The following is a 72,089-nucleotide window of genomic DNA, read 5'->3' on the forward strand; positions in this document are numbered from 1 at the left end:
AGGAGAGACTACTAGACTATGATGCACACACACTCTATCTCCTTTACACATACTCACACATCCACACATTTGCACACACATATACTTTACTTAGGTAAACAAAAACATACAACAAGCAATGTGTAAATTTAGACGCAAACCGCAAGCCCCATGTAGGATCACTGGAGTTGGATTACACTCTGTCTCTATACAGGAAATTGGTCTGATGGGAAAAGGGATGGAGCAAGCTTTTTTTTTAATTATTTTTTTTTAGCAAACTGTGTAGGTGATTGTGGCTTATTGACAGCAAACAGTTCTTATCTGTGAATCACCTTTGTAATACTTTGAAAGAAAGAAACATAGTGATTATTGTCTCTGGGCAGATATAGAGGTTAAGTGACAAAGTTCCTGTAATATGAGCTCCCCCTGCAGTTCTTGCCGTTGTACCGTTCATAATGCAGTGCAGTAGTATACTATATGGTACAGTACTGTGTGTCTGAGTCTTCTTCCTCAGCTAGCTGTTTCTTCAGATGAAAGGATAGCTCATCCTCTTCCAGACCAGGTATGAAACCCTTGATACCCTCTTCTAAGGTGTGTCTCAGGGGGAGCTGGAGGCCTTGTATGGAATAATAGGCATAGTAAGAGAACAGGGACTCTGTAGTATGAGTCATCGTAAAGTTGCACCTCACTTTCCCTGGAGCCCGTCCCAGGCAGAGACCTGGTTATTTGAGGTAAGTAACTGCTGAGGAGGTTCTGCTCCTCCTGTGATGTCAATGCTGGAACAGGGAGAGATCCTCATGCTGCAGGATACATGTCTTTAAAGTGATTCTAAATCATATCATAGAACAATTAGAATGAAATAGAACTTTTTCTCTTGAGAGTGATGACCACAAGAACTGATGATGGTTCGGCTGAACACGAGCAAGAGCCTCCTTTCTGGAGGTGAAAAGACTCCGAGCACTTTGAGCCTCCAGAAGAGTAGAGGATGAGCCTATAGAATTTGTTGAATGCTCAGCTCTCCATCAGGGACCTTCCACATTAATACAAAGACTGGTTATCACTGCCCAATGCATGCTATGAAAAATTGCATTGTTCCTAAGGAGCTAACCACTTCACGAGCAGGGATCTCAGCCTTGTTCAGTTTTTTGAGAACATCCATGCAGAATCACTGGAGATGGGTGACACATCTGTCTCCATACAGGAAATGGTTTAGTTGGGGAAGGAGGTGGGAGTAGTTCTCAGAGCACATTTGCATTCACATTTGCATAGACTGAATCTCTGAAAAAAATTATTCATAAAATTTTATTGCAAGTAATTCCTACCTGATGAGAATTTTTTAATTAAAAATAAGTTATCCCTAGATCCCTACAGATAAATATTTCTGTTTATATTCAATATTTCCTGTAAACATAGGAAAACACAAACTGCATTCATTTTTCTCTATGATTTCCATTGCAAATCATGTTCCTAAATACAATCTTTGAAGAATGCAAATCATGCTGCTAAATGCTCTTTTCCTGGCTATACTAGGTGTTTTGGAATAAACCCTGTCCCCAGAAAATTCATATGTTGAAGCCCTAAGCCCCAGTGCCACTGTATTCAACTGTATTTGGAGAGAAGGCCTTTAAAGAGGTGATTAAATTAAACTGAGGCAGGTAAGGTGGGCCCTAATCCAACCTGACTTGTGTCCTTATAAGAAGAGGAATTTTGGACACACAAAGACACCAGGGATGTATGTGAACAGGGAAGAGATCATGTGGGTGCACAGTAAGAAGGCTTCCATCTGCCAGCCAGGGAAAGAGGCTTCAGGAGAAACCAAACTGACCTTGATCTTGGACTTCCAGCCTCCAGAACTGTGAGAAAATAACTCTCTGTTTTTCAGCCACCCAGTCTGTGGTATTTTGTAGTGGTGGCCCTAGGAAAATACATTAGGTGTCTGATCGTTATTTCCTCCAATGTGTACGTAGACACATATTTCTTAAAAACAGGAAAAAATCTCATTCTATTGATTTATATTTGCCTACTCTATCAGTCAGGGTACAGTCAGTGAAGTAGAAATACCATGAGTGCTATAAGATAGGAGCCTAATTACAGGAATTTGACCTTACACGGTTGTGAAATGAGCTGAGAAAATGCATATGGGTAGTTGGATGGTCAGAAAAGGAATCCCTAACCAGTCAATCTGAAAAGCCAAGCATGTCTAGCTGCCAAAGTGTGATTTGAAGGAGGAGTTCATGGAGAAATCTAGGAAAGCTATTACCATGTGTTGCTACCATCTTCATGGATCTGTTGGCAGGTATATGGTTGTGGTTTGTCAACCAAGTCAGTAGCAGGAAGAAGTTCTAGACATATTACTCATATTCATTTTAAAGTCCTGGTGTGTTAACCCCAAATCTGAATCAGCTTTGGGTCTGCATCTATTCATTATTTTCTCTCTTGATTATTAGCCCTGTTCCCACTTGATTACATTTTTGGTAATTTTGTTTATTGTATGCTATACAGTGTGGGTAGTAAAATGCAGAAACTCTGGATTGTTTTGTCTCCCTCAAAAAAATGTTAACTTTGTTAAATTACTAGCAGATCACTTACATTCTATTGAGGCTAGCTTTAATCTCCGATAGGGCAGGTTTTTTTCAATTTTTCTTTTGTCCCAGAACATAGCCCTTACTCCTAGCATGCAGCACTTATTCTGGTGACTCAGTTGAAAGTCCAAGGTGTTTACTGACGTTTCTCCACTCTGGCAGGGCCAGAGCTCCGATGTCCTCCCAGTACAGTACAACCTCTAACATCTCTTTGGGGCTTTTAGACCCCCAGAAGCTGTTTTCTACTAAATATATATGATTTCCTCAGTTAAATCACTCTTCCTCCACCTTCTTTTGTCCTCCAGCCTAACTCCTATTAAATTGTTGGGTTTCAAGCTAAGGCATCACATACTCCGGGAAGCTATCTCTGGCTGACATCTATTTGTTTTTATAATATACTTTGTTCTCCCAATTTAGTTCTTCTCTTACTTTACAGGAACTGTATAACAGAAATGTGTTCCCCACTAGACTATATATTCAATTAGGGAAAGGATTCTTTATTTATTTAAAGCTCCCTATCCAGTGTCTAACATACATTCAATAAACGTTTGTTGAGTGATTGAATGTGTGAAACTTATGAATAAGGTGAGTTGAAAATATTGTCCTCATATAGAAGAAGATCCTGAGATGAGGTACAAAGAGAGTGACTCACTTGCTCACTATGATATGGCATACTCATGACTGGAAATTGACTTTTTCCAATGGCTTTTCCATAATATACCAAAGAGGGAAATGATCTAAATATGTACTATCGAATATAAACAAAATGAACAATTAAATGCACTGTAACAAGCTGAAACAAAAGTAAATGAAGGATTACAGAGCATAGTGTTGCACTTTCTTTGATACCTAAGAATTTGTCTTATGATTTCCCTTGATACGTGAGCATAATAAAGGGTAGGAATAAGCAGCATTCAGAGTGAAAATATCCATTTTAATGCAGAGTCTTGTAACTGGGTTTGAGTGATTATCTAACTGGAACTGTTAATTCACTGATTCCCTGACTTATAGATTAGGGTGTTAGGAACAGTTCTGTTTAGGACAGAGATAGTTACTAGATTCATCTAGTAACTGTGCCTCCACAATACAGAGGTAGGTGCCTGAGTCTCTGGTCTGGTATGCAGAAAGCTCTGGCCAGCTTTCATGCTAATAGTGGCCCTTTATCTTTTCTCCTCCTTTTCTTCTCCATTTAAGTGTACTAGAAAAAGGATCATGGAGCTTTTCCTAGGGTTCTGTATGTACCAACATAAGATATAAAGATGTCAAGAAGAAAGTACAGGTGAGATTGGTGCTTTCTTCCTCTTAGAGGTAGAGGGATCTAGGATGCTGCCGCTCCTTGAGTTGGCTGCTCACTCCTCCATAAAGTCAGAATCAGATAGGAAAGAGTTGATCAATCTATAGATTTTACCTGGTAACACCATCCCCACAGAGATCTCCAGATGAGCCATGTATGTACCTGCATTGTACTGTCAAGTTGTGACTCATTTAGAAATGCTTTCTGCGTGAGTCAGGAGATGCAAGGCAATGAGAATGCAATTCTAATTACACTAGGCCCTTGCTCCCACTCTGGGGGTTAGGTTAGGTCTTCAGCTATGGTCTCTGCACAGGCTGTAGGTGTCTGGAGAGCACGGTGCTCCACCGCACAGAAGTAAATAGCTGCGTCCCAACGCTGAGAGTCTCTGATGTAGAGGTGGCTATAACGGTCCTTGGTATTGACTGTGGGTTTTAATATTCCTTTTTGATGCATTCCAGAAGCTATGTAAAATAAGGATACGAGGCATCCTCCAGGATTTTGTTGGAACAACTGCATACCAGTCATGGAGGCAGAATAATTGCACATCAGAGGGGAATTTCTCCCCTCCTGGAGGATAAGGACCCCAGGACTCTGCTCCACCTTCATCTGAGCTTCCACCCCTGTTGAGAAAGAGAAATAGGCACAGGTGAGGGTCACTGCAAAATGGCTGTGGTTGTTTCCAAGTGTAGGAAATGTTCCTCTAGCTTCCATCCTCATGGTAGAGGACACAGCCCAAGAGACTCGTGCTCTCTCTCTGCCTCCATCTCTGCTTTCCTCCCTTGCTCCTTTCCAAATTCAGTCGTGATATTCCTCCAGGTTCCTTCTGGGGTGTTCTTAACTCACAGCAAATTTGTATCCACAGAAGGCCCAGCAAGACCCCCACCTGTGTCTTCATGATCCTTTACTCTTGCTATAAGGAACACCTTGATGTAAAGTCTCTCTAAATACTGACATGCATCATATCTTGAGTTTGAGCTAATTTTGTTTCTGTAACACATTGGTTTCGTGAGATAGATTTAGCAGCAGCCAGTCCTAAGCATTGTCACTCAGCTTTGTAGTAGGAAGCCCCACCTACCTGTGGCTTAGTCCACCTTCTATACACTGTGGAGTGTGAGTGTGTTTGTGTGTGTGTGTGTATGTGTGTGTTTATTGGGAGTAATGGAGGGGCTACCTTTTCAGAGTTTAAGAATCTTTTTTTTCTATAAATTCTGGGTCTATGTGGGATAATTTTTATGAAAAAATAATGAGATCATAACTTAGAGGGTTAATAGAGAAACAGTTTGTATGCCTTTGAAGAGTCATAGGTAAGAGATACTGACCAAGCTAAAACCTGAGACATGATCAGACTGGGAAACTTTTCTCAGTAGTGAATGACTTGTTGTATAAATCTATATAACAAGTATACATTATAAATACTTTTATATAATACAAATATAAATAAATAACAAAAATATATATAACCAATTTCCAATTTTACATTCCATGTATCTTATTTGTTGAATTTATTAAAGTCAAATGATATAATAATAGTCCAGCACTTACGAACACTATAGAAATAAGAAATGTCATAATAGTAGAAAGAAAATTATCTACTTTGTATTTTCAGATATATAAAATATGAAGTATATTTCTACGAAAGAGACTGAGGCAGCCTTTTCTACATGTTAAATGGTCTACATGTTAAATTGATACAGTAGAAACTTTTAAGACATATATATGACATAAAATATCTATATGAAATATCTATCTATCAATCTCCTAAAAGTTTCTACTCTATCAATTTAACTTAGAAACCATTGGTTTTCATCCAGGGGCTGTTGCTCCTCAGGGGACATTTGGGAGAGTCTAGAAACATTTTTGGTTGTCACAGCTGGGGAAGGGAGGGAGTGCTACTGACACCTAGTGAGTAGAAGCCAAGGATGCTGTCAAATATCCTGTGATGCACAGGAAAGCCCCTCCTTGCAAAAAGAATTACCTGGCCCCTAATATTAATCATGCTGCTGTTGAGAAACTCATATAAAGGGTGATTTTCAGTTCAAACAATCCTCTGTATTTTATTTTTTCCTTTATTTCTCCACCTTTTTCTTCCCATATATGCTTTCCTTTTTCTTTATTTGCCTCTTTCTTTGCTTTTATTTTTCTTATCCTTGAGTTTCTGATTTCCTATGAGGCACCAGCATGGTCTAGAGAAGAACAACAAGCAGGGGTTGGAAAGAATTTCTGAACAAATAAATAAATGTTCATATTGGTCCCTGATACTAAGAAATATGGATTCATGAAACTACAAACTTACATAAATATGAAACAAATTGTCTTGTTTTAATCTTAAGCTTCATTTTGACTCCCGGAGGGAAGGAAAGAGAAGTGGTGACAAGAAAGCAGGATCTTGTGCATTATTAATCTATTATGGTCCACATAATCCCTGCTCCCAGTCCTCTGGCCTGGTCTAAATCATTAGCCCTCTTCCTGCTTCAGAGATTTTATCCTTCATTCAGCAGTAATCCTGGAAGCCTAAAGGAACTTTTCAGACGTTACAGTGTCCCCTCGTGGACTAAAACCTGGTGCCGCCACCACTTCATCTGCAGCAATGCAACTGCCCAACCCAGGGATTCTGAGTGTGCCCTTAGGCATCAATAATGTATTTCCATTCACTCTAGAACGCTTCAGGAGCATGGAGAGTTGCTCCTAGAAATTCCTGCTCTGAATGGAGGTTGTAGGCCAGGGGATTCTTCAAGTTACAGGCCCTGGAGAATGATGGCTGTGGGGACTAGCAAAAAGCCCTCTGTCACCAAGAAAGTGACTTTTTTCAAAGAAGGAACTGTGTCCTTTCCGTGTTCCCTGGACAGAACATAAATCAGGACACAAATGAAGTTTTGAGTGGACCATATGGAAGCTGTGGTTCCTAATTTCAGTTTTTTCAGTTTTCAATCCATTGTGCTAGGTGATTCACGAAACATTGTTAAACCTCACGACAACACTGTGAAGTAAGTCCTATCCTTACTTCCAAAGTACTTGTAAGGAAATTGATGCTCACAATTGTTGGTATAAAATGCCCATAGCTACACAGCCAGAAAGTGGCAGAGCCCTAAGAAACTCTGGCTCTTGTCAGTGTCTTGTCACTTTTCAGGGAGAGAGACATGTAGAACAGTGATTATGGAAAGACACTGCATGATCTTCTAAGGAAATTAAAACAAATTCTCCCACCAATCCATAACAACTCTCCACAAATGAAGAAAAGAAAGAAAATAGTTTTATTATTGAATAAGCATTAAACCAGAATGTAATGAGTATCACATGCAATTCATTAGGCAGATTGCAGAGACAGAAAGAAATTCTACCCCTTTATATAGCCAAGGAGATATATTTTCTCCTTACATACATTTTCTCAAGATAAACAATACCTAGTCACTAAGGAAGAGGACGTGACAGCACTGTTAGTCATAGTTCCTCCTCAGTTTACCTAGTAATTGGGGTAGCCATCTGTGTTTGCTAATTGCCCTTATCCAAAGGAAAAATTTCTTCTATCTTTATGACAGGAGGCAAGTTTGCAACTTAGAGGAAGGTGCCCGCTGAGTTTGGGCTCCTCCCCTCCTCCTGCAGAGACTGGAGACAGGGGCTCTATCCTCCCTGATGATTGCACTTCAAAGAGATGGTTCCCAGTGCTTGAGGAAAACATTCTCGGACTGTGAAACTGCGAGACGCTTATTTATCTTTTTAAAAGATTCACATGCATCTTAAAAGGACAGAGAAAGAATTCATAATTACAAGTTGTTTAAAGTAAATAAGAAGAGGGAGAGGGAGCATGTCTTTCTCTTGTTATACCAGGGAGAATTAAAATTAGTTTTCTTATTTTTAATTTATATTTGCCCTTACAATCTTCAGGATGAAGGAGTTCCACGTTAAACTTTCAGTGGATGACTTTGGAGTAGTTTGCTAGGGTAACATGAAGTTAAAACAAGAAAAATAAATCTCCTTGGGAATCTAGAAGTGAGAAAAATGTAAGACTACAGTTATTAGTTACTTCCCTGGAAATTGATATTGTCTACTATTAAAAGACTTAGGATGATAAACTGAATTCCATAGTCCCTCATGAGTACAAGAAATTGATGGAAATTTAAAAATGAAGCCTCTCTGAATAGAAGATGAAGGTTTTTTTCTTAATAAAAAGTTACACGAACATTAATACTTCAACAAATACGTCTGATCAATGTAAATGCAGGTCCCTTCTTTGCACTATGTTCATATCTTTATTTCTGCACTTACACATGGACATAGAAAATCACAAAGTCATTCTGTGGCAATCCTACCACCATTAGGGTTGTATTTAGCTGCAAGTAACAAAAACTCAACCAAATAATAGTTTATTAAAATTTTTCATACAAAATACATCTGGGGGAGGGATTTGACTTGGCATCTAGAGGATGATCAGGCATGGGACTGGCAGCAGGATTCCATTTGTGCTTTCTTTTGTAGCAAAGTTGTCGCTTCCATGTTTCAGCAAGAAACAAGTCGGAAAAGGGGACAGGAAAGTGTGGTACCTGTATCAGGACAGCAAATACATCATGGGAAATCCCTAGCAATTTTCTGATTAGATCTCATTGGTCAGAACAGTGCTGTATGCAACCCCTAGTTGTAAGATAGGATGTGGAATATAGTGTGAGTTGTTTTTTAAAGCTAGGGATATAGTTGCCCAAATCGAAATTGATAAGAAAGCAGAAGAAAATGGTGATTAGGTTGGCAACTCATGATGTCTGCCTTCCTGACTACTAAAGTGGGGATTCAGAAGATTAGGTAGAGATTAACTCATTCCTCCTTGAGGAGTCAGGGGAATTTTCACAGTAGGGATAACATGTATTTAGAGGCATTAATAAGAATATTATTTACAGGAGCATTTATTGAGAACATATTTTGTACTGGGACTTCATATAATTATGTATATTTTATAAATTAAATTCATAACAACTCAACAAGATAGGTGTTCTTGTTAACATAGATTTATAAGGAAGCTCAGATGAAGATAAACAAGTGCCCAAGAAGACAGAGTTAGAAAATTGCAAAGATGGGATTTGAATCTGGGTTATTTTGACTCCAAAACCCATGTGCTGTGTATTATATCACCTTGCTCTAGAGAATAAATAGGAATTCTCCAAGTATAAAAATGAGCCAGTCGTGGGCCTGCCAGGTGGAGGGAATGGTCCAATTCTGTCTTTTTCAGCATCTAAAATTTGAAATTCTTGACGTGTCTCATTCAAAATCTAACCCCCAAGTGAATCCTGTGCAAATACAGGCTATTGTAGCTGATGCTTAAGCAGTTGCAGAATCACCAACTGGGGATACTTCTTTGGATGTTATTGAAGTACACTTTGGGCATCTTTCTGTCAAAAAAAAAAAAATTAGAAACTTTCCTCTTTTACTACACTCTAGTTTAATAGACTGGGACATAGCAGTTCATCAACCCCTGAGAACTAGAATAAAGTAGAGAAATCATCTATTTCTATCCCCTTTTGCTAACCATTCCTGGCTGTGGTCTTTTGGAAAATAGAATGACTAAGAGGAACTATGATGAACTGTCTAATGTCTTCCATATGTCCCTCCATATCAACTCCTTTCATCACCCCACCGCCTAGACTAGAGGGCTGTAGACACATAATTTTACTGGTTCAAACAGTGAGTTACATTTCCAGAAGTTTGTCTCATAACAAAGGAATCTTGTTCTCCAGTGTATGTGGGAAAGTTTCTGTAATAGCATTGGAAATGGTTCCATTAGGGCTGAAGTTGTTATCATTGTTCATGCTAAGAGGGATGTGAGGAGAAGCTGGAGGAATGTGGCAGCAGTGTGACTGGGAGCCTGCAGCAGGGTGTGGGTGCAGGCAGCAGGCGCCCCAGGAGCACTGTGCCCCTGCGCAGAGGTAGACGCCTGCATCCCCAGGGTGGGCTGCAGTGATGAGCAGGGAGCTGTCCTTTCTTTCCTTATCAAACTGATCCCCCAGTCTCTTCTGCTGCTTTGTTTCTCCACTCTTAGCTAATGCCATCAAGAGGACAGGACCTTCCCCAGACTCCTGTCTATATCATTGAAAGCTGATAAAAATGCTTGAGGAGTTGCAGTCCACAGTGAAACTTGCTTCCTCCTGAATACTTGGAAACCGAGGAATCTGCTCCAGCTGCTGGATGCTCTCCCCTATTTAGAAACAAAGAAGACATCAGGAAAGGGAATTAGGGGCTTGTCTCAATCTGAAATAATTTTTCCTCCCTCCTTCCACCCTTCTCCCTCCCCCACTCTCTCTCTTTTTTTCCTTCCTTCTTTAATTCTTCCTTTCAAGCTTTACCACAAAATAACCTGTCCTCAAGGATTTTCCTTCTCCTCAGGATTTCCTGTTAATGTAATTGGGACCTTCTCAAACTCACATGCCAATTGATCCAAAGAATCAACACGGAGAATTTCAGGAGCATCTTTTCTTCCTATCACTTAGTGGTCCTGGTCACTGACTCTTGCTGCCCTTGGAAGATCCCCTCCTGAAAGAGACTTTTTTTGAGCTAAAGGAACACTTGCCACCCACTTTGATCTGAGTAAAAAGGCAGAGGCCTCTGTGCGGCAGGGAATTGAATCGTTCACCGTCCACCCTCCCCTTCCTTCAGCCCCCAACTCTGTTTTGACTCTGGGAAGCATTTTGCCTTTTGAAATACTCCCCTCCAGTGGAGAGATAGAAAAATGATTTATTTTTAATAATGCTTATGTTTCTTCCAACTTCCTTTGGTATGCACTAGTATCAAGATCATCAATGCTGAGTCAGTCACACCAGGATAGACAGACCCACCTGTAATGAGACACTGTCTCTATTCAGTTTCCAGTTGGGACAATGTTCCTTCTTCGTAGGCAGGAGCATGGAATACAATGTAGAGTCTAATGACCTTATTCAGAAATGGAAAATGTGTTCTTTTAAAAATTGATCACTTTCAGTCAGAATAACAGAAGATAAAGGAAATATTATCCTCTCACTTCTGTATCCTCAACAAGCATGTTGAGCAGTATGGTGTCTGTAAACTGTAGTTGTAAGTGTATGTGTGTGTCGTGTTGCATATGATATTATATATATTTTCTGGTTCATATGCCATGAGTAAGTACCGTGTCATAAACCAATTTTTACCAAATTAAAGATGCATTACTATGTTGTACATTATTTAACTTAGAATACTTTTCTGACATCTTATTGCCTTACTCTGCATTAGGTCCCTGGTTCATGACTATCCAAATCTTCAACATACCATATTGTGATTCTATTTACTGGATTCACCTACAAGTTCTTTGACAAAAAGATTGTGCCATTTTTACTTTTGTGACCCTAGCATCTACCAGGCAGAAAAATATTAATGCATAGTTAACAAATTATTGAATTAACGTGTAAAAGTATGTGTGTATGTCCAGTAATATAGTGATTCAAATATATACATATTGTGGTGTGGGTGCAGTGCGTATTCAAAGATCACAAAAATCTTGGGTAAATGACATCATGATTGTTTTAGCTATTGTTCATTCTCATTAGTAACGATAATAATCAGTGTTGGCCATGTGACTATCTGTTAATATCGCAAATGGGATAATGCTAATGCCCAAGCATTTTCTTTTTAAAAATTTTAGCTCTGTTGTTAGGTGCATACACATTAACATTGTTATGTCTTCTTAGTAAATCGGGCCTTCTATAATTATGTAATGTCCCTGTTTATTTGTGTAATATTTGTTTTCCTGAAGTCTAATTTGTCTGACATTAGTGTCCAGATTAATTTCCAGATTAGAGTTTGCATGGATATCTTTTTCCATACTTTTACTTTTAATCTATCTATGACGTTATATTTAAAGTGGATGTCAGAATAATTCATTTGAGCGACAAGGGTGATTTGAGCAAGAGATAGCAGTGGAGATGGCAGTGGTTAGATTATGGGTTAACTTCTAAGATATGGCCAACTGGATTTCATGATGGATTAGATCTGTGGACCTTAAACAAATAGACAGCCAGTTATTTTTCCAGCAAAAAATGAGTTTATTTGGGATCAACAAAAACTTGCAATTTGGGGTGTTTAACCATGGTGAGCCATGTGCAAGTCCCTCGACAGCAAGGGAAGGGAAACTCTTTTATAGAGGAGAAGAGGCAGTTGGGAGGGCTATTGTAAAGAAAGAATCCATCAGAGGAATTAAGAGTTCAATGTGTAGTGGCTTTTCATTGCCTGAGTTGTCCCAGCATCTCATTGAGTGAGCTTCTTGCTGGTCAAGAAGTGCAAGTCTTCCTTCTTCCTTTTGGGCCCTGCTACTGACATAGGGCATGAAAGCTCCCCCTTTGGGTCTCCCAACTCCAATTTTATGAGGTTTCTGTTTATTAATTTGACAGATATAAGCAGTGATAGAAAAGTAAGAGTAAAAGGTAACTCTGAGATTACGACCAGAGATACTGGAAAATGGAGGTGCTATCAATTGAAAAGCAAAAGGTAGTGGGGGGAGAATGTTGGAGGTGAGTTCAGAAGGTGAAACATCAGAAGTCAGTATTGGTCACATTAAATTAGAATCCTCAGCCTCTAGAATGCAGTATCTCCAATTAGAAAGAGAATATCCATACAAGATTCCCTGTTCTAGGTCTTGTTTAACATGACCCAGTAGTAAAAGAAGGAACATGTTGAAGTTCCTGTTTGTCCTCAGCAGCCAAGCGCTCCCCAGGGCTCTGCTCGCCACCCTGCTCACTTTCATCAAATGAGAGGCCTTGTTAAAAGCAGGTCAGGCTGTATCATTGAGTCTCTGAAGACCCCAGTGACTCAGAGGTTTGTGTTCAGCTCCCCCTGCAGTCTCAGTCACTGTGTCACCCAGAGCACAGAAGTACTCAGCTGAGTCGTTCAAATAGGTTGATGGTTTCCTCAGGTGGAAAGTGGTTTCACTCTTCCTAAATTCAGCCTCAAAACCTTTGATGCCTTTAACCATCCTGTTATCTCCTGTTATGTACTTGAGGAGAAGCTGGAGGCCTTGGCTGGGGTACTGGACGTACCAGAAGAAATAAAGAGATGTACTATAGGAAAAATTGCACTTCAGCTCCAGAGGGGCTCCTTCAGAAACAGTGATGTGGTCGTCAGGCTGGGTCACTGACTGGGCTCCCATTCCTCCTGAAACATCAATGCTGAGTCAGTCACACCAGGATAGACAGACCCACCTGTAATGAGACACTGTCTCTATTCAGTTTCCAGTTGGGACAATGTTCCTTCTTCGTAGGCAGGAGCATGGAATACAATGTTACTCACTCACTGTGAAGAGCATTCCAAGCAGCATAATAGTCATTGAGGACATGGCCAGGCAGTGAGAAGCTGAGAGCTATCTTCTGGAAGCTCTTCCCTGAGGAGCAGGAAGGAATGTGCCAGAGTATGCTGAGTCCTCGTAACGGGGAAAATCTGAGGTTCAAGAGGTCCCTGTTTAGGCAAGTTCTCCAGACTTTTTATAAGAGATGTTTTCTTGACAATGACTGCTCCTGGTGTGGAGCCTACTCAGAATGTGCCCCTCAGTGAACTGCGAGGTGAAGAAGCTCATAGGAGTGAGGCATAACTTTTGTTAGAGGAGACGTTTCCAGTGTATGCAGCATTGCCCTCTGGAGGCCAAACGTAGAAACAAATTGAGTCAAAGTTTTTGTGCCCCATCTCCTTCCTGCTCCTGCCTAGGATTGAATTTCTTAGCACTGCAATCTGATGAGTATTTCCAGGAGTCCGCTTATTAAGAGGCTCTTTTAATCTTATGAACTAAGTAACATTATTTAATCCTATGAAGTAAATCATATTACCATCCTCATTTTATAAACGAGCAAACTGAAGCACAGAAGGAAGGATGTAAATTGTCCAAGGTCACAGTCAGTGACAACTGGAATTTGTCCCATTAATATGATTCAGAATCCACATTATTAACCACTGATAGTTTAGCACTATAGCCCTTTAGAGTAGATATTATCCTCGCTTAATAGAAAGGAAATCAAGTCTTTATGAAGTTAAACAGTTTGTCCAAGGACACACAGGACTAGCACTACTTCTATTAAACTCCAAGGCCAGGTCCACCCCCCATGTTATCTATGAGATAGTCCCACCTTTTCAGAGTAGACATGATTTCACCAAGACAAACACTCAGAGCAAAACTCAGAAAAGAATAGAAATTAAAGATAATCCTCAAGGAATGCAAATCCTGAATGGATGGGCAATGGGAAAAGAATCAAAGAAAGTTCAAAGGGTAGTCCAGATATGTAAGTGGGAAATCAGAAATGACTGGTTTCCTTAATGAAAAGGTAAAGGGAGGTTTAAGAAGGAAGGAATGTCCAACAGATCAAATACTGAAGAAATGTCTATCTAGTAAGATGATAACTAGAAGGTGTCTATTGATTTTTAACAGTACAAAGACTATGATTTGAGTCTTTTCAGCATAAGCTAAACCTCAATGGATGAGGCATGGAGACGAGACAAGAAAGAAGAGGATCTGAATATAGAAAAGTCTTTCCAGAGGTTGAATTCTGAAGAGGAGGAAAGAGACATGGTGTTAAGTAGACAAGAATGTTGAAGTGATAATAGTTGAGTTTTTAAAGATTGGGATATATTTACAAGCTTTTGGAAAGAATCTATTAGCAATGGATTGAAGTTCTGAGGAGACAGATGAGATTGGAATAGGGACCAGAGGAACAAATTTTGGTACAAGGAGGAACAGTTATTTCCAGTTTTACTGGAATGAAGGAGGAAAAGATTGGGGTAGATTTCAGTAACTTTTATGGGTGTGAAGGCAGAAAGTTGAAACATCAATTAATTTATCCTGGGACATTTTTGTTCTTATGAATAGAAATTAAGTGCCTCCCAAGAGTGAATGGAGGAGGTTCTGGGTTAGGGATTCTGAGGAGTGTGAGAAGTTTTGAAATAGTCACTGTAGGAAATGACAATGGGAGACAATTATAAAAAAAATAATAATAATACTTTCCTGGCAACACTATAAACCTAGTTAGTGTTGAAGATGACAACAGGTTTCAGTGACACCAATCTGCACACTTCTGTGATTATTTTGAACTCTGCTTAATAGACAAAGTATACATTATAAACAGCAGGATATTAATCCATGATTGGGAATTAATAAAATCACTGATAGAAGACAGAAATGGGGCAAGAACTATAAGATTAATGCCTAAAGATTGATTGAAGTAGGACCATCCAGTCTAGGTATTTAGATAAGAAATTTTAAAAAATAGTGAGCCTCTGAGAAATAAGATGACAATAAAGGGGTCAGGGACTAAATGATCACATATCATCAAAGAACAAGTGCTGTAGAAGGAACTGAGCGTAAGAATCTAAGGATGCAAGGTTTCAGACAGGATGTAAGATTTCAGAGATGAAACAGCATCTATCTTGAGAATTATCATCAGATCTTCCTATAGTGTGGCCATGGGAGTTAATGGCTAAAGGGGATTCTAATCAACAGTGTTTAAAGTTGATGAGTTCAGGCTCTCTCCACATTGTCCACGTGGACAGTTAAGTCATGTGGTGTTTCAGGTTACAATGGAATCTTCTGAGCTGTGTTGTCTTCAATATATAAGGAAGGGTGTCTGGTGTCTATAAAGATGGTAGTGGAAAAGGGCTGGGGAAAAGTAGGGGTGAGAGACCTGAGCCTCAAAGGTGCACAGACAATAGTCTGGGGTTTTTTGACAGGTGGTGAACAGAATGCTGTTCCTGTCTCTAAATCTGAGGTCTTACAGATGAGGTAGAACAAGCAGCAAGGACAAGAGGAAGAAACTGTATTCCAAAAGGAGTCGGGTTTCAGGGAAGGGACGTGGAAGGAATTTTCACAGGGGCTGTAGAATGTTTGTTTACAACAGAATGGAGATGTAGAGGCCAAAGTGGAAAGATTTCCATGGGAAGGTCAGAGGCAGTTAGGTCAATTTAGAAAATAAAAGAGTCAGATACCTTGGAGAATCATTCCTCTGGAAGGAGTCAGTCACAGGTAGGACTGAATGTGCTTCCAAAGGGTCCTAGCACAGGGGAACACGGCCACAGTAAGGCCAGGTGGCGCTCAAGTCTCTCAGTAGATGTCATAGATCAGTAAATTCTGCCTGTCCAGATGGATTCAGCTCTCATGCACCACATTACACTACACTACATCACATTACCTTACATTACATTACATTGCATCGCATAATCTGAGTGTGCTTCTATTTATAGACAGGAACAGTAGAGAAGAGTATCTCTACCTCACATGCAAAGCCCACGTGGTGGAGGGCACACCTGGAGCACAATCCCTGGAGTCCTGAGATCACTGCGCTCATTGCTTGTAAACAATTGCCTGGGTCTCTGCAATGGAGGCTGTAATGTGCTGGAAGACTTCGGAATGTTGATTCAGATTGATTGTGAATCTTCTCTCTTGCTTCCCTATCTATTGGTAATTTAACTATCTGACCCCTCTACTTTCTTTCTGAACATCATCCCTCTCTTGCCCTTTCTTGCTTCCTGATCTAATATGGAGTCTAAACACAATCATTTCAAAGATCTTTTATAAATGCTGTCAATCAACATACTCCTCTCTCTTCTATTTCACCATTCTGCCAAATCAAAAGACAGGATGAAGTCCCTTACCCAGTATTACAGCAAACTGGAACCATGCATTAAATTCTAGGGTACTGTTATCTATGGCAAAGATGTTGGCTAACAAATCTTGTTGACTGTGTAACACACCACAGTGCTATGGGAGACCTCTAATGTTTAGGGCTATGGAAAGTCTTGTCTGCCATACACTATATGTAGGGCTTGTCACCTACAAATAGTGAATTTATTTCTTCACCCTTACTCACAGAATCCTGATATTACTTTTGTTAGCAATGTTCCTAGATAAAAATACCTACCTTCATAGACTTTTGCAGCTTGGGGTCACCATGTACTCTGTTTTGATCAATATGATGTAAGTGTACTGAGAGATTTACCATTCTTTTCTATTCAATAGACTTTTCTACTTTTTCTGTTAATCTAAAACGTCGATATGTAGGCTCCTTGGACCACATATCAAAGGTCAAAAGTCCTAGATTCGTATCCCAGATAGAGGAAAAGGACCATTATCACATTTCTCGTTTATGGTCTTTTAATAGAGGGCCAGGGTTTACCCGTGGTCTGAACTTATGTTTGTTTGACAAATGTGTTGTTACTCAAATATTTCAGGCACAAAAAGGGAAAGCTAGAATTACAACACCTGAAATTTTAGTTTTAGTTTACATATCCTCTTATAATTAATTTGAGGTCATGGTATAATTTAAAATTTTTCTTGGAATATAATGTACATATAAGAAATTGTAAATATATTATAAGTGCATAGCTTGATGAATTTTCATAAAATTGACACACTCTTATAACCAGCATTCAGATCAGAAAACAGAACCTTACCAACACTTCAGAGCTCCCTCTATGACCTTGATGATACCATCCCACGGGTAACACCATCCTGGCTTCTAAGAGTATAAAATAGTTATGTCTGTTTTTGTACTTTATAGAAATGACGTGTTTATTGGTCATTCTTTTGAGAAATACCTGCTTAAGACTTTCGCCTTTTCTATCAGCTTGCTTATTTTCTTATTGATTTAAAGATCTTTTTTTTTAAGTCAAAATGAGCCTATGAAAATCATACTTGCTGCAAATATCTTTTATCCATGGCTATTCTTTTAACTATTGAAATAACCTAACTTAAATGTCAATTTTAATATAGTCTGATGTTGATGCTTAAATATTTTATGTTCTGTTTAAGAAATATTTATCTAACACAAAATTTTGAAAAAAAATCCTGTATTTCTTCTGTAAGCTTTATATTTTATTCTCACGTTGACATCTGCACTATATCTGAACATTTATTTACATATGATATAAAGGTCAAGATATATTTTTTCCATATGATAAATTATTAAATGCCATTTATTGAAAAGACCATCCTTTACATTTGGCAAATAGAACAAGTGTTTTTTTTCAATTTTATTTTTATAATGTTGTCTCAGTATTAGTTTTATCACAAATATTTTTTATCACCTATCTCCACCAGTTCATCCTATTCTTCTCTTTCATTTCATTTTTTTCTCTACTTTTAGATTTTTGCTTTATGTTATATAGCCGCCACTTATTTATTACACTGATGATGCAGTTTTCTAAACTTTTTCTCTAATTACAAAATAAATTATTTTTAGAAGTTTTATCCTCCTTTTTATGCTCAGTATATCTACTTTTCCATATGCCATATATATATATATATATATATTTATATGTATACACACACACACACACACACACATATATATATATACATACACATGTGTTAGTTTCTTACAAAATTCTTATCTCATGTACTTCTGGTGGTCAGCTAATTTGAAAATCATTTAGTGTGTTGCCTATTTCATGCGATTCTGGTGAATTCAGTCAAATATTCTCCTAACTTTAGAATCAGTCTCTCAGACATGCTTAACAGGTGGAGTTCGTGGAACTTGAGAATCCTCAATGTGCACTGCTTTTTTTTTCTTTTTCTTTCTTTTTTTTTTGGGGGGGGGGGAAGATTAGCCCTGAGCTAACACCTGCTGCTAATCCTCTTCTTTCTGCTGAGGAAGATTAGCCCTGAGCTAACTACTGTCAGTCCTCCTCTCTTCACTGAGGAAGCCTGGCCCTAAGCCAACATCCGTGCCCATCTTCCTCTACTTTCTATGTGGGACACCTACCACAGCATGGCGTCCCAAGCAGTGCCATGTCCGCACCCGGGAGCTGAACCGGCAAACCCCGGCCACCGTGAATCGGAACATGCAAACTTAACCACTGCGCAACCGGGCCTGCCCTCAATGTGCGCTCCTAATGGTCTCTTCCTGATTTAATCTATATTATTTGCAGGAAGTAGAAGTTAAAAGATACAATGTACCAATGGAGCTCAGAGTTCTTAACTCCTTATTTTCTTGTGAGATCGTTTACTCATGGTAATCTCTAATGGTCAAACTAGTTGTAGAACTAATGGCAGTTCTGTTAAAAACTATGAAACTGAGAACGAGTGAGTTAAAAGAAAAACGTTTTGAGGCAGGCTTTGCTAACGGCAGCTGTGCATACTGAGCATGATCAACCGTTGTTTAAAACTAACCAGGTTTTCTGTCCTTCCTTGATATAGGAGTGAGCTGTTTTTCCCACGAAGTCAAGGTCCAGACATCAAGAAGAAAGGAGATTCAGCCTCACAAGCCCAAATGCTGTCAGAGGATGAAAACTAACCAGAAAAGTCCAGACAGTCAAGGAAAGAAGAGATTCAGTCGTCAGGACAAACACAGGCTCACGTAGCCAGTCAGCAAGGCCACATGTTCCTAGCCCCCTACCTAAACCCCAGCACATGCTCCCTCTCCCCTACCTGAAACCCCAAATAAAAGCCCCTACCTTTTTCCCATCCAGCAGGTAGATTTGAGTTTTAACTCTTACTTCTTTGGCTGGCTGCCTTTCGATAATAAACCCCTCTCCTTGCTACAAGCCTGACATTTCAGTTACCGGCTTTCGTGCACGTTGGGTAACAAACCTGTGTTTGTGTTCAGTAACAACTACTTGTTAATTTTGTAATTTATGAAGATAAGTTTAGAAACATATTTCAAAACAGAAAACATTCAGTGCAAGAACAGTCAAATGATTCTTTTCATTGGCAGAGGATTATTTCTGAACAAGGATGAAAAAGAACAGAATATAAGAAAAGTCTCTTTAAATCTGCGCGCTACTTTAGGTTGGCAAGCGCTGTGTTTCCCGGGGGCCTAGCATTGCTGAGTCATCGTGTGTACCTTCTGCCTCTTCTTGGCTTGTAGCGATGGCAATGGGTTGGCTGTGAGTATCATCTGTCGTCTAAATATCATTCTTTCTTTTTTTTCTGTTTCCTTTATTTTTAAGTTAGGAGAATTTTCTGCCCCTTTCCAGGAGTTTCTAGCTGAAAGTCATCTTAACCTTTCAAAATATCTGGTGTCAGCCACCTTCTGACAAACACAATATATTAATAATTTTAACAGTGGAAGGAGAAATTTACACCACCTGGCATGATCTGTGAAGAATGTCACAGATAAAGAGAATTTTGAGTTGGAATGAATTAAAGTTTCACAGAAAGAGCTTAACAAAGTACTTGGGGGAACTATTTTACTAATAATGATTGGAAAATGGAATAAAGGAAAGAAAAGAGAGAGGGAGGGAGGAAAGAAGAAAGGAAAATAGGAAGGGAGGAATTAATGAGTACATGAATAAATAAGGATTTTGGAATGTGACCTTATCTTCCTTATGATATTCTTGAGCCCATTCTTATATTTTTATAGAAAATCTAACTCACGCCCATCAGAATTTTATTGTATCCCTAGCATTTGTCAGTAAAATGTTCAGTCATGAATATTTATTTGTTCAATAAATATGTATTGAGCATCTACTATTTGTCAGGTACTGCGTTAGTTACTGAGGATACTTCAGCAAACAAAACAGATGAAAAAAAAGTTTCATATTTTTGTTTTCAAATATAGGGATGCGGTGGATGGCCTTAGAACAAAAGTAAAATGAGGTCAAAAGCTGTGAAGAAGAGGAAATAAGTGGAAAAAGCATCTGGAGGGATCTTGGAAGAGATATGCTAATCTTTGGAAACTGCTACTAGCACCTCCCACTGCACTTTCTAGGACTGAGTACAAATATCTGCTCCCTCATCTCTCACTCATGGAATCTAGCAATTTCCAAAGTGTGATAATCATAGCAGTTTACATTTATCTACAACTCTTATGTACCAGGACAAATTTCTCAGTCTTTGTGAAGATCCAAGAATACCTTGAATGCCACTCACATCAAGTTGGGAGCTCCTCGCTCCTGTTTTCTCTGCCTTGTGTACTAATTTCTTCTATATCCTTTCCACTTGGGAAAATGCATAGGTAATACAGAGCTGAGGGTGAGTCAGAATTTCCCTACAATCAACATGTATTTCTGCTTCCATTTGAATATTTCAGGGGCTAGCACTATCTCTTTATAGGGTTAGGGAACATTCCTTTTCTGAACTTGTAACTCCTGATTCCTACTCTAACATTTTGACATTTTGCTCTAAATGTGCATCACTTCTAGGATGGGTACTATGATCCATTCCACTGACTTTGCATTTGGTTCATTATATGGGAGTTTCCTTCTTACTGTTTCTTCGCATAAGGCAAGATTGAACAACATATGCTCAGATTCTGGAGCTTGATGATCTCAGGTTTAAAAATAAATTAAAAAGTTGGCGCTGACGCTTTTCAGACTGTGAATATTGGAAAGTTTTTACATCTCTTTGAGATTTAGTTTTCTAATATGTAACATAGGTCTCAGAATAATTCTTTGCCAAATGGTAATGAAGATTAAAAGATATGATATATTTAGGGCTTTACTAAAGGGACACCGACTTCTGAAGCCAAAAAGTAAATAAATCTATGATAGATTTGACAATGTAGAAATTAAAACTAGTCCCATTAAAAAATAAACAAATTAAAAGGTTATATGTTAGAATAAAATATTCAAACAAATATAAAAGCAAAGAACTGTCTAAGATATCGAAATAATTTCTACAAAGAAAAAGAAAAAGACAAAGAACCTAATAGAAAAATGGTCAAAAGTTAGGAATAATCATATGACCAAGGTTGAACAGGGGCCAATATATGGAGAAAAAGTTGCTAAAAAGCACTAGTAATCAGGAAATACTGAAAATGCATATAGATAAAGTATATTTGTATTGTCAAAAATTACTCATAATTCCCAATTTGTGCAAGGATGTAAAATGAGCATTTTCATTTACTGCTGGTTGGAGTATAATTGTTAAGACCTTATGGACAACAAGTTGTCACTTTCTCCAAAAATTTTAAATGCAATTTTCCTTTGATATAGCAATTCCAATTTCAGAAATCTCATTCAAATAGACACTTCTACATCTATACAAAAGTGAATTGACAAAGATGTATAAGACAACATTCTTTATGATAGCAAAGAAATAGAAACAAATTTGCATCAATAGGAAAGTAAGTAATTAAATGCTGAAATGTTTCAAAGTATTAGATAGGCATCAACAAGAATTAAATGGACTTCTCTACTTCTTTTCTACTATAGAAATATCTCCAGGACACTTCACTGATTGAAAATCAAAAGGCATGTTGCAAAAAAATTCAAAAAAATACAATTGTCTGTGTGTGTTTATATGTGTGTATGTAAATGTGTACGTAATTGCATCAACTTATACGCAAAGACATATATATATATAATTGAAAGAAAACAGGCTGGCATGATACAGCTTAAACTATCAGCACTGGCTTTCTCTTAGGGACAGTGAGAGCTGGTGTGGAATGAAAGAGACTCAGCTGCTGGCTTTCACTTTTGCTCCCCATGAGCCTTTTATTTATTTTATTTTTTGAGGAAGATTACCTCTGAGCTAACTGCTGCCTATCTTCCTCTTTTTGATGAGGAAGACTGGCCCTGAGCTAATATCCATGCCCATCTTCCTCTACTTTATATGTGGGACGCCTACCACAGCATGGCATGCCAAGCGGTGCCATGTCCACACCCGGGATCCGAACCGGTGATCCCCGGGCTGCCAAAGTGGAATGTGCACACTTAACCACTGCACCACCGGGCCAGCCATCCCCCGAGCCTTTTATGATAAGATGGATCTGTGTGTTGTTGAGGGAATATCAAAAAATGTTGAAAACTCTTGAGAGATGCAGGACTTCTAAATAAATTTTAAAAATTAATATTCATTTAATTTTTGTTTATTTCCAAAAAAAAATATTCTTCATCACAAATAGCCATGGTCTAGACTAGCAGGAAAAAACAGTTCAGATTTTTCAGAAGAAGGGCAATTTGTTTCTGCTAAGTGAACAACTGTAATAGCATGCACTTCAGAGTTTGGATTGCCCCTGGGTCCAAATGAAAGAAGCCTGTGGGACAAGTAGAATTATTTTTATTTTCCTCACCTTTTATACTGAGACGAACACACTGAAACCAACATTTTATTGACATGAGGAGGAGCCATGACAGATTATTACCTTTTCACTTGACTGCTATGTTAATTATGATTCTTAGTCTCCTCAGGGTTCTCAGCCACATCAACAAATGAAGCGCTTGTTCCCTGTCCTCTCGCCCATCACCCTGTCTTTCTTCTTCTCCTTATCCATCTTCTCCCTTTTCCCTTCCTTTCATTTTCCTCCTTTCTTATTGCTCTCTGACTCTCCTTCCCGCTGGTTCTAGATTTGCTCTTGATGGCTGCTACCTCCCACCCTGCCCCCTTGCCTCCAGAAAGATATTGCACAGGTGCGGCCCCATCTGTCTCAGTGTGCCTTTCTCACAATGCAGTAGTACACAGCAGTGTCTCTCAAGGTGACCCAGGGCAGAATCAAAGTGCTGGACTTTCTGTCTGCTGCGATGGTCAGAGAGGCCTTGTTGTTGGTCACATTGTCTCGAAAGCCATTAATTATATACTGCGGACTCTGACTGGGATTTTGCCAATACCAGTGTATATAATCAGCTATACCGATGCTAGAGTGGTTACAAGGCAATTTTACATCTTCTCCTTCTGCACAATCCATGGAATTGGGCTGGGTGGTCTTAGCATCAATCACAGTCCCTAAAGGGTCAAGAAAATCAAATTAGCTCCAAAATACAAATCAATGTAATTCTATGGACCAAGGACACAACACTCCCATAACTTAACTCTCTGCCCCTACTCCACACTCCACTGTTTATATTTATATCCTGCTAGAACACAAAATACCATTGGTGTTCATTATGGAGACAAAGACATATGGCAAGAACCAGAGACTCCATAGGCTCTGTTCCATGGGCCCTTGGCTCGATGAACCCAGAGATTTCTTACAACCTGGCTACTGCTAAAGGCTCTTTTGGAATCACGGCTATGTTTTAATCATGTAGAACTTTGTGCTCCTAGACAAATGCGTAGATCAGTTCTCAATTCCATCCACAGCATGGTGGATAAAGCACAGGGAAAGGAGTAGAGAGCAAATAACTCTTCAAGTTCCTTTGGCTTCAAAGTCATCCCTTGGTAGATACAGAGCACTTACCCAAGGTCAGAAACACAGTTACTCCAGTCACCAGCCTCATACTTCAGGGACAAACTAGGATCATGGGCCCAGAGCTCAGTCTTTGTGTCTGATCCTAGGCTTAAAGAAGTTCCAGAGAACAGAAACAATAGCTACTAGTAAAGATTTTCAAAGAGTGCAGCTGCCACTGTATTGTTGCCAGCACCTTGTCAGCCAATGAGAGAGCAGTTCCTTGTCCAGATCTTCCTCCCCTGCTTTAGTCACGTCCCCAAGAAGAAGGGCAGACTATCAACCAGACAACCTCTTAGAGCTCAGGTTTCCTCCAAAGGTCCTTGGAATCATGTATCTGCTGACGTCCAGGGAGACATTTCTCAATGCATCTATTCCTGATAAGGTAACTGATGACGTGCATGGTGCTCACTCTCATCCTCCTGGAACAAACGTCCTTGATACTCATTTCTTCTAAGCCTATGCTTATGGGTGTTGGGCACCAAGGATGCTGGGGCAGAAAGAAAGAAGAGAAGGGAAAGCAAACAAGAGGGGGAGGAGGAGGGGATAGTAGAAAAAGCTAGAGGAAGGAAGGAAAAAGAGTATAAGGAATGGGGAAGGTAAGGGATCATCAGGGGAGGGGAACTGAGAGAAAGTGTTTAGGGAGATACAGGAAAGGGCTCAGCCTATTTGGCTAAGGGATCTGAATCCTTGAGCTCACACACTCAGCAAGAGATTATAAAGTATGAGTCATCAAAGAGGATGAAATGTGTCATTTTTCCCGTTTTCTATGGAACATTAGTGGTAAATATAGGCTTACCTTCCCTTCTCCCAGGAAGAAACCAAGTTTGCAGATGAAGCAGCTCCCTCTTGTGACTGAATAGATGAACTGCAAAACTCAAACCAGGCCAAAAGTCAGCCTGCAAACTTCTGAAAGATGCTTTCCTCAGGTTTGAAGTTGGACATGTGAGTTGTAACACCTCTGTACTCATCTTTGTTTTCTCCCAACACTCCAAAAACTCCAAGGAAGATTTTTATTGTTTTTGATTACTTTATTTCAGTAACATCACCATTATGATTCTCAGTTGGTGGCTTCTCTTTAATTTTCCTTTTCTCTCTAATCTCATATTTAAAGGTTGGCTCAAAGGCCCACATTAACCAATGTTTATAAGAGAGCTTGTTACAGACTAGACACTCAAGAATTCCCTGTTTTCTGAATGACACGAGTCATTATTCATTACTTTAGTAGAAGTTATGCTGAACAACTCTTTAAATTATACTAAATAGAATCTTCCAATTTTATGGAAAACATTTTGAACAAAAGACTCCAACAATACTTTTCAGAGTCTTGAATTTTGGAAGATTGTATCATCTCCACGACCATATGAAGTGAGGTCATCTTCATTTGCTTGATGAAAACCAAAATAATGTACTCAGTTTATTTTCAAAACAGCAAGAGAATTTGATAAAAGGTGAACTCCTTTGCATGATGAACACTCTCGACAATCCAGCAATAAAGGCAAATTCCTGAATCTGATAAAAGGTATCCATGAAAATGTCCAAAGTCAATATTATCCCCCCGTAAGGTCAGAAATAAGACAAAGAGATACACTATCACTACTTCTATTCACTCTCATACTGACAGCCTGGCATCAAGTCAGGAAAAGGATATTAAATGGATATAGTTTGGAGATGGAGAAGTAAAACCATTTTTATTCATAGATGATACATTTGATATATAGAAAATACAAAAGTATCTATAAACAAACTCAACGAAGTAGAATAGATTAATTAATGTTATTAAACACAGAAATCAATTTTATTTCTAAATTCTAGCTGAAAGCATTGGAAAATAAAATTAAAATGCTGTTTATCAAATACCTTGGAATGAGTTTAATGAGGGTTTGCAAATCCTCTAGAATAAAAGCTAAAACACATTAATAAAAGGAATTAGAGAGGACCTATATAAATGAAGAGGATAGCATATGAATCTGAAGATTCCATATGTTAAGATATCAATTGACCCACATTGACCCAGAAATCCAACACAATCTCAGTCAAATTACTAAGATCATTTTGTGGTAAAAGTTGAGAAGCTAATTCTATAATTTATGTGGAAGTACAAAGATCTAGAATAAGCCTTGAAACAGAAGGAGGAAGTTTGACTTGCATTCCATGTTTCAAAATGTACATGAAGCCCCAGTAATAAAGACAGAATGGTCTATAGGTAAGAGGATAAAATAAACAGGTCAATAAGCAGAATCAAATCTAAAAATAGACCCATATACAATCACTGTCGATTGATTTTCTCCAAAGGTGCCTATATAATTCAATGGGGGACAAAATGATCTTTTTAGGATAAGTGCGGGAGCAATTGGCTATTTGTGTTTTTAAAAGCACCTTGACTCCTCCCTCACACCACTTAAAAAGTTAATTCTAGGTGGATGAGAACTGTAAACGTGATAGGTGAAACTACAAATCTTCTAAAACAAATGAAGAAATTTCTTTATGACCTTGGGAGAGGGCAGATATTTCTTTAAAAGTACACACACACACAAAAAACTAACCATAAAAGAAAAAAATAATAAATTGCACTCCTTAAAAATTAAATACTCATGTTCCCCAAATATGCCATTGAGGGTGTGAAAAAGCAAGTTACAGACAAGACTAAAATATTTAAGCTACGTATATCTGACAAAGAACTTTAATACAGAATGTGTAAACTTGTCTATAAATTTTAAAATAGTAAAAATAAGACAACCTACAACCCAAAGAAACATGAACAAATCATGTGAATTGACACTTCTCAAAAGAAATTTTCCAAATGGCCAATAAGCTTACAAAAATATGCTCAATATCATTGCTCATCAACAAAATGTGAATTAAATCTACAATGTGATACCACTACAGGCACGTTAAAATGGCTAAAATTGTGAAAAGAAACTCTGCTTCTGGAAAGATGGAGTCAGACATTTTAGTTTGGCCATTCTGATAGGTGTGTAGTGATATTGTGGTTTTAGGTAACATTTCTCTAACGGCTAATGATGTTGAATCTATTTTCATGTGTTCATTTGCCATCTGTATATCTTTCTTAGTGAAATGTTTCCTTGCCCAAGTTCTAATTGGACTGTTTGCTTTATTTACTGTTGAGCTTTGAGAGTTCTTTATATATTCTAGATACTGGTCCTTTGTAGAATTTATGATTTGCAAATCACTATTCTCAGTCTGTAGCTTGTCCTCTTAAGAGAGTCTTTTTGAGGGTAAAGATTTTAATTTTGAAGTCCTATTTATCGTTTTTTAAAATATTATATGGCCTGTGCTTTTCGGTGTTAAGTCTAAGAACTCTTGGCCTAGACTTATATATCAAAAATTCTGTCCTATGCTCTTTTCTAAAAGTTTTATAGTTTAACACTTGACATTTAAGTCTGTGATCCATTTTAAGCTAATTTTTGTATAAAGTGTGCGACTTAAATGTTCATTTTTCTCGCCTATGGATGTCTACTTACTTCAACATCATAAGTTGAAAATTTGTTTCCTCCATTGAATTTCTTTGGCATTTTTATAAAAAAAAATCAGTTTGATGTATTTGTGTGGATCTACTTATGGGTTCTCTATTCTTTTCCACTGATCTCTGTGTCTATCACTGCACCAATAACACATAATCTTGATTTCTGTGGCTATAGTTTGACATCATACAGACTGATTGCTCCCACTTTCTTCTGTTTTCAAGATTGTTTTAGCTATTCTAACATCTCTGCCTTTTCATATAAATTTTAGAATAATCTTGCCTCTATCTATAAAGAATACTAACAGGAACAATGTAAAATATATACATCAATTTGAGGAGAATTGCCAGATTTACAGTGCTGAGTCTTGCAATTTACAAACAGGATGTCTCTTCATTGTCTTTTATTTCTTTCCTCAGCATTTTGTAGTTTTCAGCATAAAAGTTCAGTGTATGTTTTCTTAGATTTACATCTAAGGACTTGGGGTCTTTTTTGAGCCATTGTAAATGGATTGTATTTTTAACTTAGGTGTCCACGTGTTTGTTGCTAGTATATAGAAATACATTTGATTTTTGTACATTTGTCTTGTATCCTGTGACCTTGCTGAACACCTTTAATAGTTTTAGGAGGTGTTTTTGGTATAGTCTTTGGTATTTTTTATGTAATAATCCTGTTATCTACAAATGGTGGAAGTCTTACTTCTTCTTGTCTGGTCTAGACGATTGTCTTTACCTTTACTTGCTTTATTGCACCGGCCAGAACGTCCGTCACTATGTGGAATGAAAGTGGATATTCCTGCCTTGTACCTGACCTTAGGGAAAAAGTATATAGTCTTTTACAGTAAGCATATTATTAGCTGTTGAGGACGTTCCCCACTATTCCTATGTTTCTCAGAGTTTTTACTATGATTGACTGCTGAATTTTGGCAAATTTTGTTTTCTGCATAGATTAATATGATCATATGGCTTTTCTTTTTTAGCCTGCTAATATGGCGGATTCCATTGATTGATTTTCAAATATTGAAGCAGCCTTGCATCCTTCAAAATAAAAAAATTAATTTGCGTTTCACCTATTATTCTTTTTATATACCGATGAATTCTACTTGCTAATATTTTGTTAAGAAATGCTGCATCTATATTCATGAGGGGAATTTGTAGTTTTCTTTTTTGCATGGTCTTTGTCTGATTTTAGTATCGGGGTAATACTAGCATCGTAAAATGAGTTAGGAATTATTTTCTTCTTGGTATTTTCCAGAAGAAAGTTTGTAGAATTCATGCTAATTCTTCAAACATTTCTCCAACCAAACCATCAGAGCTTGACAATTTTTTTAATTACAAATTTAAGTTTTTCATGGACATTGTGACTTAAGCTTTCTCTTACTCCTGCTTTGAGGAGAGATAAGGAGGAGCTGCTCCTGGAGCCCATAGCGAGGTTTGGGGACAGGCAGCAGGTGCTTCGAGAGCTCTGTGCCCCTGCGCAGAAATAGGTTCCCACATCTGCAGTCTGAGCGGCCGTGATGTGCAGGGAGCTGTGCTTTCTAGTCTCTCCAAACTGAGCTGCCAGCCTTTCCTGCTTCTGCACTTCACCACCGCTAAGTAATATTATCAAGAGAACAGGACTTCCCCCAGGCCTCTGCTTATACCACTGGAAGCTGTTGAAAGTGCTTGAGGAATTGCAGTATGTGGTGAAGTTCTCTCCTTCTTGTAGGAGCAGGGATGGAGGAATTTGCTGTATCTGTTGTCCATTCACTTCTGTTCAGAAAAACAATGGGAGGCATCAGAGAAAGTCTGATTAGATCTGTGTTCTCTGAACTACAATGGTCTCTCTCATTCTTGTCTATTTTTCTCCTTCCCATGTCTACCTCCCCAACTCCCTCTATCTTCTTTCTTTTTAGCTTTTTTTTTCCTTCAAATTCTTTGCTCTCAATCAGAAAACCTCATTCTTGCAGATGCCTGCAGATAATATTCCACTACGTTGAATTCTCTGGAAGCAATCGGGGAAATCTCAGACTCACGTGATACTTGCATCCATATGATCAGCGCTGGTACCATGAGTGGCTTCTCCGTCTTCATCCTCTTCAGAAAGAGTTGCTGAATCTGGCTGCTCCTAAATGGGTTTCCCTTGTACAAGCTTCTTCAGGACCCAAGGAAATGGTGTCTACCACTGCCTTTTGGAAAGAAAAGTGAAGGAGTGACTGCAATTTGAGACTGCTAATCAGACTTCCACTATTCTACTGACCCACCTTAAGAAGGGGAGGGACTGTGTTTGCAGATGCTGCCCCCCTGTGGCAGGACTCAAAAATTGCTGATTTTATAACCAATTTCTTATACATTACTTTCTAATTCAAGTGTTAGATATGTTTGCCAAGGCTTGGAAAGAGTTTACTGAGCCTGATATTATTTAGGGAGAAATAGTTTGCCCTTTAAAAATGAATTCTGTGGTGTAAGACTAGAGCATCAGACAGAAATAAAAAGCTTTAATTGTCATTTCCAGTTTCGTCCAGCATCATATAGTCTGTGTCTGTGCATGTGCTGATGAAACATATTAAGTCACAGACATTTTAACAAATGTGGAAAAGACTCATAATTTATTCTTAGACACTCATGATTTCAAAATGGAAGACAAAACAAATCTTTCTCTCTGTAGTCATACGGATTACTCCATTTATAATTTATCCAGTTTAAAACTCATATCTGCTGTCCCACTGTGTTCATTTCCATATACCAGGGATTTTTAAAGATCGCTACAATCTGAAAAATGTCTTATCTATCAGACATGAATTTCTCTAAGATTTTTATTTAAACAAAACTCCTGGATGGAGTAGCTTCCTACGGTTCCGAGAATTTCAGTCTCAGTTTTCGCAGCACTTGTCAGCCTGTGTTATAATGACTTGTCAATTGTCTGAGGTGGCCTCCTGGACCCTGTATGTATGTGTCATCTTCAAGAACTCGGCTGTCCCATACGGTAGCCACTAGCCACACGAGGTTACTTAAATTTAAATTAGTTAAAATCAAGTAAAATTTAGTTTCTTAGTCATACTGGCCACATTTCAAGTATTTGATAGCTACATGTGGCTATTGGCTAGTGGACAGTGCAGACACAGAACATTCCACCATCTCAGAAAGTCCTGTTGGACACTGCTGCTCTGGGATGAAGGGTCTGTGAAAACAAGGAATTTTGCCTATTTTGTTCACTGATTTATCACAAGGAAAGTCCCTGATATGTGGTGGGCACTCAATAAATATTTGTCTGTTGTTCATCTCCATGTTCCCAGAAACTACTCTATACCTGCTAAATAGTGGATACTCAAATATTTGTTAAATGATAAATAGGTATGTTTGCATATATAATATGTGAGAGTTTGAACTCAAAATATTTCAAAGACTAATCTAAATGTAACTTTCCATGAATGTAAACAATCAAGGGATCATTGTAGCTATTTAGAAATGTTTCTTATAGGAGACTATTACTTTCCTATGTCTACCATAACAAATTACCACAAATACGATGGCTCAAAAATAAAGAGAACCTTTATTCTCCTACAGTGCTGGAGGCCAGGAGGCTGGAGTCAAGGTGTTGGCAGGGTCATGAATGCTCTGGGAGAGAATCCTTCCTTCCCTCTTCTGGCTTCTGGTGCCTCCAGGCAACCCTTGGCTTGTGGCTGTGCCACTCCAACTTCTACCTCCTTCGAGCAAGAAGACCTCACAAGGCCGGCCTCCTCCTCTGTGAGTCTCTTAAAAGGACACTTGTAGGCGACCCGCCTGGTGGTGTAGTGGTTAAGTTCATGTGCTCAGCTTCAGTGGTCTGGGGTTCGCAGGTTTGGATCCCTGATGCAGACCCAGCACTGCTCGTCAAGCCATGCTGTGGTGGCATTCCACACAAAATACAGGAAGATTTGCAAAGATGTTAGCTCAGTGACAATCTTACCCACACACACAAACAAAAAGGACATTTGTCATTGGATGTAGCAGCCACCTGGATAATCCAGGATGACCTCATCTTGGTATCCTTAACTTAATTACATTTGCAAAGTCTCTTTGTCCAAATAAGGTCACATTCACAATTTCCATGGATTAGGATGTGGACATATATTTTGGGGTCCACCATTCAACCCACTATAGGAACTCTGTCTTTGAAGTGTTGTCATGCAAACGTATTGATGGTAGAAATCTTAACACTTCATTTAAAGCCAAAAGTAAATCTGAATCTGAATTAGTGCATAATATGAAAACAGAACAAGAAGCAGTTCCAGGACATGTTAGAAAATGAAAGTCCTGTGAATTAAGATAAACGTTGGTTTGTTTGGTTTTTTTTGGTGAGATAGTAAAGGCTCCTTCTTCATCCTAGAGTGAGGAATCTGGAAGGAGCACGTGTGATTGCTTTAAAAGTTTATACATTAACACTTATAAAATGTTATAAGTATCATCCTATGAGATTTCAGATAAGAAATAAATAATGCTGCCTGAAGTGGGCCATGAAGGATGAGTAGACACGTGCGCGTTTAACAGTGGGAAAAGTATATTCTGGGCAAAGAGGGAAGAATCTGTAAAGGCCCAGATTTAGGAAAGAGCTTAATGTGCATAAATGGTTAGAATTTTAAAATGGCTGATATACACCTGGAGTATGTGGTGGAAAAGCGTGGACAATGAAAATAGAAGAAAACATAGGGAAAAACTGTAATTGGCTTTATATCTTTTAATATAGAATTTGATCTTTACAACTTCTAAAGATTCCTCATTACACAAAGACAAGCAGGAAGTGATCTCATCAGATATATGTTTCGTAATAACTCTAGTGGCCATGTAGGAGTTAGATGCAAGGAGTTGTGACTAGAGACAGGAAGACAATTAGGAGGCCACTGTAATCACCTCAAGGAGAGGTGCTGAATGTCTGAATTAGGAAAGTAACAAGGAATACAGAAATTAGGAAATGGGGGTCAGCCCCATGGCCAAGTGGTTAAGTTCCCACACTCCACTTCAGCAGCCCTGGGTTTCGCACATTTGGATTCTGGGCATGAACATGGCACTGCTTATTAGGCCATGCTAAGGCAGCGTCTCACATAGCACAACTAGAGGCACTCACAGCTAGAATATACAACTACCTACTGGGGGGCTTTGGGGAAAAGAAGAAGGAAAAAAAAGGAAATTAGGAAATGGATATGAGTCCTATTGGAGAGGTAAAACTGACATGACCTTGAAAATTACTGGATGTGTGTTGTGCTTCATTAGCTCTCTGGTACCTGCTTGTCGTAAGGAATGTGTCTGTTGTATTAGTTCTTGGGGTAGCTAGTGGCCAAATTTGCCCCCAGTGATCCATGCTTCCCGATTCCATGCCTTGGGTAGCCCTCTTCCACACTGAATCTGGGCTGGCTCCACGACTAACAGAATGCTAGTTAACAGTAATGTCGTGGCAGTTCTGGGACTAAACACTGAGATGGCCTGACAGCTTCCACTTTTGTGATTTTGGAACCTGATCCACCAGGTAAGATGTACAATTTCCTTTCTAGAAGAACCATATGCAGAGGCCATGTCGGAAGGAACAGGCCCTGAGAATACATGGAGGGAGAGATATGCCCAGCCATCTCAGTGTTCCAGCTGAGCCCAGCCTGCCAGGCATTCCCACTAAGCTCCAGACATTTAAGTGAGCAATTTGGGGTGTTCCCGTCCAGTTGGGCCCACAGACCTCACCTGGCGCAGAAGGATCATGAAATGGAAAATGGTAGGTGTTTAAACCCACTGAGTTTTGGGGTGATTTGTTACGCAGCAAACCACAATGGCCCTGAAGTCCTCAGAAGAAGAGTCTTGTTGAAGACCTGTGAGAAGTTGGCAAGAATGAAATTTTTTTCCTCTATCTGATTTCTGACTGCCTATTTCACCAAAATTCTTTTCCAATATGCTCCTAGCACTTCTGCTCTGGCACAGAAGACGTGGTGGCAGCGCTTGGATGTAGTGAGAGCCCTGGGACTCCACAGCACAGGCAGGTGGCTGATTGCTCATTTTGGGACCAATAAACAAGGAGATATAAGGTTTTCTTGTTCAATGTGATTTTTATATTACACTGATTCTTCTCATTCCATGTGACTAAACACTAAAAGAAACCAAATGGGCTATTTACAAGGGCATGCCTGTAACTCTATAAATACTCAAAATTTAACAGTTTTCAATTTCAGATTATTTTTAGAATCCAAAGAGAATGAGAATTTTGATCCCTATTTCCTTGGTTACACACAACTTTTATAAAGATATGGATGTTTTGTGTAAGGACCTGACACTCCAGATAAATATTTTCTCACGTTTGTTACAGCAGGTTTTCCAAATTATGTGCCACTGTATCCAGGAATTGATTACACGTGTAGGAAGAGCTTTATCCAAAGGCAAGGAGGGGGCCCAAGGAAGTTAGAGTCATGGGCCGGTTTCCAGTGGCATTCTATATGGAACTGCTGCACAAATGTGATCAATTTCTGTATGTTCTATGACATGAAAAAGGCTGTGAAATAGTGTTGCAGCAATGAACAAATGAGCCAAACTTTGTCCTTGTCTTATCTGTGCTTGTTGTGTCTACCAATTCGCACTTAGCCAATGCCACAAGACTATTACTGAAGATATTAGAATTCTTCCATTGATCTTTATGTCAATAATGATGGAGATCCAGTTTGGGAAGGTGACCAACAGCCAAAACAAGATTACTTTTCTTTTGTGTTTTTTTTTTCTCTTCACCTCTCTCTTCTTCCCCAGGCACGCTGTAACTGCATTTTGTGGGAGAAGTTAACAATACACAGTAGTGGTGGCTGAGAATTGGAGGAACAGAGAAAGCTTTGAGGTACAGCCTTTGTGGCTGACTGGGGCCTATTGTGAGGCCCAGATCTTTGGCTCAGGCTTCCAAACTCACCCGTCGGTCCCCATGAACTCCCTGACATCACTCCCACTCCTGGAAGATGGCTGCTCCTCTGCTTGTCGCTCACTTGAACTCCACTTCAGAATGGTTACCGCCTTCACACCCATGCCCCTGTGGCCACCCTAGCAGGCCCCATTTCCTCTGCTCTCTGTTTACTCATGCACCACATTGTCCGCAAAGACCATGACTCCTGTGGCCCTTCCCTTTCCTGAACTCCTAAAGTAACTATCTGGGCCTATTCCTTGGTATTTAATCCACTCAGGCACTGGTGTAGGTTGGTCACATGAAACTACTATTTTGGTAGTTCAAAAAATCCAATATCTGGGGCCGGCCCCACGGCCGAGTGGTTAAGTTTGCCTGCTCCGCTGAGGTGGCCCAGGGTTTCACCAGTTCGGATCCTTGGCGGGGACATGGCACCGCTCGTCAGGCCATGTTGAGGCAGTGTCCCACATGCCACAACTAGAAGGACCCACAACTAAAATATACAACCATGTACCATGGGGCTCTGGGGAAAAAAAAGGAAAATAAAATTTAAAAAAAAAATCCACTGTCAGTCATACTTTGCATTTGCTCATTGAGAGAGTGAACTTCATCTCATACATTTATCTTCTGCACTTGATCAGTATTCAATAGACAATAGTTGCTGTTTAAATGCAGAACTGATGCGTGAGCCTGACACCAAAATTTCACCTTAGACTTGTCACAGGTGATTTGACCTCGGTCTGTCCCTGGACTGATGGAGGCAGCATCTTTAGCAGGAAAGCATTTGCCTGGAGGGCTGTGATGACAAGGAAAGTGGAGCAGGGAGGCTCATGGGGCTGGGACGTGGATAGTGGGGATGCTAGAGACATCCTGATCCTACCCCAGGTAAGTCCCTCTTAGCAGTGCTCCCCAGTCCTCCCAGGCCGGGGTAGCCCCTAAAGGAAACTTCAAAAGAAAAATGCTAGTTTGCAGGAGAGCTGAGAGCACAGGGTCCTGTCCTGGCCTCTCCTGAGCTGCTGTAGAAGGTCTCCATGTTTCCCTCCTTAGATTCTCGTTTATGCGTTTTATCCTTTAGGCTTTAGGTTTGGAGAAATAAGGTCTCAGTGTGAAAAAGAACAGGGAGGCAAAAGGGGCCTGGCAGAAGGTGACACATCCAGAGCTTTAGGGTGAGCCAACTCCTGGGCATCTTCTTTCTTGCAGTGGTTTTGAAATTGTTTTTCCATTTAGAAGGAAAGCCCTTTGGCTCCACTTGAAAAGAATGCTGAAGATTCATCTTGTTGGGAGAAGGGTTAGGACAGGCTACTCTGCCCCTCTTTGTCTCCGATATTGTAGGAAAGGGGTTTGGAGCAGGGAAGGGGAGAACCTGCAGGCAGATGGGACAGAGAATGTCACCCCAGGCATGGAGGCTGTTGCTGGGAGGGCTTATTCCCTGGGGGAAAAGACTACGGAGAGTGCAGAGCTCAAGAAGATGGATTGGCTCAAAAGGAGGGAGATCTAGAATGAAGAAAGTGAACATTGGCACCAAGAGAAAAAGGGAAAGAATGGGGGAGGGGCAAGAGCACAGAAGGAGGTCGATGCCCCCTCTTCAGCCCCTCCAGACACTGAGGTTCTCCAGGCTTCCCTCTTGCATATACGTACATTTCTCATATAGTGTTTGAAAGTATTGTTCAAAGACACAGTTCATCATCACCGTATTCTTTTCTATGACAACATTGTTTGTTTCCTATGACAATTTTGTGTTGTTTTATTCCACCAACACTAGTGTACGATGAACCACGTGTTCTCCTCATTCAGTCTTGTGCTATACGCTTCAGTTCTATGCGCATTCAAATAACATGACAGACCAACCATTCCCAGTCTAATGGTCAAATAAATTCACTACTTCCTTGCAAATAACTTTTGAAAAAAACAATCTTTCCAGATGCATGTCTCTAAAATGGTTCCAGACTCAGGGATTTGTATGCAATTCAATATCATTTTTAAAATATGTATTTTTTTCCTAAATGTGATAATGACAGTAATGAGATTTCAAAAAACATAAATATACAAAAAGAAAGAGAGAGAGAACAATAGCAACATAATTTAGGAAGCTGGATGTGTGCTGGGTAAGAAGTTATTAATAAAGAATTAATGAAGTAATTATTAATGAAGCTTTTTGCAGAAAGCTGAAATTCAAGCTATGAGATGAAAAGGCTCAGAAGCCTGTTACTTCATGTTGACAAAGCCCAGAAAGGCTCCAGAATTAGAAGCCTCTTGATTACCAATGGGGCAGTAAACTGGTGGACTGTTTAGAAATCTGAAAAATGAGCACAGCACTCAACCAGCCTCATATACCTGGAAATTACGAGCAAAGAAAGTTAAATAATAGGGTTCAGTTACTCATTCAATATCAGAATCATGTTATAAGCTGGAAGATAGACCAAGTATAGTAGTGGATTTCCCCTACCAATGCTGCTTTCAGGTAGCACAAGTGAATTTTTTTGAATGCAGAAAGCCATATATAAGAAGAAATGAAATACAGATTTTTATGTAGGGGAGAAGTTAAACTAAACCAAAACCACAATCCCCAATGAGTTAAATGAGGCAGAATTGCCACTTCTGGTATGAAACACGTAGATTTCCATGCCAGGTGTGTGAGCAGAGGGCATATAAATTGACTTCAAAACTTTCTTTTCAGTGAACAACTGAATCATGATCTGAAAAGTGGAACAGGATTGGAAGGCATCTCAGTGGCTAACTTCTAGCTTTCCTTCCCAAGAAAAGTGATGCAGTTAATAAAGGAAATCCTGAAAAGCCTCATTAATGTCTCCTAATTTAGAAGTGTGAAGGCTGGGGTTAGGATGGGCTGCTAGACAAACAGAAGCCACTACAAGTCAGGTCCCTTTTATTCTCCAGATCACAGCATTCAAATGACTTAGTGATAGGGGAGTGAGGGCATGACCACACCATTCAGAAAGCCCACTTGCTGTGAAGCTTGTTTCTGATGAAAACACTGACTATTGATAAAGTCACCCACGTATTGGAGGGGCAGTGTCCAGGAGAAGAAGGGCATAGCTCCACCAGCAGGGACCATTCCTACAACTAGTAGGGCAGAATCCTGCAATCTATAGCCACCACTTTACCTGGAATTGAGGCCAAGCCAACTGACCACTAGATTTATGGCATAAGTTAAATCTTACCTAAAGTGACTTGCAGAGTAGGAATCTTGACAATTCCAGGTAAATAACACAAAGATTAGTCCAGCTTAATCTGTTATATTAGTGTTTGAATTGCATGGACTCCAGAAGTAATTTTATCTTTTGTACATTCAATCAACAAATTTATGTATCGATTGTGCCTCCTCTGTGTTAGGCATAGTTCAGGCATGGGGGACGCAGTAGTGAAGAGGATACAAAAGGCTGATAGTGCAATGAGAGGAGAAAAAAATTAAATAAGTGAATTTTTAAAAAATGATATTATATATATTATAGTGATAAGCACTACAAAGACAATACGATACTGTATTGAGATAGAGAGTTACTCTGGAGTGAGGAAAGGCATCTGCTCTAAATAGGCTGTGGAGGGAAGGCTCCCTTCTGACACTTCTTTGCAATGCCAGGCAAGGTATTTAACCTCTCTCATGTTCGATTTCCTTTTCTGTAAGGAGCCAGTGTCTTTCTGTGGGGCACTGGGCTAAGCAGTGGCATTCATCATCTCATTTACTTCTCATAATAACCCTGTGTGGTAGACACTATCAATATCCACACTGTAGGCACGAAGAAACTGAAGCATAAAAATAACTAAGTAATTTTCCCAAGATCACTCACCTAATGAGCGGCAGATCTAGAAATACAGCCCAAGTCTGTGGTCTCAAGCACTTTGGTACACTGCCTCCCTAAAGGAGGGTGGAACCACCCTTGAAGGGTTCCAAGAAGAATTAAGTGAGAACACACATGGAAATCACCTAGGACAATAACTTCTCTATCTTAGGCACTCAACCAGATGCACACAATTTATACAATATTGAAGGTTGGAAGACACAGTCTGAAATTGCAGACGAGTCTATCCACAGCTTAAAGCTCAATATTTTTCCAAGGTGTATTTTACAATTTACATAGAAGATTTCATGTGTTACTATAAGTGTCCCTGGTCCGTCATGTTTCTTACTGTTATGGGAAATCAATTCATTACTGCATTATATTGGGAGATTGGGTGGCATATTATAAGATAGAACTATATCAAGCAGTGTTTACTACAATTGTGTATTATTTTCCATCATTGACTTGCTCCCACTTCTCAGGATATTTCTATAGTACAGTAACACAATTTCACTTAGAGAAAACTCTCCACCTATACAACAATGCCAACCTTTATTTCCAAGATATCCTATTACTCTCCAGCCCAAATCATCCCACGTATTATATTTATCATTTTTAAGTCAATCACTTTCACACCTGGCAGGGCAAAAAATTAAAAACGAGCCAGTTCTCCTGAATCCTCTCTCACGGGATTACTGCAACGGGAGGTTTACTTACTTTGGGTCAGCAGTGGTGGCTCCTATTGAGACTAGGCTTCGCCACAATTTAACCCATGAGCGCTGGAGAGCAGCAGCGAGGCCACTGTCAGCCTCCTGAAGTATTTTAGCAGAACAGCAGGTGGCAGCGCTTCAGCAAAGAACTGCTTTTGTTTTTGATACATGGAGCCTGGAAGGAAAATAGAAAGATTTAGATAAAGGATTCATTAAGTGGTGACATTTGAGTAAGTTTAAAGGAAGTTCAGAGGTACCCCATGCAGATATTTGGGAGGATAGTATTACAGGCAGAGAGGGCAAAGGCAAGGGGCCCAGGTCTTGACATGGAAACTTGCTTGGAGTGTTTAAGGAATAGTATCTCATCTTTCCCTGTAGCCCCTTATTCTTCCCAGCACACTGCTGTATAAGGAACTTGATAAAGCATTCAGCACAATTAACTGCTTGGTGCATCATTTCCCCATCTATTGATCCTGGGCCAATTTGTACCTACGTTTGGCATCTTGTTTTCTAGCTCCTTTTGGGTTCCAGTTTAAACCAGTAATGTCATCATCACTGAAACCTCCAGCCACTTTGTTCTGGGGCCAATTGCTTCTCCGTGGTCCAAACCTTGCTGTTTAGGAGCCCTCTAAGATGTTACACTCTGGCTGACAATGAAAGTTAGAGATGGTTTTCGAAGTTAGGAAAGTTATGTCTCATTTCCCAAATATAAAAAATAGGAATGATAAATCCTATCATATAAGGTTTGTGATGTTTAAATTAGATAATGAATCTGAAATGCATACGATAGTGCCTGACATATAGTAATCTCAATAAATACCAACTTTTTTTTTTCCTAGTAAAACTTGCCTTTCCTTCAATGTCCAGGTCTGTGACCTGTTACTGTTTTTCCTCCTCTCCACATGCATTCAGTGATGAAAGCTTCTAGAGAATTTACTCAATCATCTATCTTCCAGGAGATAGACATTATTTTTCCCTATCCTTTTGGGTCATTTCTTCCTAGGTACATTAATATACTCAGGGTGCTGAAAGGACACAGACTAGGTTTTACTTTCATTTCCCCAATGAATAATAGTGGAGACATTAAAATTGTTAAGGATCTTGCTTACCTTGGTTCAGCCATCAATTTAAATGGAGACTGCAGTCAAGAAATCAAGAGAAGGGGCCAACCCGGTGGCATAGCAGTTAAGTTCATATGCTCCACTTCAGTAGCCCAGGGTTTCCTGGTTTGGATCCTGGGCATGGACCCAGGCACCACTTATCAAGCCATGCTGTGGCAGGCATCCCATATATAAAGTAGAGGAGGATGGGCGTAGATGTTACCTCAGGGCTAATCTTCCTTAGAAAAACAAAAAAAGAAATCAAGAGAAGACTGAGATTGAAAGGGCAGCAATGAAAGAATTAGGAAAAATCATCGTATAAGAAAGTGCCATTAGAGACCAAGACCAAGATTATTCACATCCTCATCGTCCCACTTACTATGTACAGGTGTGAAGCTGGATAATGAAGAGGGCTGACAGGAAAGAAATGGATTCATCTGAAATACAGTGTTGGAGGAGAGCTCTGCGGATGCCCCGGACTGCCAGAAGGACAAACAAGTTGATCCTACAGCAAATTAAGCCTCAACTGTCACTGGAGGAACAAAGGTTAAAATTGAGGCTGTCCTACTTTGGGCACATTATGAGAATACAGGATTCTTTGGAAAAGACAGGAATGCTGGGAAAAGTAGAAGGCAACAGGAAAGGAGGAAGATCGAATATGAGATGGGTTGACTCCATAAAGGAAGCCATAGGCATGAGTCTGCAGAAGCTGAGTAGGGCTGTTGAGGACAGAACACTGTGGACATCAGTCATCCATAGGGTCCCCAGGAGTCAGAGCCAACTTGAGGGCACATAACAATAATAAATGAATAATAATATTAAGCACTGTTCTGTATGTTTATTAGCTGTTGAATATCATATTACTGAAGTGGCTGTTCAAGTTTTTGCCATTTTTACTGATTATTTTCTTTCCCTATTGATTTATAGGAGCTTTTTATGTATTCTGCTTTTGAGTCCTTTTTCAGAAATATACACTGAAAATATAGTTTACCAGTCTGTGCAATCACTTTCACTTTCTTAACATTCATTTTTAACAAAGACAATTAAAAAATATACTTTATGTTCATAGGGAGCTAGCCTGAAAGTTTTATTTCTTTGTTTTCTTTAAACACTTTAAGAATCTTTCCTTTTGTGACTTCTATTGTTTGTGATGAGAAATCAAGTATCGTTCTTAACGATGTTTCCTAAAATACAGTGTATCAGTTTTCTCTAGGCACTGGCAATATTTTCTTCCCACTTAAACAGACACTGAATGTGGATTAGCCTTTGGCGCCTGCAGTGCTCCTGCCAAAACCGCAGTGGTGGTCTTGCAGAATTCCATCTTCACCCTTATGGCATTCCACATAGCATTGCTGCTGAGTAAGAAACTCCATTTATGGAAAGTTAAACATAGCAGTGAGAGAAGGAGCTTGTTATGAGCAAAGAGATTATGGAATGGGTAATGGAAGAGGTCGCTTTAAATATCAGCTAGTCATGTGATCATTTGCAGAAACAAGAACTATTATAATTAGGAAAATTTCTTTTTCACTTTGATATATTTATGTACGTGTTAACCAATTTTACTCCCCTCTCTCATTTGCCTGCACGTGGTAGCATAAGATGTGCTAATATAAGTTAATCTTGTATCTCGTATCTCAGTAGTTAACATTCAGGATATCAATGGGAGAGTCTGTCTCAGCTACACGAGGCAATTTATCCAAAAATGGATAGATGAACTTTGGATCCTCTTTGTAGGAGAAGGTTAGCTTGTTCTTGTTGAATGAGGAATAATTGCATCATATCAGCATGAAACATAATTTTGCTATTGTCCTTATCTGAAAGTTGAGTGTTGTTAAAAGAGGTACAGATGGATGCCAAGTTGACAAGGAGGGTACTGTGGTAGTACTGTACACTCTCAACTCTCCGGAAATATATTTCCCAGAATTTGCTTCCCTCTATCGTTCTGGGTTAGGGCTGGCCATGAAAGAGATTTGTGCAGGATTTGGAAGGTAGCTGTGATGAAGCGGCCATATTTTCTATGTTCTGCAGCTCCAGGCACTGTGGCAACTCGCACATGATGCTGCTGATCTGCTGGCTCATCTTATTGTTGCCTCACATCCCCTCCACCTCCCAGCTAAGATGTCCTCCTTAGGCTTCTCTTTGACTTAAGCCACATGTGCATGTAGCGTGATGACAAATTACACCAACTTCTCCTGAAGGCCACTCACCACCATGAGATTGAAGGAGGTGAGAGACAAGTTTTAGTTTGTCTTTGTGGGTTTCAATTGTCCTCAAGGGTTGTAGTATGTCTTACAAGTCACAATTTGTCTATGCTTTTGTCCTCATCCAACTTTCTTTCACAAATGTTACTCTAGCTGACTTAGAGCAAATTCAGGCTCAATACCACATGCAAAGACAACAACTTTGTATAGACTCCTCGCCAAGCCCCAGCAGCTGCATGAGTTTTAATCCTTACACTTAATCTCTTATTCTGCATCACTCATGGTGGCTCTGCTTCTCTGATTATACCCTAATTGACACAACGTCTAAGAGGAAAAGACTAAGGAAATTACTTTCCTGATAATTACAGACGACTAGACCCAGGTTTGTGATGTGAGCATCTTTAAGTGAAACTGCCACTTTAAATTATTGCGAGGCAAGTTTTTTCAACTTAAAATTTGTATGGTCAATTTCAAGTCAAACATTTAAGACTGAGAATGGATTAGAGGAAAGTTACTCTGGACACCTGTTTCCAGATGACATAGAAGGAGGTTTTACTTAGAATTAAATCATCTGATCCAGACCACAGATTAAGCAACCACAGCACTGCCATTTCTAGTCTGGGATCTGCAGGTGTGCATTTCAGCTGGGCCCTGCAGCAGGCGGGCTCTCTCTTATTGAGCTCTGGGGTTTTTGTTCTGCTTTTACTATCACTTCAAACACTGTGTGTTCATAGAGAGCACAGAAATACTTTGCTGAATCTTCCAGCCGTAAGGATGAAATGGTGAGAGTGATGAATTTAGCTGCTTTCTGTAAGTTTGTAGAATAGCGGCCATTCTTTGCAATCGGGCTATACAAATCCTGACGAATAAGGAAAACGATCTCTCCATTGGGAAGGTGCTTATACCAAAAAATGTAGTATGCACTCCAACTGGTTTCATATACACAGTCCAGGGTGACTGTTGCCCCCTCTTGCATGGATGTGGCTGTTCGGCCTTGAGTGACTCTCTGGGCCACAGTGGATCCTGTGGGAAAAATCAGGAAACAGAGCTGAGGTAGTGAATAAACTATTGTAAGAATTAGACTAGTTTAGGACCCAAAGACAAACCACATTGAAATCATAATTTGTTTGCTTTTCTCCAATCCTCCTTTCCTCCTCAAGTCCACGTGAAGTACCATATGCCTGTGTCCAGCACTTTCAGCCTTAACGTTCTTACCCACGTTGGGAACCATCCCTACCAGAGAAGACGAAGGCCATGAATACTCCTAGAAGGCTGGAGAGCGGCATGTGGCATGTGTCCCCTGCACAAATGTGTTTAGTTCAAGCCGAGAAGTCAGTCTCACTGAGTGCCTGGCAGCACATATACATAGTTCCTGGGCTTTGATGCCCCTCCCCCGAACAAGAATAGGGTTTTCTTGTGGTCACAGACCACATAGTCTATGCATGGAGGAGAAAAAAGTCTGGCTCACCCCAAACCGTTACTTTGTCTACTTGTTTCCCTAGCAATTGAGTTAAGCAGTACCTGAAAAGGGGCACAAAAAAAGCAATTAGTATGAGAGATTTGAACTGAGGGGAACTAAAGATTCAACCAGTTGACATAACATTGATGATTATTCTGTGGAATAATTCCAGGGGTCCATTTAAAGTAGAATTTATTATAGGCTACGGACCTACCTCATAATCTACTTAACCGGTCACACATTTAACCTGTACTTACTTTTCTCCATCCAGAATCTAATAAATCTTTTTAAAAACTCACAGATCTTTGGTTTCTTGGTGAAAGGCAAAGCTATCCAAAATTATTAATGCATCTGCTTCTTCTTTTTTACTGAGGTCTGGGCTCAACTTAAGTTTTACCATAAATTAAGCTACTTCAACATCAAATGATAAAAAATCATCCCTCTGACTTTCAGAATCTATTCAATTGTTTATGTTTTTATGAAATTATAATGAGAACAAAATATTGTTCTTTTGAAATCTGACTCTGAGTTTTATTTGTTACACTCTGGAGAGGGTCAGGATATTCAGTCCTGTTGTCTCCATAAGCGGAGTTGTGCTTATTAGATCACATATTCTAGAATTGTCCTGATGTCACATTTTTTTATCACATTGGTCTAAAGTGATCTGTCGCACTTGTTCAATTTTGTAGCTGGGTATTTTTTCTCTTTGTAAAATAAAGTCAAGACAAGTGTTCCAGATCTGTCTGTGACACAGTGCTATAATCCACTCCTGCAGAATGTGATAGCTGTGGACTGCAAACACTCAGTATATGTCAACTCCACAGAAGTTGGTGACTGAAGTTTTGTGTACTGTTACGTGATCATGTGGAACACAGTTGTCAGTCTTCCATTTGGTTTCATTATTTTAAAGGATAAATTAATATAAAAGACAAAAATCATTTAGACAAATAGAAAAGAAAGTACAGGCATGGTCTCTAAAACAGTGCCAGTTCTTTGATTCTAAGGTCAAAATAACTTGTCAAAGAGTGCTTCAGGGAAGAGAGTTCATGATTAGTTGAGAATCTGCTCCTCTGTCCCATTCCCCTCTGAGTGCTGACAGGCAGCCAATGACCTGGTTTGCAATTGTCTGTAACTAAGCAGAGGAGACCATGAATGCCCACAGCAGCCTGGGAGGCTGCAAGATGGCAAGGTTTCCCTCCTGTTGAAATGGCCCTGCTCTGTGTTCCTGACAGTAGGGGCGCAAGGTCCCTCAGCATATAGTAGCTGCCTCTGAAATGCAGTTTCTGGCTGGGTCAAGCCGAATGTGTTACAACACTCAGCCTGAAAGATTTGGCCTGTTCTAAACATTGTATTGCCTTTTCTTCTGATTTAATGATGAATGATTATATCTAGTAAAGGACAAGCCTTATGCTTAATATTGAAGGAAGTACTGGAAGGAGATGTATTACTTAAAATGTTCAAGTTTAGTAAATTAATCTGCGACAAAATCTGAGAGGCTTATCTGAGACAAATTAATTATGAATCATGGCATGATTGCAAATGTTCATTGATAGTTTGATTATTTTGTCTCTAACCTGGTTCTAAGGTGAAATATGCCAATCCTTGTCTTCCCTACAAGAGACAGACAAGATGTTATCATCTCCCTTCCTTCGTACTTACCCACCAACCATGGCTACTGGTAACTTCACAACAGCAAACCATACTCAGACAAATGATAACAAAATAGGCTTTAGAAGTTCTAGGAAGGGAGAATCCATAGGTCCTCAAAATTCAAATATTTGGCCATATTGTCGCCATGAGTGCATGTATATTGTTTGGTGCAAGTCTACGATTCTTGTCATAGTTACCAGGAAGAAAAAACCTCTCCCGAAATTCAGTTTTATCAGGGAAAATATTAAAAACTATGAACAGTATAAATGTTTTCCAAAATAAAAATATTTCCCTCTCTAGACACTGAAGGATTCTTTTCCATTTTATTCTGAAAATTCATCCAATGAAAGCATTGATGTCAAATTATCAAATTCCAAACATTTTATTTTTACTTGGCTACCTCATAAAGAAACAGAAATGAGAATAACTGAATTATCCTATGGTAAATTGTCCTCAGACTTTCCTTGGTTCCTTTATGGAAATCCCCAGACTCATACCATATGGAGCCACAGAGTCACTATTGAGGTTCCCAGATCTTCCTATTGTCCCTCCTTCCTCCATCCTTGATAACGGCTGTCCTCTGACGCTGACCACACAATGCAACATAAGCAGTATTTTATTTTAATCTTATATATTTCAGTCCAATCAAAGATACTCCAAACAGATATGCGTATTATTCCAAATTTCTTATCCAACTTCTCAAACTACTAGAAAAAGAAGCAAAACAAACTTTGAGAGACAGAGGAGTTCATATGCTGGAACCTTTTTACATAAACATATAATTTTTAAACTGTGGTCACCATGGTGTACATTAAATCTCCAGGACTTATTTATCTTATAACTGGAAGTCTGTACCTTCTGACCACCTTCACCCATTTCATCGCCCACCCCCCTACCCCCAAAATCCTGCCTCTGGCAAACACCAGTCTGTTCTCTGTATTTATGAGTTTGCTTTTTTTCTTTTTAGATTTCATGTGTAAGTGAGATCATACAATATTTGTCTTTCTCTGTATGACTTATTTCACTTAGCATAATGCTCTCAAGGTCCATCATGTTGTTGAAAACGGCAGGAATTCCTTCTTTCTTATGACTGAACAATATTGCATTATATATACATACCACATTTTCTTTATCCATTGATCTGTAGATGGGCGCTTAGGTTGTTTCCACATCTTGGTTATCGTAAATAATGCTGTAATGAACATGGAAGTGCAAATATTTTTTTAAAATATCTTTTCATGTATCTGTTGGCTATTTGTCTTCTTTGGAAAAATGTCTATTCAGATCCTCCATTTTTTAATCAGATATTTTCTCTATTGAGTTTTATTGGTTCTTTATATATTTTAGTTATTAACCTTTTATAAGATACATGACTTGCAAATATTTTCTCCCATTCTGTGGATTGTCTTTTCATTTTGTTGATGGTTTGCTTTTCTGTACAGAAGCTTTTTAGTTGATGTGGTTCCACTTGTTTATTTTTGCTTCTATTACTTTCACTTTTGGTGTCAAATCCAAAAAAATCATTGCCAAGACTAATCTCAAGGAGCTTACTCTCTATGTTTTCTTCTAGAATTTTTATGGTTTCAAGTCTTACATTCAAGTCCTTAATGCATTTTGAGTAAATTTTTGTGTATAGTGTAACATGGGGTCCAGTTTCATTCTTTTGCATGTGGCTGTCCAGTTTTCCCAGTAATATTTATTGAAGCAATTGTCCTTCTCTATTGTGTATACTTGGCTCCTTTGTCATAAATTAATTGATCGTATATGTGTGGATTTACCTCTGGCCTCTCTATTCTGTTCCATGGGCCTATGTGTTTGTTTTATGCCAATACCATACTGTTTCGATTACTATAGCTTTGCAATATAGTCTGAAATCAGGATGTGTGATGCCTCCAGTTTGTTCTTCTTTCATAAGATTTCTTTGGCTATTCAGGGTCTTTTGTGGTTCCACACAAATTTTAAGATTGTTTTTTCTATTTCTGTGAAACATGTCATTGGAATTTTGAGGGGGATTGCATTGAATCTGTAGATTGCTTTGGCTAATATGGACATTTAACAATATCAACTCTTCCCATCTATGAGCATGGAATGTCTTTCTATTTGTTTGTGTCTTCTTCAGTTTCTTTCCTTAAGTCTTGTAGTTTTTAGTGTACAGGTCTTTCACCTCCTTGGTCAAATTTATTCCTAGGCATTTTATTCTTTTTCATGCAATTGTAAATGGGATTGTTTTCTCAATTTTTCTTTTTAATAGTTTGTTATTAGTATGAAGGATGCAGCTGATTTCTGTATATAGATTCTGTATCCTGTAACTTTACTGCACTTACTGGTTCTAACATACACTGACGTCTTGTGGGCATGTCTATCATTGCCAGCTCAATTGATAATGATTTTTTTCCCACTTTCTCTTTTGGTGTGTTGAAAACGTGTACATTGTCGACTGGGGGAGGAAGTCTCTGGGTTGCTTATTTCAGGTTGAACATCCTTTAATTCATAAGCAAATTATAAGATTTTTCTGGTGAAATTTTTATTGGCATATAAGTTGCCTATTGGGAATACACCTGGCAAAGTTGTAGGTAATACATATTTCATTCTCCATTCTACAAACTGGTTGAGTTAGTAAAAACTATGGTTTGTACTATTCATTTTAAAAAAATATTTATTTTTTAAATTTATTAAATAATTCTCACATGGAAAAGTGCAGAAAATTATCTAGCAGACACCTTTGCCCCCCAGGAATGAGAATTTAATTTTTCTGTTTTCTATGGACCCCCCACCTCTGTTTCTCTCCCTCACTGTAACGTTACAGACAGAACTAAAGGAGTAAATCCTGTTCCTTCTTCTGTTTCTAAAGTAGTAGCCACTATAAGTTTTATGTAAGTTCACCGTAAGTGAACATTAGTTTACATTTCTCTAGTGTAAGTACCCAGGAGTGTGACCGCTGGGTTGTAAAGTAAGTGAATGTTTAACTTCATGTGAAACTGCTGAACTGCTTTCCAGAGTGTCTGCACCACTTACCCACCAGCAACGTCTGAGCGATCCACTTTCTCTGCATCTTTACCAGAACTTAATATTAACAGGATTTTTTATTTTAATCATTCTGATAGATGTGGAGTGGTACCTCACTGGGGCTTTAATTTGCATTTCCCTAACGACTAATGATGTTGAACATCTGTTCGTGTACATAATTATTTATATGTTTATTTCACTACCACATACCTTCTTTAGTGAAGTGTCTGAATCTTTTGTCCATTTTTTAATTAGAGTGCTTGTTTTCTTCCCGTTGAGTTGAGTTATTTATATCCCGAATACTAGTCCTTTGATGGAAATGCATTTTGCAAATATTTCCTGCCTAACTGGTTTATCTTTTTAATTCTCTTAACATCGTCTTCCACAAAACAAAAGTTTTTCATTTTGATGAAATCTAAGTTATTTGTTTTTTATGGATTGTGCTTTCAGTGTCATGACAAAGATCTCTTTGCCTAATTCTACGTCATGAAACTTTCTCATATTTTCTTCTAAAAGATTTATAGTTTTACCTTTACACTTGGATCTGTGATCTATTTTGAGCCGGACCTCAAATTTTTGTAAAAGTTGTGAAATTTAGCTCAAGGTTCAATTATTTGCCTGTGAATATCCAATCATCCCAACACATTTGTTGCTATGACTCTTTCCTCCATTGAATTGCCTTTGCACCTTTGACAAAAAATCCATCGTCTCCACTTGCGTGGGTCTGGTCTGCACTCTGACTCAGCACCTTGAGATTGTTCAGGATATTCTTTTACTGTCCTGTTACTGTTGCAGAATCTGTAGTGTAGTTTTCTTTTTTATTGCTTATATTTGTAATTCATGTGTTCTCTCTTTTTTCCCCTTGATAATTCTAGTTAGGATTATATCAATTTATGAATTGTATTAAGAAAATTAATTTTGTAATTTGTTGATTATTTCTATTGTTTGCTTTCTATTTCACCAATTTGACTTTTTTAATTATTGCTATTTCTTAGCTTGCATTGAGTTTAATTTGTTCTTCTTTTTCTATTTTCTTTTGTTGAAAGCCTACATCATTATATTTCAACCTTTCTTCTTTAGTAATATAAGTATTCAAAATTATAAATTTCCTTCTGTCTACTATTTTAGCTGCATCCCATTCATACCTATATGTATGTGTTTTCGTTATATTTTCTTTAAAAATATTTTGTAATAGCCATTGTAATTGCTTCTTTGACCTATGGGTTATTTTAGTTTAGTGCTTAAATTCCAAATATTTGGGAGTTTTTGCAGACATCTTTTTGCAATTGACTTTCTAAATCAATTCATTTTGGTTAGAGAATAAATTCTGTATAATGTCAGTTCTTTTAAGTGTGTTAAGACTTTTTTGGCCAAACAGATTATGCATGTGTGTGAGTATTGCATCTACACGGCAGGGTTTGGCTGGAGCCTCAGCTGCAGGTTTGGGTACGGGCTGCAGGTGCCTGCAGAGCACTGTGCACTTGCTGCACAGAAGTAGGTGGCGGAGTCTCCAGCCCGGGAAGCCACGATGGTCAATGAAAACTGTTTGGCACTTTCATCCAAGGAAACTGTGAATCTTCCTTCCTTTGTACTCAAACGTGAACCTGAACGTATGGCTATCAGCAATGCAGGGCCTTCACCGGGGTATTGCCGGTACCATGGGAAGTAGTCAAATGCACTGCTCTCGTAAGTACAGTTAAGAATTGAAATCTCTCCTTCCTGGATGATCAAAGATTGAGGGCTCTGTTTCACCTGCTGCTGGTCATTTTTTTCCCTCTGTTGGCCACTCACCCCTGCTTAAAAAGATAACAAAAAGTCGTTAGGCCCCCAAATTTATTATTCCTTCTTAACGTTTCTATTTGCTTGAGTTTGCCCATAAACCAAATTTCTCATTCCCCCAAATTAACAACATATCCTGGGGTTTCTCCTCCACAACTCACAGCCTAGTTGAAGCCATAGAATTAAACTTGATGCTTCCAGGATCTTGTCCATTCCTCCTGGCACCAAAGCTCAGCGACAACTCAAGTGTCTTCTGCTCTCCTTAGCCACCTGGAACTCCGACTTTAAGTTGACATATGCTTTAATTCTTTCAAAGGTCCCGCCCTTTCACAAGTCCTTTCACTTAAACCTATTTCTGCCAGAGGAAGCACTTCCTCATTTGCCCGGACTGAGAATTGCTGAAAATATGTTCATTGGGAACCAAAAATACCCTCCTTACACATGGATAAGGGTCGATTTAGAATTTCTCTTCCCCAATTCCCCGCTTCCTTTCCCTCACACCTTCTAGAATACTAAAAATCATACACTACGACATCTTCGTATGTCAATAGGGATTAAATTATTTTATGATGAGGAAGATAGGGACTCCCATGAAGTCACAAGATTAGCGTGTATCGGGACATTTATTTATTTTTTATCATAAATAGTAATTAAAGTCTATTGAGGACACATAAAAGACATAATATCCCATTACAAGCTAGGGGTCACGGATCAGAACACAGAGACTGTATCGGCCCTTTGCTCTCAGGGAATTTAAATTTTATTACAATCTTTCAAATGTTCATAATTTACATGACCCTAAGGAATAAAAGGAGATATTAAATCAATGTCAACTTCTTTGTATTTCTTCTAAAATATGTATCAGCTAAAGAAAATATTTCTAAGGATATTTCTAGGGAAAAGAAATTTGAAAGTACTGGAATTATCTATTGTGGAGGAACTTTGATCTCCAAATGTATAATAGAGGATAGAAAAATTCTACAGACTCCAGAAGATATAGGGCCATGACCATTCAACAAGGCAGTATTTTTGGTAACTCTCACTCTGAGCTGGGACAAAATTTAATATTTTCTTCACGCTTTGTCCTCATGGGTGAAATATGAACATAGGAAGAATCAGTTTGGTTTTTGATGTTCACACCACAGGACGTAAAGACAAAAATTGAAGATAAATTCCAAAGTCAGCCCCAAAATTATGGATGATCTGCATTTTAAATAATAGAAGTGAAGAGAAATAATAAACACAATTTTTTTCTAAAGCACAGAGAGAATTTTGTTGTATCTGTATTTGATGTCATCTCAAATCCAGTCAAAGTAAAACACCATCTCAGTCCAATAGGAGACAACGGTAAGAGTCCCCATTCCTCAATCTACAATCTAATCCCATCCTACTCCAGTGCTCTAAGGGGATTTTTTTTATTGTTTGTTGAATTTATGGTGTGTTTTCCTTTCTTTTTTATTAATTCATTCATCAATGCATATCTTCAATATGTACTGAGTGCCTACTAAGTGCGTATTAAATGGGCAATACTTGGGTCTCATTCATGAAAGAGACAGTGCCAATCTTCAGTTAACCAAGTCCCAATACTCAAGTATAAGTGGACAGAACCTACCGAAGAGAGCTGTGCACCTATATCACGTGATAAAGAAAAGAATGATGCCCTCTGCTTCTGGGCCCAGTCAGAGAAGGGCTCCGATGGAGGAGATGCTTGAACTGGGACTTACAGCGTCAGTAGGTTTCCCAGTAAAGAAAGATGGGATAAGGGAATTCTAGGCACAGATTAACTTACTGTGGTTAGAGGCAGGGCTGTATATTGGTGAAAACCTTATAAATATGTTTTAGAGAAGCTAATTGGCCCTGATCTTGAAGGACAACCTGTATTATTCAAAGTGTTGATTTCCCGTCACATTTTTCAAAATTTTATACTACAATAAACATAGGTGTTTTTTAAGTAGAGGGATGGATACATACATACATACATAGATGATTGGCAGATACAAGTTGAAGCAAAGTAAAAGAAAATAATTTACTAGATTTTTTGAGAACAATTTCTGCCTACTTCATGAACACGTGTATGTGGGACTTATGTTAATCTTCTTTGAAGTAGTACTGCCCCTTTGTGGCCATATGGAGAAGTTACACTGAACAATTTTCTATAGCTTCTTAGCAGTTCATTATTCAGCAACCCTGCATCAAACAGAGCATTGAAATAAGTGGCTGAGTTTTCTTCTTGAGCCAATGATTTCTTCAGGAGAAAGGAGATTTTACCCTTGTTGAGATCCCCTATGAAACCTTTGCTGTTCTTTTTTTTTTTAAAGAGCGGCACCTGAGCTAACATCTGTTGCCAATCACTTTTTTCTTCTTCTTCTCCTCAAAGCTCCCCAGTATAGCTGTATATTCTAGTTGTAGGTCCTTCTAGTTGTGCTATGTGGGACGCCGCCTCTGCCTGGTTTGAGAAGCAGTGCAAGGTCTGCACACCAGATCGGAACTCGTGAAACTCTGGGCCGCCAAAGCAGAGCAGGCAAACTTAACCATTTGGCTGTGGGGCCAGCCCCTCCTTTGCTGTTCTTTCCTGAGGTATGTCTCAGGTAGATCTTGAGGCTTTGGTTGGGAAGCTGGACAGACCCAGAGGGAGCAGGGCTCCTGAAATATTCATGGTAGGACCTCACCTGCCCTAAGGTTGCTTCAAAGGCAGAAATTGGCCCTCAGGCTGAGTCACTGCATGGGGCTTTCCTTTCTCCTACAATATCAACATCAGATTAGAGAGAGTCCTTCACACTAGAGAGAACATGTCTTTAAATGGATTAATTAAACTACATTAAATTAAATTAAATTAATTAAATGCATTCCAAATTAGACAATTCTTCTACACCTTTGTCAACACTTAATATAGTCATCTTTTTATTTTTAGCCAACATAATGGATGTTTAGTGATCTCACTGCAGTGTTAACTTGCATTTTCCTGATGACTAATGATATAGAACAAAGGTTGGCAAACTTTTTCCATAAAGGGTTGAATAATAAATATTTTTGACTGTGCAGGCCATTCAGTCTCTGTTACAACTACTCAGCTCTGCTCTTGTAGCACAAAAGTAGACATCAATAATGGCTGAGCATTTCTGAGTTTTAGGGCAAGTAAAAATTTACTTACAAAAATAGGTGGCTGGCTGGATTTGGTTTGTGGGCCATGTTTTGTTGACCTCTGAGGTAGAGCATCTTTTTCTATGCTTTTTGGTCATTCATATATCTTTAACAAAGACTCTGCTGGAATATGTTGCCTATTTTTAAACTGGGTAATTTGTCTTTTATTGAGATTTTTTTAATGGCATGTTCTTGATGCAATGAAGATTCTTGCTGCTGTGTGGGCACAATCACCCTGAAAGTAATCCATAACTGCTTTGCAGAAGCTGACTTTGCATCCAGTGACTTAGCAGATGTACGGAGCAGTAAACATCACAACTCTGACTGGAACGAGCTGCAAAGAGAAGTTCACTTTCCCATAACCATAAATGTGGATGATTTTATAAGTTCTGATATCGTGTCAACTATTTCTGCTGATGTTGCATTCCAACCAAGAATAGACATCTTTGAAGTTAGAACTGCTATGACTTTAGGAGAAAAATAGTGAAAAAAGTTGCCCAAGTCCAAACATACCACAAGAAAATATAGACTGATAGCTGTCAAAGGAAGAGACCACAACCTAATAAGACAAAACTGAATTTATTGTTTACAATAGAAGGGAGAGTTATGCAAGGCAGACACAATGCCACTGAGCACAACAAACGACTGATTTATGTTGGGTTTGGGAGAAGCACAGAATTCAGGTATTGGCAAACTTTCTGAGGTATAATGTGTTGACATCATCTGTAGAAGCATGGTCACTATTGTGAAGCTATTGCTGATTGGTTGGCACTTAAGGGTGTGTTTGTCAGAGTGAGTCCATCCCTGATTGGCTGACTTTCAGAAGCCTGACATTAATTGGTTGGCTTGCAAAAGTGTGTTCTCTGAGATGAGTTGCTGATCAATTGAACAGGTATTAAACTGGGTCCTGTGGCTACTTGTTACCACAGGTATGGAACAATCCGTCTTTTCTTAAGTCCGTGGGAACAATTTTACATTTGATTCTCTCCATAATTCTCCTCTCCATTCACACACACCCTTTTTTTCCTCATTCAGCCAAAGTTGCAGAAGAGACTTTCAAAGACTGTCCAGATCATCCCTACAGTTGTTTATTTCCCTTGACGAAGAGCAATGGTCTGTGGAGATCTGATTTTTAGTTTGCAGGAATTTATCTGGTTTTCATCTTTGGATTACTTGTAGAATCTATTGTCTAGACAGTGACTGCACAGAGAGTTAAGACCCCAACAGAACCATGCAATAAACAAGTAAACTAGAACGATTCTAAAAAGGGAGTATAAGACACTTGGCAACCATGACTGAAGATTTCCAAGAACTAATTGAGAAAACAAATGCAGATGATTTTCTAAGTCTATTTTAGATAACTAGTTGCTTCTATATCTATCTATCCATCTATCTATCATCTATCATCTCGCTACATGTATAGCTATCTATTATCTATCTGCGTACCTATCATCTATCTATCAATCTATCTGTCTAGCTATATGTTATCTATCTAGCTATCTAACTATTTTTGCTTAGATTGTTTTTACTCATATGCAATATTAAGGTAGCGTAAACATGAATTATTAGGAATGTCAAATGACTTCTCCTGATTGGCCCCCGCAAAATACAAGGCGATTCTAATACACATAACCCTTAGGGTTAAGGAATTTTCACTGGTTTCTTGTGCCTTCAGGATTTTAGTTATATTATTTACTATGTCAGCTAATGTGAGGAAAGAATTTTCAATGGTCACCTCAAGTTGTCTAATGACTAAGAATGGTGCCACTACCCCGAGGGGTCTTTCTTGAGAAGAGTTTTCATCTCTTGAGACTCTTTGTAAGGAGAAATGGTCTATATAGAATGTTTGGTGCTCATGCCCTTGGAACCACCTAACTAATTGGCCTACAGAATAATTAACTTTAGTTCCGGGTTGGCAATGAAGAGACTGACTCCCCTATAGGAAATAGAACCCAGGAGCTGCAGGGGCATTATCTCCGGGTATCATTTTGAGAAATAATCACTGAGGTAAGTCATACTGTTTTTAACGTAATGATTTTTTTCACTTACATTTTGCGTACAAAGAATATTATATTGGGAGTGTTTAGTATAACATATCCGCATCTTCTTCCAAACTGGCTGTAATAACATTGTCTTTGGAGGACTGAGTGAATTAACTTGATGATTATCTCCGGTAAAGACTATGCTTAGGAACCTTGTTGAATAGTACTGAGAAGAGCCTGATAGGCTGAGTCAGAATTTGTAGCCTTAAATTAGTAAAGATGTGACTGAACAGGAGTCTGCGAGGACCGCGAGGCGGGAGGAAGCCTCGTGCTCCAGCGGCGCTGGGTGGGAGCCGTCTGCTTTGTGCGGCCGTCGTCTTGTCCTGAGGTTACTGGGCTAGCAGTCAACTTCTGAGAACCACTTGCTTATGGAGATTCTCTAGAGGACCTCAGTCGAGGAAGCCTAATGGGTTTTAACTTTCCAGTAGTGTAAAAATCCATTCTGGTTTTCCAGAGGATTTGAAATAAAGACAGCAAGATTTTTGAGAAAAGAGAAAAGCATTACACAATTCAACTTTATAAGTAACTGGTCCCATTAATTATGTCCCTGTATCACTAAATTTAAGTTAGAATGTGTAAAGAAAGGAAATATAAAATTGAATGTGTTTTTTTGGCCTTTGTGAGTGCTATAACTTTTCAACAGGGAATGTTTCAAGCCGTATGTAAAATAATTATGCATATCACTATTATGTATATTACTAGCAATATACATAATCTACAGAAGGAAGCAATTTTATAAAATACACATGGACAGAGTCACTGATGTTGGTTGTCAAATATGCAAAGAAACACAAAAATGAAGACTGTTAGATTTAGGAGTAAGTGGAAACAAGACCCTGAAGAAGGGACTAGACTACTTACCTGTGGAATGGTTGTGCTTTCTTTGGCTCAACATACATTTCTGGACCACCAATTATTACATAAGAGCTGGCTTGTAATCCAGGCTTTATCTATTAGATTTTGAATCTTTGGGAAGAATTCCAAACTCCTCATCTATAAAATTAAGTGATTAGAGCAGGTGATTTCTAAGCTATTATTTCTACATGTTTTGACTTGGTAGCTGCAGTGACTAAAAGGGAAATTGAAATGTAATCTGTTTACTCCATGTCTACACCATGATTTACAGAGAAAGACTCCATTCTTCTTCAGGAGGTATTGGTGTCACCACAGCTCTGGGTTTGAAATTACAGTCAACTTCAAAAAATGTAATTGTTTAAATGGTCTGCATATGTGTGCAAGCAAAGAGGAAAGGAGAGAGGTGGAGCATGAGTGAATAAGGGCTGGCTCTCTTTGAGGCACATGGCTACCTGAGGTCTCTAACATTTAAAATTACAGATTTTCTACTATTGAAATTGGCCATCAAAAGTCAGCCTGCCTGAAAAAGAAAAAGTTCAAGGATGAAGGAGCTTTGAGCTTCCACCTCAGCTAACAGAAGGCAGCTGGCTCACAATCCCAATCAGTCCTAAACTGATGGGTTGGAATGAGGAAGCTTAAACTGCCTGTTAAATGGAATAAACTAACTGGGTGTTCCTCCAAAGCCCTTGAAATAAGAAATTCCATAATGAGCACAGAAGGGATGGCCAGTTGCCCCTGTGGAAAGCACTTACATTGGGTACATAGAGCCTCACTCTATGCAGCCCAGGTCCCACTGAATGTTAGCAGAGCTTCTCTAAGATTCTCAGGCTCTTCATTCACTTCCTCATTCAAGCACAGCTTCTCTTCATCCCTGCTTCATTTCAGCCAAAAAGCACTGTCAGCCAGAGCAGACAGGGATCCTCTCCATATCATTTCTTCTACTATGTTCTGCTCCTCACATATATTTGAGACAATGACATCAAGTCATAAGTCATGTTAGGGGATTATGGATCCCAAGGCTAACATTCATTTTGCTCCAAATCCTTTTGATGAGAGTTGACATATAAAAAGTAAATTTTAAATTAGAAAATCTGTACAGATTTGAGACATATGCATACTCTGTCTCTTCCTTCACACACATCAGTATCACAGACAGCCATTGTCTTCTGAGATCATGAGGATCACATGACCATTACTACTGCTATTTCATCTTAAAGGGAATAAAACAATCCAAAGCCTCTGGATGGTGAATATGATTCTGGAAAATTAGTGAATGAAAGAGGGATGTCTGGATTCATAGAGTAGGAAATCTGAAGGAAAGCTCAGAAAGGCAGCACTGGACCACGAGAGAAACTTGGAGATATAAGTGAAGAATGTCCTTTGTCACTCAGAGAGTAGAGATGTTTGAGTATGAAAAAAAGATGTTGAGTATGGGGGAGGATATGTGCATCATTAGCTAGAAAAAGGGGAGGGTTGGTCGAATACAAAAAAAGAAAAATTAAAAGACAAATGTAAACATTGAGGGATTTGATTTGAATAATAACAAAAGGAGTTAAATCTGCAGAGCTGTTTCAAAGAGTAAAGTTACAGTGGGCGTCTTAGGCATTGTTGGGACCTGCTCAGATTCTCTCAGAAAGCTTGTATGTGCTCATCCCCCAACTTCTGTGTGCTTTGCTGCTGGCAGCTTAGAGAATAACTGACTTTTGTGGGTATACTAAAGACAAGCTCCCTTGTCTCTATGTGGACAAACCATAGTAGGACCTATGATCTAGAGCTCCCCACAAAATCAGGCTGATGAAATGTCAGGCACATCATCTGAAACCTGGCCCTTTTTTGGCCTTTTCCTCTCTCTATTTAAGTGCCCAAATCCTCATCTCAAGGTCTGCCTCTGGGGAACATGACCTAAACAATGGATATTTAAATAGTTTGTTCATTATTTTCATTGGTGAAAAATGGTATTCCTTCTCATAACTGTGATATCTTCAAGAGACCTGATATACCTATAGTGTCAGATGATGGGGATTTTTAGGCTGCTTAATTTTAAAACGGTTTATGATGAGGATTTTTAGGCTGGTTACTTTTAAAACTACAGATAAGAAGCAGGCTTCTAAGGGAAACCTCTATCTGTGAAGATGCCTCCCTCTCTGAGCCAGGAGGAAGGGGGGATGGCCTTATCTCTGGAAACTGTCTGGCAACCTCATGTAACTGACCCTCCCCCCGACAAATCCTCTTTTTATCTTTAGCCGAGGATAAAATTCAAGCGGTGACTTCTGCCATTTACTCAATCCGGTTTGATTCTTATCTAAAAATTGTGGGACCGCCAAATGGCCAGACCAAACGGGCACTAATAAAGAGATAACTCACATACCTATGCCTTAAATTTGGCCCTAACCCTCAGTTCGGGGCAGCAGCAGAAGCTCTGACTGCCCGTGGGTCCTGTCCCCACGCACCAGCTCTGCCTGCCCATGGGTCCTGTCCCCATGCCAGCGGGGGCAGCAGCAGCGGCTCTGCCTGCCCATGGGCTCTGTCCCCATGCCAGCGGGGGCAGCAGAAGAGGCAGCAGCAGAAGCTCTGACTGCCCATGGGTCCTGTCCCCATGCTATTCCACACTATTCTCTAAATAAAAGAGCACTACTGCCAGATCTTGAGAGTCTAAGAAATCTTTCTTTCGACTCCTCGGCTCACCGACCCCGCATCATCAGACATTGTATAAATCAACACTAATGATGTTTTCTGTTATAGAGTCAGGAACTTACAAGAGACGAGCCTTAGCCTTCATTTATTTTGTATAACACTTCTAAGTGCAACTAGTGTTTGATTTAAGAAAAGATATGACATTCCTATTTTTCATCATTAATTCTCTCCAAATATCTGTTTCGTGGTGGTGATTCCTGATGTGTTTGATTAATTATATTTGTGGCAGGGTTAAACTAAGGACAAGATGACTGCTCTGTTTCTTAATGGAGAAAGTCAATGTATCTCAAAGAAAAGCTGAAGTTTTGATTATCTTCTGTCTAGGTTTATTCTATGTATTAATAATATGAATAGGAGGCTGTGGATTCCAGAATGGCAGTGTGAGTAGATCCATGGATGTTTCTCAGTAAAACAATCATAACTGGTAAAAATTATTAAAAAAAAAATTAAAGTCTCTGGACAGTATCCTAAGGGTATACAAGAAATAACAAAGGGTGCACAGGGAACTATTTATTCAGGAAGACCTGCTAAATCTCCATAAGAACAGAAAGAGTCTGTGGCATTGGAGCCATGACTCAGTCCCCGCTCTGCAGCTCAGCATGAAGAAAGATGTACTTTCTGTGGGTGTAGCCAACAACCCAGGGCTCTTCCTCCTCTGAGTTCCCAGTATGGGTTTTGGTATCTCCCTGGGAGGGGCTAACTTCCAACATTTCTCCCCCAGCCTTATTTTGCAGAAGCTCTATTTCAAGCTAGAAGAACTGAGAGGTCTAGGGCTACTCGTCATCTCCCAGTCTCCACTAATAGGGCAGAAGCTCCACCCCAGGCATGGAGGACTGAGAATCCTGGGCCTCTATTGCCCTCACCGCCATAGAGTAGTGGTTCCATGCTGGATAAGGCAAGACAAGAAAACCAGAAGCTGTTGCCCCCACCCAGCACACTGCTTATTAAGCTGGGATGTCACTCTGAGACAAGCAGACCACTAGCCCTTCTCACAGCTCCAGAGCAGTGGCACAGAGCTTATGCCAAGGTAGAGAAGCAGCTGTAAGAACAGAGAGCTCCTCCCTAGGGAAGACTTTATTTGGGACAGAGCATTGGGAGGTTCCAGTTTAAGGGTGCTGTTGAAAACAATGGAGATTTGGGTAGTAAGCAATTAAGAGGAGGCTGGTAGCTTAATGAGAGCAGCAAAATCACAGACGACTAGACGGAAATTTACCAGAGAGAACTGGATAAGATATAGCTAGAAAGAGTCTCCTGAGGGTCTGAAAAAGCCTCCAAGCAGAGGCTCAAAGACTGCCTCTGCAAAAGGGCTTGAATTTAATTTCATCAGACCTTGGAGCAATTTATGCCCCTAGGACATTGCTGAAAACAATAGAACAATCAACCAGCACTTAGGAGGCAATTAAGACTGTCAAAGAGAGCCTTGCTAAAACCACTATCACCCCAGAGTGTCCAGGCACATATCCAACACTGTGTCCTTGGAATAACAACATCATAGGCTGCACACTGTGAGGAAAAAGGACAACTGAAAGAGTCAAGTCACTAAACAAATAAACAAGTAAACGACAACAAGCCCCAGAGGGGGTACAGAATGGATGTCGAGAGTTGCTATATTTGGTAGTGTCAATAATGGCCCCCAAAGAGACACGGGTCATAAAGCCTGGAATCTGAAAATGTGACTTTCTGTGGTAAAAGGGGCTGAGTGTATGTGATTAATTTAAAGATCTTGATAAAAATTATTCTAGATTAGCTGGGTAGGCCATAAGTATAAACACAAATGTCCTTATAAGACAGACACAGAAGGACATTTGACTCCAGGAGAGGAAGGAGATGTGGTGATGAAAGCAAGAGGTTGGAGGGATTCAAGAAGGAATCATGAGCCAATGAGTCCAGTGGCCTTCAGAAGCTAGAAAATTGAAGGAAATGGATTCTCCCCCAGAGTCTCTAGAAGGAATCAACCCTGCCAAGACTTTGACTATATCCAGTAGAACTGATTTCAGACTTCTTATGTCCAGAACCATAAGAGAACAAATCTGTTTTGTTTTAGATCAAAGTGTCAGCCAGATATATTCCCTCTGAGGGCTGTGAGAGAGAATCTGTTCCATTCTCTTGCCCATCTTCTGAGAATTCACTGGCAATCTTTTGTGTTCCTTGGCTTGTAGAAGCATCATACCAGTCTCTGTCTTCATCTTTATGTGGTGTTCTCCATGTGTATCTGTCTCTGTGTCAAAATTTTATTTTTTATGGTGACATCAGTCATATTGGATTAGGGCCCATCCTAATGACAATAAATGCAAATAACCAATAGCTGTTCTATGGATTAGAGAAGCAAGGTTTCTCTTGGGTTTTACTTGAGCCAGAGTGAAGATTATAACCTGTAAAGGCCTTAGAAGGCATTCCACAGAAGTATGGTTTCAGTACAGTATTACATCTTTTTAGAAGAAAGAACATACATTAAACACACTCAGGTTACATTTTCATCAGATTCAAAGAGGTATTTAGTTGCAAATTAGCAGGTCAATATGACCTTGAAGTAGGGAAAGGGCCCAATCTGGGCATTACCAATAAGGCATTCCCATAGGGTGTAGGAGGGTAAGTATGCATTCTTACCTTAAGAAAGCACATTCCTTACTTTAATGGTTAAGCAGATGTGCAATGTATGTTTGATAGGCCATAAGTCAGGCTTTTTAGTTAAAGCCAAATCAGTTTTGAACCCGAATTTTTACACCACATATCTCAATATGTGAAAATCTCTTGTCATGACCTTGTCTTACCTTACCTAATTACATTTGCAAAGACCCTATTTCCAAATAAGGTCACATTCTGACCTACTAGGGGTCAGAATTTCAACATGTAAATTTGGGGAGAGGGCAAAATTCTACCCGTAACAGAAACCATACAAAACTATATACAATGTATTATCTAATATATCCAGTTTTCAATGAAAAATCATGAGACATGGAAGGAAACAGTAAAGTATTCGCTTTATACAGGAAAAATAATGGAAATAAAAACTGCTTTTGAAAGGCTTCAGATATTGGAGTTAGTAGATAAAGGTTTCAAAGTAGATAGTTTAAATATTTTCAAAAAACTAAAGGAAATCATGCTTAAAGAAGTACAGGAAGTATGATGGCAGCATCTCATAAAATAGAGAATATCTATAAAGAGGTAGAAATTATTTTTTACAAGGTACAAAGTGGAAATTTCAGAGTTGGAAGGTATAATAATCAAAATTAAAAGTTCACTATGGGGCTCAGTAGGAGATGTGAGCTCCCAGAAGAAGGAATCACTGACCTTGAAGGTAGATCTACAGAGATAATGCAGTCTGAAAAACAGTGAAAAATGAATGAAGAAAAATGAACACAGACTCAGAGAAATACAGGATACTATTAAGAATATCAACATATGTATAATGGGAATACTAGAAAGGGAGAAGAGAGATAAAGTGGCAGAAAAAAATGTTTGAAGAAATAATGAATGAGAACTGATGCGGGGTCGGTGAGGCGAGGAGTCGAAAGAAAGATTTCTTAGACTCTTAAGATCTGGCAGTAGTGCTCCTTTATTTAGAGAATAGTGTGGAATAGCCTGGGGACAGGACCCATGGGCAGGCAGAACCGCTGCTGCTGCCCCCGCTGGCATGGGGACAGGGCCCATGGGCAGGCAGAGCCACTGCTGCTGCCCGAGTTGAGGGTTAGGGCTAATTTTATAATGCATGGGTATGTGAGTCATCTCTTTACAAGACAAAGGAAAGAACATGAAAAAAAGTTAAAATGGTATCAGTGCAGGTGGGGTCTGGTCATTGGGTGATCCCATGACTTTTAGACAAGAATCAAATCAGATTAAGTAAAGGTTAGAAAGGTTAGAAGCCACAACCCTAAATCAGTTACATGAGATTGCCAGACAGCAACCAATTTAAGTTCTTGCCTTCCCCATTAAGAGTTTCCAGGGACAAGGTCATCTCTCTTCTTCTTCCTGGTACAGAGAGGGAGGCACCTTTTACAGATAGAGATTTACCTTACAAATGTAAATGTGTCCCAACAAGGGCAAGTTCCATTCCCCAGAGCCTCCTTCCCTGTCCCAGTTTATTGAAAGCAATCAGGCCCAAACAATCCCGATGCCAAAGAGACATATCCTGGGGTGGCCAATTTCAGATCCCTACAAGGTCATCCCCCGCTTCCTTCACAAATGCAAATATCTCTCCAAGGGCAAGCAAATTCCAGTCCTCAGAGCCTGCTTCTCATCTGCAGTTTTTTAAAATTAACCAGTCTAAAATCCTCATCAAGAACTACTCTGATTTGACAAAAAAAAAAAAAAAATCTACTCATTTAAGAAGCTCAATAAATCCAAGTAGGATAAATTCAAAGAAATTCACACTCAGACAAATCATAGTAAAGATGTTGAAAGACAAACAGAAAATCATGAAAGGAAAAAAAGAAAAACTGATCTTTATGTACAAGGCAACTCTAATAAAATTAACTTACTTCTCAATAAAAACACTGGAGCCAGAAGGCACAGGGAAGATATATTCAAAGTAAAATATAGAAAGAAAAAATACCATTAATGAAAAATCCTATGTTTGGCAAAAGTATCTTTGAAAAAGTAAGGTAATAAAAGACAATCCAAGGTGAACACAAACTGAGAGAATTCATTGATCTCAGATCTGGCTTACAAGAAATAATGAAGGAAGTGCTTCTGGGTGAAAGCAAATGACCCCAGACAGCAATTTTCATCCACGCACATACACAGAAGTGTGCCATTAGAGGTAATTATTTAGATAGTTATAAAAGACAATACAATTGCATATTTATTGTACTTCCTTCTCTTAATTTATTTAAAGAGAAATAAGTAAAACAATTTATAAGTAATTTTATTATTGGGCCTATTATATATAAAAATGTAATATATTTGACAATAAAAGCACATGGGAGGAAGGTTGTTGCAAAACTGTTCAGGAGCAAGGAAATGACACCAGATGGTAACTTGAATCCACCAGAATTAACGAAGAAAACCAGAAATGGTAAATAAGAAAGTTAATACAAAAAAACCCATAGATACACACTTCTCCTTTTTTCTCTTAGCTTCTTAGAAGACATGAAGTTATAAACATATAAAGTAATAATCATAAAAATGTATTGGTGGTTTGTAACACATAAAGAAGGAATATGAATAAAAATTATAGCATGAAAATGGGGAAGAGGAAATAGAACTATATAGTAGTAACATTTGTAGGGACCCAAAATTGGCCACCCCAAGATATGTCTCTTTGGCATCAGGATTATTTGAGGCTGATTGCTTTTGATAAACTGGGACAGGGAAGGAGGCTCTGAGGAATGGAACTTGCCCTTTGTTAGGACACGTTTACATTTGTAAGGTAAATCTCTATCTGTAAAAGGTGCCTCCCTCTCTGTACCAGGAAGAAGAAAGGAGATGATCTTCTTCTAGAAACTCTTAATCAATACCAAAGGCAAGGACTTAAATCTGCATTTTATTGTGCTTGTCTGGTAACCTCCTGTAACTGACTTCCCTCCCCCTCCCAACGTTGGCGTTTCTTTAAGGATTAAGCTTCTTTCCTTAGGCTAGGAACTGATTGCTGTGCTCACCTGTGACCGCCCAGCTCCAGACAATCGACTTGCCTCCTGCTACACCCACCGAGATAGCAGACCACTGCCTGCTGTGTCCATCAAGCACTGTGCTGACAGGGCAATCTTGTGACTATTGTGGGAGGGACATTTCAATCATATGTGAAACACCCTCCTTGAGGGTATATAACCACCCTGTGTACCCCCACTTCCTTGGAGTGCTCTGTTCCTTTGTGCAAAGACTCTCCTCGGTTATAATCCTCAGATTTAAGCTCAGAATAAACTCACCCAAATTTTCATTTATAGATTGGTTATGGATTATTTTCGTCGACAAAAGTATTCTCTTAATGTTAAAGAAAATAGTAAAGCTAGAAAAGAGAAACAAAGACAACACAGGACATAGAGAAAACAAAATTAAGATGATGGACATAAATTCAACTATATCAATAATAACATTAAATTCGAATGGATTAAACAATCCAGTCAAAATGGTTAAAAAAACCCCATATATTCTATGCTGTCTATAAGAGACACACTTTCAATTCAAAGATAAAAATAGGTTAAATGTAAAAGGATGGAAGAATATATTATTCAAACAGCAAATGTAAGAGAGCTGGAGTTGCTATACTATTATTATACAAGATAAAATTTGAACCAAAAAAGATGGTTAGAGATAAAGAGGGATATTTTCTAAAAGTAAAAAGGCCAATCCAACAGGAAGACATAAAAGTTATGAACATGTATATTGAACAACAAACATCAAAATACATGAAGCAAAAATGGACAGAATTGAAAGGAGAAATAAATAATTGAGCAATAACAACTGGAGACTTCAATATCTCACTTTCAATAATAGAATAACTAGGCAGAATATCAACAAGGAAATAGAAAACTTGAGCAACACTGTACCAGGCAGACCTAACAGACATCCACCCAACAACAACAGAATACACATTTTCCTCAAGAATATAGGGAACATTCTTCAGGATAGACCATATCCTAGAACATAAAGTAAGCCTCAAGAACACGAATGGGACGTAGGTGAACAGAATATACATTTTAAAGTTTTTGCACAATATATGAACGTTCATCAAAATGTGTTTGTTTGCTTTGCTGTCCTAGTAGGATGGGATGCAAGTGTTTACAGTTGCCTTGGGACACACTGTGATGACGCAGACCCAAACATTCTTGAGACACCCAACTAAGCTGGATCTTTATGTAATAACATCTTTACTGGAGTAATTTTTCTTTTCTTTTTATTCCTTTCACTTTTTACCCTTTTGGAGTCCAGCATACTGTGGCTTAAATGTTTATTTTAGTTCAGTCCTCTAATCAGCTACTCTGCTAGTTCCAAGTCAGAGGTTTATAGTGCAGGAAGAGGTGTAGATTGAAAAGGGAAGGTAAAGACCAAATTCCCAAACCTGAAGGGCCAAAAAGTATCTGTGGTTAAAACCCTAGCAATGTGGGTCAGGAATATTAAGCTGTATAAATGCTGTGTGGCGGTCTTGTGATGGGATTGTGGTTGGAGGAGGAGCTGAGCCCAGCTGAGGGTTTGTGTACAGGTTGCAGGTGCCTGGGGAGCAGCGTGGCTCCACAGCACAGAAATAAATGCCTGAGTCTGTGGTCAGGGAAGAGGAAATATGCAATGAGCTGTGGCGTTCTTTAGCAACCGTCGTAGCATTTAATCTTCCATTCCGCTGTGTCCCTGAAGGAACGTAAAACAGGCTGATGAGGCGGCCCCCAGGATTTTGGCGAAACCACTGCAGGTTGCTCACAGAGATGGAAAAATTGCACCACAGCGTTGAACTGGCTCCCTCCTGGAGGCTCAGGACTGGGGGACTCTGCTCCACCTGCGCCCCTCTCACACCTGATGAGAAATGAAGAAACAGTCACAGGTGATGGTCACTGTAACACCTACAAAACCCAGGTAATACCCTTGTTGATTATGAGAAAGAAAGTCTGAAAGACTTGGGAGCTCCTTCCCTTCCTCCCTCAACAACACCGCAGCTGCTAAATCCTTTCAGATTTCCCTCTGGGACAGCCCGACTCACAGCAAACCTGGGCGCACAAAAACCCCTGCACAGCGCCCAACAGCCTCTTCAGGACGCTTTGCCTTGTTGCTTGGGACATTTTCACCATAAGATGTATTTAACTAAACCCTGGGGCGGCGAGTGTCATGACTTGGATCTGGAACTGTTCCTGTGTGTGCAACCAATCAGCCTCACCCACAAACCTACTCAGGCCCAGACACCCTGTGACGGGAAGCCCAACCCTCCAGCTTCACCCCTACTGAGAATGGACTGGAGGGTGGTGGAGTGAGAGGGAAGAAAGAAAGGTCATTAATCTAGTACTCAGCTCAATGGAAGGTGATACTGTATTCCTTCTATGGAGGTGACAGGGAGGACAGTAACGAAGGCAAAGATGAGTGATCTTTGAAAGGTGACCTTTTATTTTAAATATAAAGAACAGAGAAGATGACCAAGTGTGTGGACAAGGACGCAGATCACAAATAAATGTATTAAAGAACATGTGGTGTCTATGTCCCAGTAAATGGAACTTTCACATCATATTGATATCATACTCGTATGTAGTAACTGGGTAAAAAAGAATTTACTCGAGTGAGATACACACTGTAGCAAAACAGAAAATGCTGTGTCCTACACTCTCAACGAGTAGACACATCTGTCTTATCAACTATTTTTGTTTGTGTTTGGAAAATATGGTCCCCATTTCCATGACAAATACCTGTATGTCTTCTGATAACAGCCACTGAAGCTTAGCTATGGCTCCTAGAAAAGCCAGGCTAAACCATCAGAGAGCATCTTAGCGACTTTATGGTTTAAGACCACAAAAGATTGTGAGTGAGTTATTTGGCTCCAATATGCATGTGTGTAGACTCCTGTGATTGCCAATTGAACAAACCACAGCTGCTAATATTGCAGTAGATTCTTCTCCACCAAATGGAAACATCAACAATTATGAAGTCTAAGAATACAGTTGTATTCTGGGAAAAAGAAGACAGACTTCTAGATGGTTCTATTAACTAGTTGTTAAGAATATTGGCCGTGCATCAGACAGATTTAGATCCCAGCCCAAGCTCTGCTCCTAACTGGTTATATAACTTTTATCAAATTACTTAACATCTCTAAATCTCAATTTTGTCATCTGTGAAATGAGAATTCGGTAGTAACTACCTAGAGATGTGGGGAGGAATTTAAAGCACTCATTCCATTGCCCGTAAAACTAAGTGCAACAAGTATTTGGAAACAAATAGAGTTCAGTGAGTGAATAAAATGATTTGTGAAAGAAGCATTATTTTAAGACTTGTATGATATTTTAATGCACTGTGTTCCAAAATCCTAAAGCAGGGGACTCTGTCATGTAAACTATATTCTCAACACTTATTAAAATGACAAGACATCTGAGTAGGTGTTCAAGAAGGTTTCTTGAATGAATGTAGGTATAGCTTGGAATAATATCTCACTTTGATATAAATAACTATTTTTAAGGGATATTTCTCATATATTAACTCATATCCATGAAGAAATTTTGGTACCAAATAAAGCAAAGCAAAACAAACAGAAACCTCTAACTCAAAATACATTAGAGTTTAAAATAACAGATCTCCTGTACATGAATGCCCATAGCAGCATTATTCATAATAGCTCAAAAGTGGAAACAACTGAAATGCCCATCAACTGATAAATGGATAAAGAAAATATGGAGTTTTATCCAATGGACTACTATGTGGTCATGCAAAGTAGTGAAGTACTGACACAGGGATACACCCTGAAAAGATTATGCTATGTGAAATAAACCAGACACAAAAGGCCATATACTGTGTGATTGTATTTATATGAAATCTTCAGAATAAAGAAATCCACAGAGACAGAAAGTAGATTAGTGGTTGCCAGTAGCTGAGGGAAAAGGGGAAGGGGGGTGACTCTAATGGGTACGGGGTTCTTTGTGGGTGGTGATCTGGAACCAGATAGTGGTGATGATTGTACAACTTTGTGAATATACTAAAAACCACTGAATCGTACACTTAAAAGGCTGAAGTTTATGATATGTGAAGTATCTTGATAAAGCTGTTATTGAAAGAATGCTAGAGCTCAAAATACTCAATAAGAGTTCAAGTGCTGGAGTGGAAAGGAGGACTGGGGGTTAGAGAGCCTGCCAAGGTGAGGACAAGCTAACCATTCTAATATTTCAGTCTTAAGGAGGAAGATGGTCTCTATGGGATCCACAAGTGGATTTACCCCGAAGCAAATTAGGCTTATATTTCAGGACCCCTTATCATCCTGGGCCCCAGAAACTTGTATTTTTTATTTTATTTCTTTTTATTAAAGAGAGCCTAAGGAATCGAAGAAGACTCAGGCCCTGAAAAACCTGCATTTGTACCTGTCAACCCCACAGCATCATGAAAGATGGATAAAGGACAAACAGGGATCATAGAATTCCAGAATACTCATAAAATTTCTCTTGGTGAGCGACATCGCCTGAGAGTTTCAGTGGGAGATGCATGTTTCTTTGTTTGATGCTTCTTTGGTGTGGAAAAACTTGGGATTATTTTAACCATTTGGGGTCCTAGTGAACAAGAGTCCATGCATATCCCTCCCTCTTTATAAACAGACACCTGAGCGTTTCCTTGGCTGCTGAATTAGACACACTTCAGAAGGATCACAGGCATAAATGCAATGATAAAATAACTTGTCTGGTTACATAGTCACAGTCATGTCCAGCATCCAGAATTCCTCGTAGCACAGAGCCTCAAGTCCAGAATCCAGATCATTATATGGTGTCACAATAAAGAGCTGCCGTGATGACAGGAAGAAGCGTGGATGTGTGTCAGCACAGTGCAAGCAAGACACGCCATGGACCCAGCTGTTACTGACTGGGCTGTTCTGAAACCAGTGCCCTTGACATAAGGAAAACCTCATCAGGAATCTCTCCTCATAGAACTTACTCAGGCAGCAGCGTTTCTAAAGAGACCGCTAGGGAAGGAAAGTCAAGCGAAGAGAGACTAAAAGTCCCAGTGACTGGAGATGGGTTTTCTGCAGTGAAACTCAGCAAGACATATGACCCTGGCCTGAATTGTAAAAACAAGAGATGAGCTTCAAGGTCACACATTAGTCCATGAACTGTTTGCTCTGGGAATTTTTATTAATAGGTTGTGAAATATTTGAACATATACGAACTGAACTGTCGTGAAGCAGAGTTAATGTCACTTTCCAGGAATTATAGACCATCTGGGGGAAAGAGGCTGGGCTGAAAACAGAGGCGTTTCTGGAGAACAGGCTTAGGTTCCTCTTTACACTGTCCCTCCCCTAATTCCTCTGCAGACTCATCCAAGAATTCCAAGGCTCCTTGGCTCTGAGGCATCAGAGCTGGAAGCACTTTGAGGAAGCCTCCAGAACAGGAAGGGTGCCAGGGCTGCCACAGCCAGACCCACCTGCACCCTCTGGGTTTGTGCTCAGCTCCCCTTGAGTCCCCCTCACTGTGTCTCTCAGAGCGCAGTAGTACACAGCCGAGTCCGACATTTGCACTGAGGGTTTCTGCAGGTGGAAGGAGCTGTCACTCTTAACAAGCTTGGCCTGAAAACCTCTGCTGTCCTCCTCCTGGTTTTCTGATGAGCTTTTCAGGAGGAGCTCAGGCTCTTTGTTTTGATACTGGACATACCAGAAAAGGGAAACTGAATAGATGCTCTGGTAGGTGCAGTTCAGGGTCAGACGAGTCCCCTCCAGGAGAACAATAGGGCCTTCTGTCTGGGTCACTGAGTCTCCATTGGTCCCTCCTAAAAAGAGTAAAGGCTTTGTTATGTTGGCAATGCAAGAGGGTAGTCTCCAGTGTGGTAGGGGTTGAAAGTCATCCTCAAACCAAGGAATAGAACACCTCAGAAAATCTGAATAAATGTTACTTACTCAATATTAACAAGAGCACAAGTCCCGAGCAGGAAGCAGACAGCATGGCTGGGGGAGAAACAGCAACAGGTTTTGTTTGGGAATACACCAAAGCTGAGAGGGCTGTTCCTCTATTTTCTTGATCCTTTGGTGAAATGTTCTAGAAAATTTTGGCTCGTGTGTGAAGCAAGACAACCTGCCCTGCAAGATCCTGCCACGGGCTGTAAAATGAGAGACATGCTCACAAATGGAAGATGAACGTGTATTAAACCACCACCCAAAGGGAGCAGCGCCCTCTTGTGGTTCCCCCTGTGTCCCGGCAGCCTGCTTTACTTCCTTGTATTTGACATTTACCCTGGAATGGAGCTTTAGTTGTAGACCTAGAAAGGAGATAGGTGTCTGGGGTGAGCGGTAGGACTCCAGGAAGGGAGCACCAAACACTTTCTGCAGACTTCACAGTGGTGCCTGAGGCTTAGACCAGGGGTAATTCCTCTGTCACCCTCTTTAAGATGCAGGGTGATGTGGCTCTCTTTAGTCTCCCTAGTCCCAGCTTCTAATGTCTGTTCACACTGAGTATTAAGTTGGTTTTAGGCATCTTAGTGTATAAGGAGAGTGTAAAAATTAGCATAATCTGAATTCTCTTCTTGACATATTCCCCCACTGGTGCCCTGGAACCAGGGGATGAGCCCCTCTGCTTAGAATGTTCTCTCTTCTCTCCCCTGCCTTTGCTTAGATAACTTCTTTTCATTCTTTAAGAACCAGTTTACATGCCTCCTCCTTGTGAAGGCACTCACCCAGCTCTCATGGCTGAGTCTGCCTGTCTCCTTCCCCACTATACCTTGTACACACGTCTATCACTGTCATTACTGCATCATATCAGAACCATCTGTGTCCTCTTTTCCAAACTGGACTTGGTGTTCCTGAGATCAGGCACTTAGTCTTATTAGTCTCAGTAACCAATTTTCCAAAATATACAGGCCCGTAGTTTATAGTAGATACTCAAAAATTATCTGAAGAATAAGTGAAAAAAATGAATGAGTAGACAAGTCTGGTGGGTACAATTATCTTTTTATGAAGTAGAGTCTCTTTGAGAACATACGTCTTAGACCCTGGTATGACTACTTCTTCCAGAGTCAGATCCAGGACCTGGATAACAGGCATATTGAGTGTTTCTGAAAATTGAGAAGATACAGGTCTTCAAATAAGGGACCACACTCATATTGACTATTTTAAAAATATTATGATGCCTTAATATACACAAAAAATGAAGTTAAGTATAAACTTCTTGGGCTCACAGTTCTTACATAATTACCAAACCAAACAAAAAATGCAAACAAAATATAGAATTCAAATTAAACTATTAATAAGAAGGATGATCTTTAGCTGAAACTAAAGAGTTGGTATAGGCTTATTAGAGGAAAGCTACAGATGTGTGTAGTTCTATAACTCCCTTCGTTGCAATGATTTGGAGCTTAATGTACTATTGTCCGAATTATTGTGACTGGTGATTTCTGGTGACTGGTGAAGGTCTGTCATTTGGAAACTTGGCCCAATTCAACCTTTCCTCGACCTCCCCCATCTTTTGCAATAAACATGCACATAAATACAAATGCCCTCATTTTCTCTATAAACACTTTTTCAGTAGTATCAAAACTGCATTAAGAAAATTATATTCAGCATTTATTTATGTTACCAAGAGTAAGAATAAATGGAGAGAAAATTGTTAGGTATTTTATAATAGGAGTACCCACTTTCATAGAACAATATTTCAGGACCAGGTAGTGGAGAACATACATCTTTCACTGGGATGGGGAATAATTATGACTTTCTTATAAAATTTCCATTTTACTAATGGAGAAATTGAGCCTTGGAAATCACACAACTTGAAAATGGC

General features: G+C 39.3%; 6 gene segments (V, D, J or C); all 6 read right to left on the reverse strand.

Annotated features, from left to right (window-relative positions):
* Positions 1-4,134: 4,134 nt before the first annotated feature.
* On the reverse strand, positions 4,135-4,572 carry LOC124235039 (T cell receptor alpha variable 22-like). The segment is given in 1 exon segment: positions 4,135-4,572. A coding segment is annotated over 1 exon segment (438 nt).
* An 8,044-nt stretch (positions 4,573-12,616) lies between these two features.
* On the reverse strand, positions 12,617-13,177 carry LOC124235040 (T cell receptor alpha variable 8-3-like). The segment is given in 2 exon segments: positions 12,617-12,996; positions 13,132-13,177. Coding segments are annotated over 2 exon segments (426 nt in total).
* Positions 13,178-23,186: 10,009 nt separating this feature from the next.
* Positions 23,187-23,976, reverse strand: LOC124235041 (T cell receptor alpha variable 26-1-like). The segment is given in 2 exon segments: positions 23,187-23,482; positions 23,937-23,976. Coding segments are annotated over 2 exon segments (336 nt in total).
* A 4,741-nt stretch (positions 23,977-28,717) lies between these two features.
* LOC124235042 (T cell receptor alpha variable 25-like) lies at positions 28,718-29,481 on the reverse strand. The segment is given in 2 exon segments: positions 28,718-29,160; positions 29,424-29,481. Coding segments are annotated over 2 exon segments (501 nt in total).
* A 13,252-nt stretch (positions 29,482-42,733) lies between these two features.
* Positions 42,734-43,406, reverse strand: LOC124235043 (T cell receptor delta variable 1-like). The segment is given in 2 exon segments: positions 42,734-43,116; positions 43,331-43,406. Coding segments are annotated over 2 exon segments (432 nt in total).
* Positions 43,407-49,612: 6,206 nt separating this feature from the next.
* LOC124233841 (T cell receptor alpha variable 23/delta variable 6-like) lies at positions 49,613-50,200 on the reverse strand. The segment is given in 2 exon segments: positions 49,613-50,004; positions 50,152-50,200. Coding segments are annotated over 2 exon segments (441 nt in total).
* Between the last annotated feature and the right edge of the window lie 21,889 nt (positions 50,201-72,089).

The sequence above is a fragment of the Equus quagga genome, chromosome 2 (assembly GCF_021613505.1).
Source record: "Equus quagga isolate Etosha38 chromosome 2, UCLA_HA_Equagga_1.0, whole genome shotgun sequence".
In the NCBI taxonomy this organism is placed as follows: Eukaryota; Metazoa; Chordata; class Mammalia; order Perissodactyla; family Equidae; genus Equus; species Equus quagga.